Consider the following 72089-nt stretch of genomic DNA (forward strand, 5'->3'; position numbering starts at 1 on the left):
AGTCAATAGCTAGGCTTGAAAAAAAACGTTAGTCACCAGATATAATCTCTAAGAGCAAAAATGAGATCTAATCAGGCCAAACTAAAAAATGCTATGAATGAGATGCCATCTAAACTGGATACTCTAACCACCAGAGTAAATGAGGCAGAAGAGAGAATTAGTGACATAGAAGAGAAGCCGATGGAAAGGAAGGAAGTGGAGAAAAACAGAGATAAGCTGGTAGTAGCCCATGAAAAAAGGATTGGAGAGATTCATGATAGCATAAAATGTTCCAATGTCAGAATTATTGAGATCCCCAAGGGGGTGGAGAGAGAGGGAGGGCTAGAAGGTATATTTGAGCAAATCATAGCTGAGAACATCCCTAATCTGGGGGAAGGAAACAAGTATTTTAGTCCAAGAGGCAGTGAGGACCCCTCCCAGAATCAATAAAAAGAGATCAACACCCCCAACCTCTAATAGGGAGGCTTGCACATTTTACAGCCAAGGAAAGAATCCCAAAAATAGCCAGGGAGAGGAGGTTCCTTCCGTATGGTGGGAGGACCATCAGAATCACATCAGACCTGTCCACAGAAACCTGGCAAGCCACGGATTTCGAGCTGTACTACAAAGCTGTGATCACAAAGACAGCATGGTACTGACACAAAAACAGACACATAGACCAATGGAACAGAATAGAGAACCCAGAAATGGACCCTCGGCTCTTTGGGCAACTAATCTTTGATAAAGCAGGAAAAAACATCCGGTGGAAAAAAGACAGTCTCTTCAATAATTGGTGCTTGGAAAATTGGACAGCTACATGCAAAAGAATGAAACTTGACCAGTCACTCACACCATACACAAAGATAAACTCCAAATGGATGAAAGACCTCGAAGTGAGACAGGAATCCATCAAAATCCTAGAGGAGAACATAGGCAACAACCTCTACGACTTCGGCCAAAGCAACCTTTTTCATGACACATCTCCAAAGGCAAGAGAAACAAAAGATAAAATGAACTTGTGGGACTTCATCAAGATAAAGGCTTCTGCACAGCCAAGGAAACAGTCAAAAAAACTAAGAGGCAGCCCACGGAATGGGAGAATATATTTGCAAATGATGCTACAGATAAAAGACTGGTATCCAAGATCCACAAAAAACTTCTCAAACTCAATACGTGAGAAACAAATAAACAAATCATAAAATGGGCAGAAGATATGAACAGACACTTTTCCAATGATGACCTACAAATGGCTAACAGACACATGAAAAAATGTTCAACATCATTAGCCATCAGGGAAATTCAAATCAAAACCACACTAAGATACCACCGTACACCAGTTAGAATGGCAAAAATTGACAAGGAAAGAAACAACAATTGTTGGAGAGGATGTGGAGAAAGGGGATCCCTCCTACATTGTTGGTGGGAATGCAAGTTGGTACAGCCACTCTGGAAAACAGTGTGGAGGTCCCTTAAAAAGTTAAAAATTGAGCTACCCTATGATCCAGCCATTGCACTACTGGGTGTTTACCCCAAAGATACAGACGTAGTGAAGAGAAGGGCCATATGCACCCCAATGTTCATAGCAGCATTGTCCACAATAGCTAAATTGTGGAAGGAGCCAAGATGCCCTTCAAGAGATGACTGGATTAAGAAGTTGTGGTCCATATATACAATGGAATATTACTCAGCTATCAGAAAGAACGAGTTCTCAACATTTGCTGCAACATGGACGGCACTGGAGGAGATAATACTATGTGAAATAAGTCAAGCAGAGAAAGACAATTATCATATGATTTCTCTCATCTATGGAACATAAGAACTAGGAAGATCGGTAGGGGACAAAGGGATAAAGAAAGGGGGGTAATCAGAAGGGGGAATGAAGCATGAGAGACTATGGACTCTGAGAAACAAACTGAGGGCCTCAGAGGGGAGGGGGGTGGGGGAATGGGATAGGCTGGTGATGGGTAGTAAGGAGGGCACGTATTGCATGGTGTACCGGGTGTTATATGTAACTAATGAATCATCGAACTTTACATCAGAAACCAGGGATGTACTGTATGGTGACTAACATAATATAATAAAAAAACATTAAAAAAAAAAAAAAAAAAGAAACCTGGCAAGCCAGAAAGGGCTGGCAAGCACTAAGTGAAAAGAGCATGTAGCCAAGAATACTTTACCTAGCAAGGCTGGGATTCAGAATGGATGGAGAGATAAAGTGCTTCCAAGATAAGCAGAAACTAAATGAATATGTGACCACCAAGCTAGCCCTGCAAGTAGTATTAAGGGGGATACTCTAAGTGAAGAGAGACCGCAAGAGTCAGAGACCAGAAATAAACAGAGAAAATCTATAGAAACAGAGACTTTACAAGCAATACAATGGCATTAAATTCTGATCTTTCAGTAGTTACTCTGAATGTAAATGGGATGAATGCTCCCTTGAAAAGACACAGGGTTGCAAATTGGAGAAAAAAGCAGGAACCATCCATATGCTGTCTACAAGAGACTCATTTGGAGCCTAAAGGCACCTCCAGATGATAAGTTAGGGGATAGAGAATCATCTACCACGCTAAAAGACCTCCAAAGAAAGCTGGAGCAGCAATCCTCATATCAGACAAATAAGATTTTAAACCAAAGACTGTCATAGGGATGAAGAAGGACATTATACTGTATTTAAAGGGTCTATCCAACAAGAAGATCTAAGACCATATCTATGACCCCAACACGGGAGCCGCCAATGATAGAAAACGATAACCAAGGTAAAGAAACATCTGGATATTAATACTTTAATAGTAGGAGACCTCAACACTCCCCTCACAGCAATGGACAGATCATCTAAGCACAAGATCAACAAAGAAATAAGAGCCCTGAATGACACATTGTACAGGCAGACTGTAAATAAAGACAGAACAATCCATCCTAACACAACAGAATACTCACTCTTTTCGAGTGACCATGGAACATTCTCCAGAATAGACCACATACTGGGTCACAAATCAGGTCTCAACTGACACCAAAAGACTGAGATGATTCCATGCCTATCTTCAGACCACAATGCTGTGAAACTGGAACTCAAGCACAAGAAGAAATTTGGAAGGAACTTAAACACTTGGAAGTTAAAGAGAGTCCTGCTCAAGAATGATTGGGTCAACCAGGAAATTAATGAAGAACTTAAAGAATTTATGGAAACCAATGAGAACAAAAACACATAGGTCCAACACCTATAGGATACTGCAAAGCCAGTCCTAAGGGGTAAATCCATAGCCATCCAAGGCACTCTCAAAAAATTAGAAAACTCCTGAATTCACAAGCTAACCTTACACCTAAAGGAGCTGGAGAAAGAACAGCAAACAAAATCTAAACCAATCAGGAGAAGAGAAATAATAAAGATTAGAGCAGAGATCAATGCAATAGAAACCAGAAAAACACTAGAAGAGATCAACAAAACTAGAAGCTGGTTCTTTGAAAGAATTAATAAGATTGATCAACCTCTGGCCAGACTTACCCAAAAGGATAGGAAAAGGACCCAAATTAATAAAATCATGAATGAAGGGGAGAGATCACGACTAACACCAAGGAAATAGAAACAATTATTAGAAATTATTATCAGGGGGGGCCTGGGTGGCACAGGGGTGCCTGGGTGGCACAGCGGTTAAGCGTCTGCCTTTGGCTCAGGGTGTGATCCCGGCGTTATGGGATCGAGCCCCACATCAGGCTCCTCCGCTATGAGCCTGCTTCTTCCTCTCCCACCCCCCCTGCTTGTGTTCCCTCTCTCGCTGGCTGTCTCTATCTCTGTCAAATAAATAAATAAATAAATAAAATCTTTAAAAAAAAAGAAATTATTATCAGTAACTATATGCCAACTGATTAAGCAAAATGGATGCATTCCTGGAAACTTATAAACTACCAAGACAAACAGGAAGAAGGAGACAATCTGAATAGACCAACAACCAGTAACAAAATTGAAGCAGTAATGAAAAACCTGCTAAAAAGCAAGAGTCCAGGGCCAGATGGGGAATTCTACCAAACATTTATTTATTTATTTTAGAGAAAGAGAGTATGGCGTGAGAGTGACGGGAGAGCGGTGCGAGAGGCAGGAGGGGTAAGACAGAATTGTGAGCCCATGCTGCACTGAACACAGACCCTAAATGGGGCTTGATCCCACAACCTCGAGAACACATCCAAAGCCGAAATCAAGAGTCAGTAGCTTCACCAACTGAGCCACCTTCCATCTCCGTGGGCATTTGTGTTCCATTCCCTGCTATCTCCACCACCATTGTGCTGAACACTCCTGAAAACTCCCCTTTGACAAACCAGGCCAGAGCTTCCAGGGGTCAGTCCGAGGATGAGCATGCTAGGTGATGGGTGCACCTGCGGCCTGGGATGGGTGCTGCTCACTGTTCTCCTAGACGGGGGTGCCTGTCATCCTTCTCTCCAGAGGACCTGCGGGGGCCTCCATGTCCTCAGGCACCTGAGGGCCACTCGGCCCAGCAATTTGCCTTCTCAAACAGAGGACAGATGGGGCATCTTTCTCCGGCCAGGATTATGAACCGTGACCCTGAAAAAGGAGAGCTCTCCTGGGATTCCTTGCCCAGGCAAGGAACCGAGGCCACAGTGTATATGACGGAGCCAGAGCGGCTGGGCCTTGGAGGTAATGAGTGCCTTAAGCCAGCGTTGCACGGGACATGTAGGAGCAGCAGCCCCTGCTTCTTGGGGAGCAGTGATGTGTGTAGAAGGAGGGAGGCCAGGGTGGAGCCTTCCCAGCCACACCACAGTCTCTCCCTTGGTCCTGAAACAAGCAGGAATGGAGCTGCGAGGACAGAGGCTCCAGGAGGATTCCCATCCAGGGAAAGGGGACCCACAGCCCCTGGAGGGCACTGAAGCTGCCAGCCCCGCAGACCCGCAGGCCATTTGCACAGGATCACCTCCAGCGCTTCCTTAGCATGTTGATGGTGTTCATGTCTAGACAGTGATTAGCCCACTCAGTGCTGGTGCATTTCCAGAGGCAGACTAGAAACCTTCCAGTGTCTGCTAGTGGGTCAGAGGACCCCCGCCCAGAGAAGCAAAGGATGTTCCTCTTCCTCTGGAGCTGGGGAAGGCAGCCACAATCCTGGGACAGCACCTGGTCCAGGCATGTGTTCTTTCTGAAGCCCCCGCATTGAGTGGGCATTGCTGTGCCTGAGAAAGCCCCCTCAGCCCTAGATTAGGAGCAGTAAGGGGCTGTCTCTGGCCCTGGCCCAGGATCACAACTCAAAACCATCCTGTGAGAAGGAGGACGGGTCTCCTTCAAGAGCCAGGCAGGGGCCTGGCCCCTCTCTCCACCTCCAGGGTCCAGGAGGCCTGGGATCCTGCAAGAGTTCTTCACTCGAGGAGGAGTCATGGACAGCCTGTGTGTCTCTTCACCCCAGCAAGTGAAAGAACCAAGCCCCAACGCTCAGTTTCCAAGAGAAGCAGAATTTCCATGTACTCTTCAAGTCCAGATTCACTGTGTGCTGCAAGGATGACTGCATCTCGCCACCAGGTAAGTGGGAGCAGGGGAAGGGCTGTCTAGGCCTGGGGACAGCCTCCTCCCCTCTTACGTGGCCTTGGGCGACCCCAGGGAAAGCCTTCCTTGTTCTCCTTCCCTCAGAGGGAGGAGCTGGCTTCATTCTGCTGGGGCCCGCACCTCATCCTCACTGCTGTGGAAGAGCCACACACTGGAATCTGGTGTCAGGAGTGTGGTCTGCCACTGCTCCTAGGCTCCCAGCCAGGGGCCTGGTGGCTGCATGGAAGGGCTAGATTGCTTTTGGGGGCGGGGGGATACTCACTGGCGACGCCACTCACCATCCTCCACTGCACTCTGCAATCCAGGCTCTGAGCCCAGTGTTCGGTCAATCACCAGCACCCCACATGTTCCTGCCATGGGAGGGATCATTCAGCATCACCCCATTGCACAGAGGAGGAGAGCAAGGCCCAGACAGGGGAGGCAAATGGCTCCAGTCACAGGGCTGGTCAGCAGAGGAGCTGGAAGGCCAGCCCTCCCAAGCCCCTGCTTGTCCAGCCACAGACTCCCTGAGCCGAAAGTGAGCCCTCCCCTGCCTGCCCAGTCCCACTGGCCCCTGAGTTTGATGATGGCCTGTTCTTCTTGGCCCTGAAGGTGTTGCTGGCCAACTAGGAGGGGGAGTCCAGCTGGCAGGACAGGCTATAGCTACAGGACAGAGTGACACGTCTGAGGTAGCAAGAGCCACACTCTAGTCTCGCTCCCAGAGCCTGCCGGGAGCGGGAATCTGGGTGTCCTAGGGCCAGCACGCAACAGGTGTGCTGACCAGAGAACCATGGCCCCCAGGGAGAGTCCACTCTGCCCTCTCCCCACTCCTGCCTGGCCACACCTCTCCTCACCGTGGGGCTCCAGGACCCGGAACCAGGCCCCATAGGGCTGCTCAGGCTCCAGCTTGTAATGATTTTGCAGCCCCTGGAGCAGCTGGATGTCCTGAGGCTGGAAGGAAGACTGGCTACAGACAAGGACTGGGTTGGGGAGGATGTGGGGCCTCGTTGGGGGCAGGATGGGGCAGGGGCTCAGTCCTAGGGCCCTTGCTCTTGTCTAAAAAGGGCTGAAATCCCTGAATGCCCACGGGGTCGCTCGTTACATAACAACCCCCTCACACTTGGGCATCCTGGTGGTGGGCCCCTCCTCTCCCGCCCCTCGGGCCTCCTTCCTGCCCCTCTGACTCCAGCCAGGGCTCTGGCCAGGGACAGGTTAGACCTCTGTCTGGGGTCCTGCCAGGAAGATGTGGCAGAAGGAGGAGAGGAGAAGGGGAAGGGGCTGAATGATCTCCCTGCCCTGAGTCAGCCTCCACTGCTGCCGCTAGGTCCTCTGGCCCAGCCATGCACTTCGCTGGACCCTGGGAGGGAGTCTGCATTCCAGGCCAGCTGGGTGGGGGGTATCCAGTGACCTTCACATCCCCAGATGTCCAACCCACCTGGCCTGGCGCCTTGAGGCTTGCCGCCCCAGAGTGGACATGGTTCTGGGGCTCAGCAGACTTTGGGGCCACAGAGCAGTTGGCGGTGTTGAGGGAACATGCGGAACTGGTCAGGTGTGGAGCCATCGGTCTCGTGCACATCAGCCGCAGGGCTGGGTCAGGGCACAGGGGCTGTGGGCAGGTCCCCAGTGCACACCTGGCCTGCCACACCCGGCTGGCCCTCTCGGTGGAGAGGCCTGTGTGACTGGTTCACCTGTCCTCCACCTACCCTGGAGGACTGGTCACTGTCATGCATTTCCATGTCCAACCCTCAGGGACAGTTGGGAACCTGAGGTCAAGAGAGGCAGGGACTGGCCTAAGACAAATGAGGGGTGCAGAGTCCAAGAAGCAGGGCTGCTCTCCAGTCCTAGGCCAGCCTGAACCCTCCCATGAAGTTCACGTTAGGGGTGAGAGCCCCTAAGATCCTTGGAATAGTTTCCCACCTCGTCCCTTGTGAGGACACAACCTTGGGCTTCCCTGGCACGTAGAGGCATGTGCACCTGCGTGCACACACACACACACACACACACACACCACACTCTGACTGCACAGCTGGGGGACAGAAGGGAAGGACACCCTGGGAGGGGGGGTGGGTGACGAGGAAAGAAGAAAGAGGTCAGAGACAGCTGGGCCACGGAGCAGGGACATCAGGACTCCGGGCAATAACCCAGATCCATAGCATGGGGAGGGGAGACACACCGGGCTGATAGTGAGGGGGTCCCCAAGGGGTCCAGGCGGATTGTCAGGGCACTGGGAGAGGAAGGGTCAGGGTCCAGTGTCCATCACCACCCTCGGCACCTGGAAGTAAGAAGAGACCCCCCAAGTCTGGACAGGTCTACAGCACAAAGGCCTCAGCTTACTCTTCTGTCAATTGGGCTGTAGAGGGGGGAGTACCTAGGGTCCCACAGGCTTGTAGAAGAGCCTGCTGGCCTTGGATCTTCATCCCTAACCCACTGTGTTCCCAGTCCTGGGAAAATGCTTTGTACTCCCATGAGGTCCTTCTGAGCAGAGGGCAGCCTGGGGGCTTGGGGGGCTGAGGACCTGGGTATGCAGAACGTGGCACAGCACTGGACTACTGGTCTGGGGACCATGGTCAAGACCCTCCTTGTTGCAGCCTCAGGGTCCCCATTTGGAAGAGGTTCCAGAGTCAGTGCTCTGGCCAGGGTGAGGAGACTTTAGAAAGGAACCGAGCACCAGGACAGGAGAGGGAAACGGGGACAAGGGAGGCTTCTGAGGTTTCTCACATCACCCCCAAAGCCCAAGGTCCTGCTCCTTGGAGAGACACGGAAACAGAGAGACAGAGACAGAGACAGAGAATGAACACAGAAGAGAGGGAACCAGGAGAAGTCACAGACTTTCCTCAATCAGCTTGGAAATGACATCCCATCATTTTGCCCCATTCTATTCCTGATAGCAGAGTTACACAGGCCATCCACCCGGGAAGGGAGGGGATTCCACAGGGATGTGTGACCAGGATTCAGGAATGCCGGGAACCACTGTGGGGACTGCCCAGCACATGGGCGCAGACGAGGCCCTGGGCCTGAGCCTAAACCTAGTGGAGCCCCTGGAAGTCTATGTCGCAAGGGGACAAGGTTGGAATCAGTTCATTGCAAGGTTCCCATGGGGGCTGGGAGACAGGCAGGAGAGGGTTGGCTTTGCTGGACCCCAGAGCAGACCCGGGACCCTCTGAGCTGTGTTCCATGCCCCGCCCAGCCTCTGGTTCATCCTTGCATTGCCCAGTGTGTGCCCCAGCCTCCTGTGACAGCGGGCATAGAACAGATCCAGAGGTTCTACCCCTGATGGATCCCTAGAAATAGAAGCCAGACACCCCACTGTGCAGACGAGGAGCCTGGGGAGGCGCTGAGAGGCACAGGGTCTGTGCAGGGTCACTGCTCTGGGCATGAGCAGGAGCCCGATCTGAACCCAGCTCTATGTCCTCACAGCGGGAACACCAGCTGCACCCAGGCCTCCTGGGGGCTGTGCGTGGCTGTGTGGGTGTCACTCCATGGATGGGGCATGAGGTGGAGGGTGAGCATTGAGCAGCTTGGAGAAGGGAGCCCTTGGAGGCTCTTGTGTGAGGAGGAAGTTGCATAAGGGGACCCCAGACAGTGGTGACCTCACTTCCCTGACAACAGAATTTGGAACCTCGGTAACCAGGCACCCACATTCCAGGGACAGCCCCCTACCCGGCTCATTTCGTTGGAGATCCTTGAACAAGAACGCGTTTGTGTTTGCAGCCCAAAGTCCAGAGGCTGCAGGCTGAGGAAATGCACCCTGCAAACATTTTCCCTCACTGGGGATGTCGTGTCAGGGTTCCCCGACGCCTCTGGCCATTCGGCAGGAAGGACCAAAAGGTGACACCTGGAGGCCCAGAGCTGGCCAGCCCGGCCCCACACCGCTCTGATCGGACCTGTGCAGCCCCAGGTCCATTCCTCATGTACGTGTGTGTGTGTGTGTGTGTGTGTGTGTGTGTGTGTGTGTGTGTAAAAAGGGCTCATGTAGGGTGGGGCCACCCTGAGCGGGTGCAGGCTGATGAGGGGTCAGATGCCTGATAGTTGGGTCATGTTCACACCCCAGGTCAAGGCTGGCTGGGTGGGACGGGGTGTGCTGGGGCTGTGCCCTTCTGCCCAGAGTTTATCCTGAGAGTCCTGCAGGTATGGGGACTGTCCTGGGGGCAGGGCTGTGCACACACAGTTCTGGGCCTGATCTGGGAGCAGCAGGGGGAGTGGGCAAGAGGACAGTGAGGATGGCCGGGCAGGGCTGTGATGGCTCTGGTCCAGCTACCGGTCCCTGTCTTTGCAGAGTGCCACAGAGGACAAAGGTAAGAGGCTGACGGACACCCACTCCATCTCCCTGACAGACGGAGTGACTGCAGAGAGCTCTCCAGGAGCAGGTGCTGGGGATTGCCTGGGGAAGTCCTCTGACACCACCCAGACCACTGCCCATGGTGGGCCTTCGCTGGACTCTGGTCTGGGAGCTGGAGCCCACAGAGGCCGAGCCTGAGGGGGAGAAGGCTGGGGCTGGGTGTATGTGGGTGTGTGCACATGGGTCGGTGCTGGATCATGCATGGAGGAGCCCCCAGAGGCTGGTGTGGGGCCAGAAGCAAAGGCTGAACTCAGAGCACCCAGCTGGTGGACTGCAGTCAGGGAAGGCATCCCAGTGAGGCTTCCTTCCTGGCTGCCTCTTCTCTGGGAGGCCCTGGGCTGGGTTCTGTCTCTGCAAAGGCACAAGGACAGGCAGGCACGCACGTGGGTGAGCTTTTCTCCTCTCACAAGTGTGAACCCATCTGATGCCTCAGAGCTGCCTCCAACTGCCCCTTTCACGGATTTGGAGGAGCCCCGTGCAGGAGCGGGAGCCAGCGCACCCCCAGAGCCGGAGGACAGTCCAACTGTTGCTAGGAGGGCCACCTGCAGCAGCTGCTCAGCATCAGCAGCTCTGGAGGGAGAGGTGGTGTCCAGAGTGACTCCTGCAGGAGACCGGGAGCCAGCAACTGACCTCACACCTATGCAGAGAGAAATGAGGTGGGAGAGCCTGAAACCCTGCAGGAAGTGCCAGAGCCTCTGCCGGGAGAGATGCCACCAGAGGAGGGACAGCCTGAGCCTCTGCAGGGAGATAGGCCACCAGAGGAGGGAGAGCCTGAACTCCTGCAGGGAGAGCCTGAGCCTCTGCAGGGAGAGGCTGAACCTCTGCAGGGAGAGATGTCACCAGAGGAGGGAGAGCCTGAATCTCTGCAGGGAAAGCCCGATCCCGACGCACCCCCCTCCCCAGACAGTTTCATCCCCCCCCCCATGTTCTTTTCTCTGGTATAGTAACTTATTTTATCTTTTTTTTTTTAAGATTTTTATTTATTTATTTGACAGAGATAGAGACAGCCAGCGAGAGAGGGAACACAAGCAGGGGGGAGTGGGAGAGGAAGAAGCAGGCTCATAGCGGAGGAGCCTGATGTGGGGCTCGATCCCATAAGGCCGGGATCACACCCTGAGCCGAAGGCAGACGCTTAACCGCTGTGCCACCCAGGCGCCCCTATTTTATCTTTTCATGTTCTATATACTGTATATTATTTGTTTTAAATAAAATTATTTGTTTTCGATTGACCAAATCATGAGCATTAAGTACATTCCCAACGCTCTGCCACCACACCACAGAACACTGCTGCAGAATATCTCATTCCCCAAAAGAATCCCTGAATCAGGAGCCCTCCCTGACCATTTTTCCTCCAGCGCACACCCTGGAACCCCCTAAGCTGCTTTCTCTCTCTGTTCCTTTACCTATTTTGGATGTTTCTGTAAGTGGAATCACGCAATAGGGACCTTTGTGTCTGCCCACCTATTTTCAAAGGGGACTCGTTTTTTTTGTGTTTATTTGACTAGAATTTCCCTTACTCGATGTTGAAATCCCCGATGGATTACAGATGAGAGGTAATCACAAAAGCCTCTTTAGGAATTATGGGCACAGTCTCGGGGCCAAGGCCCCTGTTCCGGCTGGGACACCACAGCCTGGCCCCAGACAGGACATGGCTGGTTCCTCCTGCGGCCCACCCAGAAACCAGGGAAATGCAGAAAGCTGGAAGACATACCACAAAGGGCAAAATTATTGCTCACAACCCAAGGCCAGAGAAAGGTTTCCCATGCTTCTGGTCCAAACCATGATCCAAGTCACTGGGTTCCACAGGGACAGAGGCCAAACACATGCAAGTCCAAGGGGGAGGATAGGCATTCGGGGAGTACATGTCAGAGACGCGGGGACCTCCAGGGGAAGGACTCCAGCAAAGGAAACCCCATGGAGGCAGCGCTGGTCACCCTCAGGCCAGCAGCAGTTGTCTAGTCTGGGGACCAGCAGCCCTGGGGAGAACGTGAGGAAGCGGAGGTCCCCAGCAGAGCTTCAGGTCTGTGTTCTTTCTGTCAGTGGCTGGCAGAAGAGGGGGCACCATTGATGCAGGAGAGAGCCCTCCACAGAGAGGAGGGGGCAGGCGCTCCCCCAGTGGCTGGTGCACTTGGGCGGGCTGAGGGGTATCAGCGGACAGCAGTCCCTCAGCTGGGCCCCCTCCTCAGGCCCACCACAAGCCTGTCTGGATGGCCTTTGTCCCCCAAACACAAAGTCTGGCCCAGGAACTCTTCCTCAAACCCCGACTCCCAATCGTTTATACTCAGCTCAAGTGACAAGAAACAGCCAATAGTTTAGGTGGTGTTGGGCACACAGAAACATTTGTTTTTCTAGCCCATGCTGTAACATTGCTGACATTTTTAAAGGTCTCAGGCTTTGATTCAAAAACGGTAGGATGCCGGGGACCCCAGACAGCTTTCTGGAAACCTGCCTCTGTGCCTTGCAGCCCTCCCATCCCACCAGCTCTGCTCAGAATCCCTCCAGGCCACAGACCCACAGTTTTGGGTCCTCAGATGGCCCAGACGACGTGCCTTCAAAAAGCGATCCATGCGGGGCAGCAGGACACAGTGAGGATTCCAGCAATCCCCCTCCCAGAAAATGAGGGTACTGCTGGATGAGCTGTCTGACTAGGGATAGTCAGAGCTTCCAGGCCCTTCTTCCCTAAAGCTCCTCATCATTCAGCCTTTCTTCCAGTGATTCTGCTTGGTTTCTATTTGCCCCAACTGTTATCCATTGCCCTAGGCAGCAGAGACTCACATATGCCTTTAAATGTTTTGGACAGTGAATGCCCTCCAGTAGCCACCTCACTGCGGGAGAGCTGGTGGCAAGGAGGAAGTCACAGAGGACTCCAAGGGTCTGGACCTGGTGTTTCCCTCTCCTGAGATGGGGACACCCGTGGGAGGAGCAGGTGGCCAGCTGGTGTGGGGGGCAGGCACCTGAGGTGGGCAGAAAGGGTAGGTGAGGCCCGAGGCCCCGGGGTGTGTGTCTGGCATCTGGACTGAACAGGTTTTCAAAGCTGCAGATTGGCTGGGATCATATTCAGGCTGAGGAGGAAGATGAGGGGAGCAGAGGGGACTGAGGAGGCTCGGCTTAGACAGGAGAGGGCTGAGCCACTCCTTTGAGGGAAAAGTGGGTCAGGTCCAGACTCATAGGGACAGAGCTTGAGGCCACTGTGTTATGTGAAATAACCCAGGCCCTAAAGGACCAATACTGGAGGACCCCACTTGTGAGGGACGGAGAGCACTCCAGTTCATAGAGGTGGAAGGAGCTGCTGGGTGCTGGGGCTGGGGAGGGGGAATGGGGGGTTAGGGTCTCCTGCGTAGAGGTTCAGTTTGGGATAATGACGAAGTTATGATGGTTGGAGGTGGCATGTGCAGGATAGTGAATGTACTTATTGCCACTGAATTTTACACTTCAACGTGCTTAACGCTATCAGTTCTATGTCCATTACACCACAACGGGAAAGTAGTGAGTGAGAGGATGGGGCCATCGCCAGTCCCAGGAGGGCCCAGGAGCCAGGATCCTATATCTTAGTTCTCGCTCTCACGCTCTGCCCCTTGCTGGTGACTGAGCTCACAGCAGGCACTCAGTAAATGCTTGCTAAGACGCAGTGCAGGCAGATGTTCCAGGGAGAGTTCACAAGCGCAAGTCCTCCCATGGGAAGTGAGGAATCCCAATAGGACGTGCATCCAGACGGAGCCAGTGCCCACGTTCCACAAACACCAGCACAGAAACAGCCATTTAAAAGCAAGGCAGGAACCGGGAATAACCCAGAAGCCTCCGTGCCCCTGCAAGCTGAGTTCGTGGCCATGGCCGAGGCCTCTGGTGGTCAGGGGACTGGGGTTCTGAGAGGTGGCTCTGCGCACCCCTGACCCTGAAGCCCCGTGGCCGCAGCGCGGCACGAGTACTGGGAGGGAAGACCCCACCAGGGCCTGTTCTAGCTCCACGGCTGCTGCAGGGCCGCTCCCAGCCCCACCAGGCGGTGTCTGTTTAGAACCAAGGAGAAAACCTTTTCCCTCAATTGTTCTTTTTAAAGATGGCTGCCCGGCATTGACACAGAAAAACATCTGACATAAAACTAGAGCCGTTCACAGCTGCAAATGACCCAGAAGTGATAAAAATGCACCGACCACAAAGAGAGGAACTTGTGCCCCCAGGCAGGCCTCCCGTGAGCCCGTGTGGTGGGAGCCCTGGACGCGCCGCGTGGGCAGTGCTGGGCTCCACAGTCTCCCTCAACGGGACAGAAGTAGGAACCTGCTCTGACAGCTCCGCTCAGAGCAGCACCCCCTGACCGAGACGGGGGCAGCCCCTCACGAGTTCCAGATGTCCTGGTCATTCTTGGGGTCAGCCCAAATCTCAGCTTCTTCATGACCCGGGGCCAGCCCAGCAGCCACGGGTCTCACAGGTCCTCCGGGGACAGCACCGTGAAGGGCTTGTGGTCCAGCAGGTACCTGTTCAGGTGGCTCTCGTTGGGCCACACGGCCTCAATCCCACTGGCCTTGTCGACCATCATCACCTGCTGACAGGCCGAGGTCAGTCGGTGAACCTTCACCTCTGACCCCCCAAAAAAGGCCCCCATGTAGTAAAAGTTGCTCTGGTCCCTGGGGATGTACGCCTGGGACTGTGTCCAGTGCTTGTAGCTGAAGTTCTCGCGGGCCAACCCATAGAAACAGGGGTGCTGGGTGCCAAAGAGTGGGGACAGGATCTCCACGCCCATGTGGTCACAGAACTTCATGTCCATGTCTGCACACACCAGGTCAGCCACCTCCCAGAGGAATCGCTGCTCCCAGGAGCGGCTGACCATCGCCATGCGATGCACGGACAGATCCTCCCAGGGTGGGGCGCCAGGGACCTTGAGGACCACCACACTCTGGCTCTCCCGGAGCGGCACACGGGGCCGGCAGCTGGCTGGTCGGTGAAGACATAGTAGGTGACCCTGTGTCCACCATGAAGTGCTTCTCCGCCATTGGCAGGAACAGCTCCAAGAAGACCATGTAGCTACAGGGACAGGGGACAGGGCTGGAGGAGGGTCACTGCCAGAGGCTGGTGGCAGAACCCCAGAGCTGGGGGCCATGGACACGTGCACCTTCTTTACAGGGGCAGGCCCTGAGGTGCTTTAAGCAATAGCCACCTTCTGGTCTGTCCTGAGCAAATCTGCCAGTGGGGCCTCCCTACCTTCTGATCCCAGAGATGGGGGCCATCAGTACCCCATCGAACAACAGAGAGCTTGAGGCTTCCGAGGCTGGAAACAGTCAGTATGCTGAAGCCAGGAACACTCCCCAAGTGCTGAGCTCTGGGGCATCCGAAGATGCCCTCCCCTGACTGAACCCCTGCAGGTCCTGTCCCCACCTGCCAGGAGTGGAGCACCTTTGGGCACAGCCCTTGTTTCTATGCCCTACAGACTGGGTAGAACCAGAAGGGCCAGCCACCTGCCCCACTTTACTTTGAGTGGGCTGTGGCTGGCCCCCACAGAGCTGTCTCTACCTCCTGTGGGGTCTTCCCTTGAAGGCTACTGGGCATCCTGCTGACAAGGTCCTCGGTCAACCTCTGGTATTCCTAGGAGGGGTCACCTTGAACTCCCCTAGCTCAGGAATCAGGTGCAGCCCGGGGGCAGGGAAGGGGAAACAGGACCCCTGGAAGAAGACAGGGCTTGCTTAGGCCCCAGCCTTGAATCCAAGGGTGTAAGCTTCTGGGTCCAAGTCTGTATCTCCCTGGTCCCAAGAAGTCAGAAGTCTTGTCCAACTCGACTCATGTGGCTGGTCTCCCATGGAGAGGACTACCTGCTACCTACCATGGGAACAGCAACTCCCTACCATGGGGACAGCAGCTCCCCCATCATCAGCAAGTATGGTGAGCACCCCAAGACTGATTATTTTGCTCAGGCACCAGGTAGGGCTACTTCCCTGTACCTTCCCCATACCTGGTAGGTTAGTAAATTGCTCACACAGGAAAGGCAGGGACTACACTTAAAGAGGGGACAACTACACACACCCCTCAGGGGGCAAGTCCGGGCCCAGCCAATGCGGGAGAAGACAGACATGAAGCAGGGAGAGAGAAGAGTGGTCCTGGCAGAGGGCACAATGAATGCAAAGGCTTAGAGTCAGGCCTGAGGCACATGTGGGACAACCACACACCTGGGGGCCTATGAGGGGCCGGGGGCTGTGATGGGAGAGGTGAGGCTGGAGAAGACAGGCAGGTGGGGAGCAGACCACAGAGAGGTTCACAGGTTATGTTCCAAAAAGATCACTCTGGTTACTGGAGGAGAATGGGCTCTGTGCAGTGCTGGACAGGGAGACCCAAACCCTCAAACCTAACCCTAACCCAACCATAACCCTAACCCCTAACTCTCTAACCTCTAACCCCTAACCCTTTGTCTTTAACTCTAACTAACCTTAACTCTTTACCCTTAATTTTATTCCTTACCCTGAAAATATATCTATCCCTACCCCTCCAGCCCCAATCTCTGAATAATCCTTTCTGTAGTCCCAGCCAATGCTCTTTAAACCACTAACACCAACCCAAATCAAATCATCTCAAAATCAGCAAAATACATTCCTATAACTTTTATAAAACAGATACACGAAACCCCATCAGAATAACTTCTATATGAAACCAAGAAGACATAAGTGTATTGTGTACCATCAGCAAGTGTCTTTTTTTTTTTTTAATGATTTTTTATTATATTATGTTAGTCACCATACAGTACATCCCCGGTTTCCGATGTAAGGCTCGATGATTCATTAGCTGTGTATAACACCCAGTGCACCATGCAATACGTGCCGTCCTTACTACCCATCACCGGTCTATCCCATTCCCCCACCCCCCTCCCCTCTGAAGTCCTCAGTTTGTTTCTCATAGTCCATAGTCTCTCATGTTTCATTCCCCCTTCTGATTACTCCCCCTTTCTTTATCCCTTTCTTCCCCTACTGATCATCCTAGTTCTTATGTTCCATAGATGAGAGAAATCATATGATAGTTGTCTTTCTCTGCTTGACTTATTTCACTTAGCATTATCTCCTCCAGTGCTGTCCATGTTGTAGCAAATGTTGAGAACTCGTTCTTTCTGATAGCTGAGTAATATTCCATTGTATATATGGACCACAACTTCTTAATCCAGTCATCTGTTGAAGGGCATATCGCCTCCTTCCACGATTTAGCTATTGTGGACATTGCTGCTATGAACATTGGGGTGCATATGGCCCTTCTCTTCACTATGTCTGTATCTTTGGGGTAAACACCCAGTAGTGCAATGGCTGGATCATAGGGTAGCTCAATTTTTAACTTTTTAAGGGACCTCCACACTGTTTTCCAGAGTGGCTGTACCAACTTGCATTCCCACCAACAATGTAGGAGGGATCCCCTTTCTCCACATCCTCTCCAACAATTGTTGTTTCTTGCCTTGTCTATTTTTGCCATTCTAACTGGCGTAAGGTGGTATCTCAGTGTGGTTTTGATTTGCATTTCCTTGATGGCTAATGATTTTGAACATTTTTTCATGTGTCTGTTAGCCATTTGTATGTCTTCATTGGAAAAGTGTCTGTTCATATCTTCTGCCCATTTTTTTATTTGTTTATTTGTTTCTCGTGTATTGAGTTTGAGAAGTTCTTTGTAGATCTTGGATACCAGTCCTTTATCTGTAGTGTCATTTGCAAATATATTCTCCCATTCCGTGGGCTGCCTCTTAGTTTTTCTGACTGTTTCCTTGGCTGTGCAGAAACTTTTAATCTTGATGAAGTCCCATAAATTCATTTTATCTTTTGTTTCTCTTGCCTTTGGGGATGTGTCATGAAAAAGGTTGCTTTGGCCGATGTCGTAGAGGTTGTTGCCTATGTTCTCCTCTAGAATTTTGATAGATTCCTGTCTCACATTGAGGTCTTTCATCCATTTGGAGTTTATTTTTGTGTATGGTGTGAGATAGTGGTCAAGTTTCATTCTTTTGCATGTAGCTGTCCAATTTTCCCAGCACCATTTATTGAAGAGACTGTCTTTTTCCCACCGGATGTTTTTTCCTGCTTTATCAAATATTAGTTGCCCAAAGAGCCGAGGGTCCATTTCTGGGCTCTCTATTCTGTTCCATTGGTCTATGTGTCTGTTTTTGTGCCAGTACCATGCTGTCTTTGTGATCACAGCTTTGTAGTACAGCTCGAAATCCGGCATTGTGATGCCCCCAGCTTTGTTTTTCCTTTTCAACAGTTCCTTGGAGATTCGGGGCCTTTTCTGTTTCCATACAAATTTAAGGACTGTTTGTTCCAGTTCTTTGAAAAATGTCCTTGGTATTTTGATCGGGATAGCATTGAAAGTGTAGATTGCTCTGGGTAGCATGGACATTTTAACTATGTTAATTCTTCCGATCCATGAGCATGGAATATCTTTCCATCTTTTTATGTCTTCCTCAATGTCTTTCAAGAGTGATTTATAGTTTCTAGAATATAGGTCCTTTACGTCTCTGGTTAAGTTAATTCCAAGGTAACGTATGGTTTTTGGTGCTATTGTAAATGGGATGGATTCCCTAATTTCTCTTTCTTCGGTCTCGTTATTCGTGTATAGAAATGCAACTGATTTCTGAGCATTTATTTTGTATCCTGCCACGTTACTGAATTGCTCTATAACTTCTAATAATTTGGGAGTGGCTTCTTTTGGGTTTTCCATATAGAGTATCATGTCATCTGCAAAAAGAGACATTTTGACTTCTTCTTTGCCGATTTGAATACCTTTGATCCCTTTTTGTCGTCTGATTGCTGTTGCAAGGACTTCTAGTACTATGTTGAATAATAGTGGCGAGAGTGGGCATCCTTGTCAAGTTCCTGATCTTAAGGGAAAGGCTTCCAGCTTTTCTCCATTGAGAATAATATTTGCAGTAGGCTTTTCATAGATGGCTTTTATGAGATTGAGAAATGTACCTTCTATTCCTACACTCTGAAGGGTTTTAATCAGGAAAGGATGCTGTATTTTGTCAAATGCTTTTTCGGCATCGATTGAGAGGATCATATGGTTCCTGAGTCTTTTCTTGTTGATATGATGTATCACGCTGATTGATTTGTGAATATTGAACCACGCTTGCATCCCAGGTATGAATCCCACTTGATCGTGATGGATAATCCTTTTAATGTACTGTTGGATTCTATTAGCAAGTATCTTGTTGAGGATTTTGGCGTCCATATTCATTAGGGAAATCGGTCTGTAATTCTCCTTTTTGAGGGGGTCTTTGCCTGGTTTGGGGATCAAGGTAATATTGGCCTCATAGAATGAGTTTGGTAGCTTTCCTTCTGTTTCTATTTTTTGAAATAGCTTTAGGAGAATAGGTATTATTTCTTCTTTGAATGTTTGGTAGAATTCCCCAGGAAAACCGTCCGGGCCTGGAGTTTTGTTATTTGGAAGGTTGTTTATCACTGACTCAATCTCTTCATAATTAATTGGCCTGTTTAAGGAATCAATTTCTTCCGGTTTCAATCTTGGTAGTTTATAGGTTTCCAGGAAGGATTCCATCTCTTCCAGATTGCTTAGTTTATTGGCATATAGCTGTTGATAAAAATTTCTAATAATCCTTCCAATTTCAATGGTGCTCGTCGTGACCTCTCCTTTTTCATTCATAATTTTAATAATCTGGGTCCTTTCTCTTTTCTTTTGGATAAGTCTTGCCAGTGGTCTGTCAATTTTATTGATTCTCTCAAAGAACCAGCTTCTAGTCCTGTTGATCTGCTCTACTGTACTTCTGGTTTCTGCTTGATTGATTTCAGCTCTAATTTTGGTCAACTGCTTCCTCGTGCGTGGATTAGGCCTGTCCCTCTGTTGCTGTTCCAGCTTCTTGAGGTGAGAATATAAAAACTGCATTTTAGATTTTTCTATTCTTTTGAGTGAGGCTTGGATGGCTATGTATTTCCCCCTTAGGACTGCCTTTGCAGTATCCCATAGGTTTTGGACTGTTGTATTTTCATTCTCATTGGTCTCCATAAATTGTTTAATTTGATTTTTGATTTCCTGGTTTATCGAGTCATTCCTGAGCAGTATGGCTCTTAGTCTCCAAGTGTTTGAGTTTCTTCCAAATTTTTCCTTGTGGTTGAGTTCCAATTTCAGAGCGTTGTGGTCTGAGAATATGCAGGGGATAATTTCAATCTTTTGGTATCGGTTGAGACCTGTTTTGTGTCCCAGAACATGGTCTATTCTTGAGAATGTTCCATGGGCATTAGAATAGAATGAGTATTCTTTGGTTCTGGGGTGTAGTGTTATATATATATCTATGAGGTCCAACTCGTCGAGTATGGCATTCAAAGCCTTTGATTCTTTGCTTAGTTTTTGCCAGGGTGTTCTGTCTATTTCTGATAGTGGAGTGTTGAGGTCCCCTACTATTAATGTATTTTCATTTATATGTCTCTTTATTCTGGATAAGAGTTGGCTTGTGTATCTTGCTGCTCCCCTGTTGGGGGCATATATATTTATAATTGTCATATCCACTTGTTGAATACTTCCCTTAAGAATAATATAGTGCCCTTCTGTGTCTCTAACTATAGTCTGTAGTTTAAAATCCAATTTATCTGATATGAGAATTGCTACCCCAGCTTTCTTTTGAGGACCATTTGCGTGAAAGATGGTACTCCATCCCCTTACTCTCAGTCTGAATGCATCTTTGGGTTTGAAATGAGTCTCTTGTAGACAGCAAATGGATGGGTCATTTCTTTTTATCCAATCTGCAACCCTGTGGCGTTTTATGGGATGGTTCAAACCATTTACATTAAGACTGATTACTGAGAGATATGATTTTAATGTTGCCATGTTGCCAGTAAAGTCTTTTTTTTGTATTGGCTGTGACTTTCTGTTCTGTATCACTCTTGGGGCCTTTTTACTTTTATAGAACCCCCCGTAATATCTCCTGTAGGGCTGGTTTCGTAGTTACAAAATTGGTTAGTGACTGGCGATTCTGAAATGTCTTTATTTCTCCATCAATTCTGAATGACAGCCTTGCTGGATAAAGGATCCTTGGCTGCATGTTTTTCTCTGAAAGAGCTTTAAATATGCTCCCCCAACCCTTTCTCTCATTCCAGGTCTGTATAGACAGGTCTGACGTAATTCTGATGCTTTTGCCTTGGTACGTGAGAAATTTCTTTGCCTTGCCGCTTTCAATACTGTATCCTTGCATCTAATATTTGTGAATTGCACTATGACGTGACGTGGCATAGGTTTGTCGTGGTTGAGCTTGGGAGGGGTCCTCTCTGCCTCTTGGACATGAATGTTTGTTTCCCTTGCTAGATTAGGGAAGTTTTCAGCTACAATTTGTTCAAATATCTCTTCTAGACCTCTGTTTTTCTCCACCCCCTCGGGGATGCCGATGATTCTAACATTGGATCGTTTCATTGAGTCAGTAATCTCCCGTAACCTACATTCGTGGGCATGGATTTTTTTAAGACCATCTTCTATTTTCATTTTTTCCTCTATTAACCCATCCTCCAATTCACTAACCCTTTCCTCTGCTTCTGCGACCCTGGCTGTCAGAGCCTCTAGTTTTGCCTGCATTTGGCTCATAGAATTTTTAATTTCTGTCAGATTCGCTCTCATTTCTGTCCTTAGGGATTCTATATTCTCAGTAACCTTTTCGTTTATACTTTTTTCAATTCTACTCATCATTTTGACCATCGTTACTCTGAATTCCATTTCTGATAATTTGGTTACATCCATATCCATTATTTCTGTGGCAGAGGCCACAGTCTCACTGTCTTTTCTTTGCTGGGGGGGGCTTCTCCTTCTTGTCATTCTGATGAGGAGAAGTTGCGGGGTTTCCAGAGCCCAAATTATTGACTGGGTCCCAGGCCGTGCCCCTTGTTTTATAGGGATCTTAGGGATGTGGGCTTCTTCTTTAAAGATTTTATTTATTTATTTATGTGGCAGCCAACCAGCGAGAGAGGGAACAGAAGCAGGGGAGTGGGAGAGGAAGAAGTAGGCTCCCAGCGGAGGAGCCCGATGAGGGACTCCTTTCCGGAACGCCGGGATCACGCCCTAAGCCGAAGACAGGCGCTCAATGACGGCACCACCCAGGAGCCCGGGTTGTGGGCTTCTTGATTTTTCAGCCTGCCTTCTGGGGGAGGGGCCTGCCGCGCCGATACTCAGGCAACCCTGTTTGGGTAGAGTCTCCGCGTCCCCTGCGAGGGGGGATGGGGATGGGCACTCTCTGAGCCGGTATTTCCAGGCTTTTGTTCTCTGGCGGCTTTCCCTGGCGGTTTGCTGTGCCTCTTCTGAGGGTCAGAGCAGCAGCGGCCAAATTTCAGCCTCTGTCACAGAACAGAAGGATTGCGACCCGTTCTCTACTAATGTTCTGGCCACTTTAACTCTGTTTCTGTTGGTGCTGCTCAACCCTGCAGCGTCCCAGGATGTGCGCCCCACACCCGGCGTCCCAGCCCTCACTTCCAGGGCCGGCGCGTCTCTGTCCTTTGTGTTTCTAACGCTGCCAGCCGCCAGCTGCCCCGCGCGCTCCCGGATCTCCCGGTCTCAGTCTGGATCCAGTGAGCGCACCGGGATTCCGGGGTTCCGCGAGATGCCTGGTGGCGTGCGCACCCGGCTCACGGTCTCAGTCTGCTGTTCTGCGGGTGCCGACCGTGAGCCCGCCCGCTCCCCCGTGCAAGTGGCTACCACTTCCCGGCGCCCGAACGCGGCGGCTCCCTCCCCCTTCCGTTTATCTTCCGATATCTGTGCACGGTTTCATGGCTCCCCGCTTTGTACCTCAATACTCAGCGCTGGAGATGTTCATTTGTAGAGATCCAGATGCATCTTCCTGCGTCTCAGGCTGGTTCCGTGGTTGTTTAGGCTGGTCTGGTACCTATCCAGCTCGACTCGGAGGACCGGCTGAAAACGGTGTCTCCTACTGCTCCGCCATCTTAACTCCGCCCCAGTGACGTAAGGTTCTCTATTTCAGTCAGCTGGGATCAGTAAAGGTGAGGCACAGACGCCACCGGCAACAGGATCCAGCGGAGTACCAGGGCCACGGAGCACAGCACTGAAGGCGGAGACCGAGGAGCCATCAGCAAGTGTCTTTTAACCAAAACTTCAAAGGTTATTCAACATAGTGAATCCAAGCAATGTTATATGCCACGATATTTTTTTTACATAAAAACATGTGGTTATGTTAATTGATGCAGAAGAGTTTCTAACCAAAACCCAATGTCAGTTCATGATTAAACACTCAAGAAAGTAGGACAAAGGGTAATTTGTTCAATATACCTACAGCAAAGATATGCTCAATTTTGAAGATTGACAACTCTACTCTGAAATCACAAACAAAGCCAGGATTCTAGCTTTTACCTCTTGCTCAATAATGTGCTGAAAGTTCTACCCAGAAAAACGAGGCAAGAAAAAAGGCATCCACGTGTGAAAGGCAACAATAGAACTATGTTTATTCAGAGACCAGAGATGATAACATCTTATATAGAAAGCTTCCTAAAGAGTCACCAAAAGTGACTACAGCTAGTCACCTAATTCAGCGAAGTCACAGGGCAAAATATCAATACACAAAATCTCTCTTCGCTGGGGGCGCCTGGGTGGCTCAGTCGTTAAGCATCTGCCTTCGGCTCAGGGCGTGATCCTGGCGTTCCAGGATCGAGTACCACATCGGGCTCCTCTGCTGGGAGCCTGCTTCTTCCTCTCCCACTCCCCCTGCTTGTGTTCCCTCTCTCGCTGGCTGTCTCTCTCATCTGTCAAATAAATAAATAAAAATTAAAAAAAAAAATTAAAAAAAAAATCTCTCTTCTCTGTATACACTAGCAATGAATCATCCAAAAAGGAATTTAAGAGAACAATTCCACTTTCGGTAACATCAACATTGACAACATACTTAGGAATAAATGTAATTAAGGTGCAAGTCTTGTACATTGAAAATTACAGAACACTGCTGATTGAAATTAAAGAAAACCTAAATAACCTAATAATTGTGAAGACACCCCATGGTGAGGAAAAGACGTACTATTGATAAGGCGGCAATAGTACACAATGCAAAGTGCAGATTCAGTGTTTTTCCCAGGAAAATTCAGAGAGGCCTCTGGAAGGAAACACATAAACTAATCTAAGGTCGTATGGAAAATCAAGGACCACAAGATAGCCAAAACTATCTTGAAAAAGAAAATCAAAGATGGAAGCTCATACCTCCCGATTTCAAATTTTAATACAAATCAACAGTAAGTATTATGCTAAGTGAAATAAGTCAAGCAGAGAAAGACAATTATCATCTGGTTTCACTCCTATGAGGAACATAAGGAATAGCATGGAGGACCACAAGGGAAGGGAGGGAAAACCGAAGATGTCAGAGAGGGAAACAAACCATGAGAGACTCTGGACTCCGGGAAACAAATTGAGGGTTACAGAAGGAAGGGGGTGTAGGGGGAATGGGGTAACCGGGTGATGGGTATTAACGAGGGCACGTGGTGATGAGCACTGGGTGTTATACGCCAACTAATGAATCGTTGAACACTACATCAAAAACTAATGTACCATACGCTGGCTAATTGAACATAATAAAAAAAAAGGCAACAGCAAATAAAACATTGTGATACTGTCATAAAGGTATGAACACAAATCAGTTGGATTTAACTGATAGCCCAGAAATAAACCCCTTCATCTATGGTCAGCTGAATTTTGACATGGGTGGACAAAATTACATTGAGGAGAGAATGGTCTTTTCAATGAAAGGTGCTAAACAATTAGTTATCCATGTGCAGAGGATTGAAACTGGACACTTACTCACACCACGTATAAACATTAACTCAAAATAAGTGAAAGGCTTAAATATAAGAGATAAAATTATAAACTCTAGAAGAAATAAATGGGGATAAATCTTCATGACCTTGGATTTAGCAATGCTTTTAGATCTGACACCACATCACAGGCGAGGAAAGAAAACATAGAGAAATTTAATTTCTTCAAAATTAGAAACCTTTGTGCATTAAAGATAGCCCACAGGATGGAAGAAAATATTGCAAATTATTTAGCTGGCAAGAGTCTGTTATCCAGAATATACAAAGTGCTTTTACAACTCATTAACAAAGGACAACAAAATTTTAAAAATGGACAAGGGACTTGGATAAACGGTTCTCCAGAGAAGACATAAAAATGATCAATAACACACGAAAAGATGTTAAACGTCATTAGTCAGTATGACATGCAGATTTAGACCACAGTGACATACCCTTTTACACACACTAGAATCAGTATAATCAAGAAAACAAAATAACAGATGTTGGCAAGGGTGTTGAAAAACTGGAACCTTTAACCTTGTTTGGGAAATGCACAATGGTGGTGCAGCCTATATGTAAAATAGTTTGCATTTCCTCAAAAAGACAAAAATAGGATTGTCATACAGTTCAACCATTCTACTCCTGGAACTGAAAACAGTTGTTCAAAGAAAACCAACAACATGCACACAAATACCCATAGCAGCATTTTTCACAATAACCAAAAGGTGGATGCAACCCAAGTGTCCATCAACGAATGGATACACAAAATGGGGTAGATCCATAAATGGCAATATTGTTATGCCATATAAAGGAATAAAGTAAAATCGTGCATCTGTGGAAAACAATATGGTGGCTCTTCAAAAAATTTAACACAGAATTCCGCTTCAGCATATGTACCCAAAAGAATTGAAAGCAAAGACTTGAGCAGGTATTCATGTTCCCTTATACAGACAGCATTTTTCAAAACAGCCAAAAGGAGGAAGCAACCCAGTGTCCACTGACAGATGGATGGATAAACAAAATGTGGTATACACACAATGGAACATGATTCAGCCTTAAAAATGAAGGGAGTTCTGACACAGGCTACAGCACGGCTTGAACCTGGAAGTCATTTCGCTGAGTGAAATCAGCCAGTCACAGGACAGATACCGTATGATTCCACTTACGTGAAGTATCCAGAGATGCAAAGTAGAATGTGGCAGCAGGGCCAAGGGCAAAGGGGAGTTAGTGTTTAACGCATACAGAGTCTCCCTCAGGGAGAGTGAAAAAGTTCTAGAGAATGATGTACAACCGTGGGAACTCAGCTAAGGCCATAGAACTGTGTACCTGACATGTTTTCAGTGGTAGATGTTATTTATGTGAATGAAGGACTGATACATGTCACAGCATGGATGGACATTGAAAACAGCCCCAGTGACAGAAGCCAGACAGAAAAAGCCACTCAGATTAGAACCATCTTGCTTAAATCTGTCAAAGTTACCCAAATAAGGGAAAGTCTCGGAAGCAGTTCCAGAAAAAGAAAACTAGATCAGAATGGAGAAAGACATCTCAGACAGTCGGGCAGGTGGTGACAGTTGAGGTGGGCCGGTGGTCTGGGTTATAATGTGGGAACCGCAATGATTTCCTCACTTGGGGTTATGTGGTGGTTCCACGGGAGTGTCCCTGTTTTGGGTAAAACACACCGAAGTATCCCGTGTGAAGTGGCAAATGGGGTAAGGAAATGACATTTGTGCTGCAGCGACAAGTTTACCGCACGCTTCAGATCTCTACAGAGGAAATCGCTCTCCCAAACAACCAGGTCAGCACCACTCCAGAGAAGCAGAGACGACATCAGACTTGGCGATGGAGGCCAAGCCCTCCCAGATTCGGTTCACCCAGCGTGGAGAGGCCACTCGCCCTTGCGGGAGGCCACATGTTAGCGGGAGACTCATGGCAGGATTCTATCGGTGGCCCCTGTTTCTCGGGCGCAGAAGCGGCGGGATTTGGAATTCCAATTTTCCACAATGCTGCACCGAAGAATGGCTGGAACTGTGAACATGCATGCAGGGAAACCTCAGCAAAGTGGCCTGGGGATGCCGGAGGGGAGTCTGGAAGGGGAGGCCGGCCACTCGGTGTCAGCTACAGACCCAACAGGGAGCCCTCCGCAGGGCAGACCCATCAGTTACAGGCCCCAAAGCGCAAGATGAACGCTTCGTTTCCTCCACGAAATCACCACCCCTGCAGCCCAGCCAGTGAGAAACCTCCATCACCCCCGAACCCTGCTTTCCTCCGGTGGACTTGCCTGCAAAACAACCCTCCCAACTTCCTCCCCCTCCTCCTAGAAATAACGTCCCTTTCCTTTGTTTCTCGCACTTGCCTGTGATGTGGCGGTAGCTTACAGGTCCCAGATGGCAATTCTCTGCTAGTCCCAAAAACCCATTCTTGCTGGTAAAATAACCAGCAGTTTTCGTTCAAGGTTAACAGAATTGAGAAATTCAGTCAGCTTGCAGGATACGAAATCAACATCAAAAATCACCTGCGTTTCTACGCCCCAGCGGGGGGAAGACAAATTCAGAGACCGACCTCATCCGCACGTCCATCCAAAAGAACAAGATGCCTAGGAGTACATGTAGCCAAGGAGGTGACGGACCTGTTCTCCGAAACCTGTAGGACACTGACGACAGACATCGAGGGAGACACGCGGAGATGGGAAGAGACTCTGCGCTCATGGAAGAACCGATCCTGTGAAAATACCTCCTCTCCCCAAAGCCGTCTACAGAGTCCCCGCTGTCGCTACCGAACTTCCAGCGGCGTCCTCACAGACGCGGAGCCGACAACCCTGAGGCGGGTGTGGACGCAGGGAAGACCCCGCAGGGCGGAGGCTGAGGGAACACGAGCACCCTGGCAGGCGGCTGCTCCCTGACCGCAGACTGCCTGAGAAACCCCAGGATCCGAATTCGTGTCCGCATAAACACAGAGGCGGAGCGGATCCGAGACCAGAAAGGGAAGACCCCACGTCACCGCAAAGTCAAGGAAACCCAGCGGTCTACACAGTGCGCCCTTCCTCCGCGGGGTCCTGTGAGCACGGACCCCCTCAGCAGTCCCCGCTCAGGCGGCTTCTCCTCACCTTCTCCCCCTGGGGCGGGTCCTGAGGCCGGGCTCTCCTCGGTGTACACACGGACCCACAGCCGCCACTGCAGGTCCTGTCAGTGTGGACGCGACCCCACGTCCCCCCAAACCTCCACAGTGCACCCTTCCTCCGCGGGGTCCTGTGAACACGGACCCCCTCAGCAGTCCCGGCTCAGGAGGCTTCTCCTCACTTTCTTCTCCAGCGTGATGGTGGTGGTGGTGGTGGGGGGGGTGACCCGAGGAGGCCTGGCTCCTGTCGGTGTGGACGCGGCCCCACGTCCTCCCCAGCGGGTCCTGTCACTACGGTCCCAGCCCCATATCCTACCCCAGGCCTCCACAGAGGGTCCTGAGGAGGCCGGGCTCCTGTCAGTGTGGATGCGGACCCGCGTCCTCCGAAAGCCCCCACAGACGGTCCTGAGTAGGTCCGACTCCCGCGCCCCCTGCGGGCGGTGGAGGCAGTGCAGGATGCGGCGCGCTCAGTTCAGAGGAGACACCCGTCACCGCCCCGGGTCTATCCCAGTTTTGGAAATTCAGACTGGAATCGAGCCCAATATCCCCTGACATCTCCAGAAATAGGAAAAATCAATTGGGAGCTATATGGAATTAAATCAAATGCAGGTAGAAACTTTACAACTTCTACCAAAATTCATTCAAAGTTGTAGATAAATTTAAAATGCAAAACTATCAAAATATCAAAAAGAAAACATAAAGGAAAATCTACATGACCTTGGGTTTGGTGAGGAGTTTTAACACACAACACCAAAGGCCAATCCACAAGTGAAGAAAATTGATAACATGAACTTCCTAAAATTAAAACTTCTCTGTGAAAGACCTTGCTCAGAAAACTAGAAGACAATCCACACATGGGGAGCAAATATTCACAAAACACATATCTGGTAAAGGATCTGTATTCAAAATATACAAACACTCTCAGAACTCAACAAAAAGGAAATAACCTAATCGATAATGGATAAATATCTGAACAAATGCTTGGAGAAAGAAGACATACCAATACAAAATAAGCATGCAAAAATATGCTCGACATTCTCTATCATTAGGAAATTACAAATTTAAACAGCAGTGAGATAATGCTGCACGCCTTTTAGAAATGCTAAACTCCAAAAAATGAGAATACCAATTGTTGGAAGGTGGCAAATGACACGAATGCTCCTTCCCACTGGGGGAAATGCTCCCTGCGGCCACTGTGGAAACAAGTTTGGCAGTTTTTTTGGTTTTTTTTTTTGAAGCTAAATAAGTCTCACCTTAACAGCTCACAATCACACTTCTGGTATTTATTTATTTTTTAAAAGATTTTGTTAATTTGACAGAAAGAGAGAGAGCCAGAGAGCACAAGTGGAGGGAATGGCAGAGACAGAGGAAGAAGCAGGCTCCCCACTGAGCACAGAACCTGATGTGGGGCTCGACCCCAGGCCGCTGGGGGGGGATCATGACGTGAGCCAAAGGCAGACGCTTAGCCATCTGAGCCACCCACACGCCCCACACTTCTAATATTTAGACAACTGCTTTGAAAAACTGTTTCCAAACAAAAACTAGCATGCAGTTATGCACAGCAGCTCTATTCATAATGGCTAAACACTTAAAGAAATCAGGATGTCCTTCAATAGATGAATCCATAAGCAAACTGGGGTGCAGAATATGCCACCCTAAATATGCTTCTTTGGCACAAGAATTATTTGAGGCTGATCAATTTTAAGAAACAGCAGACACAAGAGAATCTCTGAAAGCTGAGCAGAGGTTGTCACTTGGTGAGTGAAATGTACACTTACAAAGGAAAGCTCCATTTGTCAGGGTTTCTCCCTCTCGGTACCAGGAACAGAACAATGACTAAATCTCAACGCACTCTTACCAAAGGAGAAGGCACAGATTTAAATCTGCATAACCACCATACCCTCCTTTACTGTGCTTGGCCTGGTAATGTCCTTTAGCTGGCCTTCCCACCACCCAAAATCTTTTTGTCTTTAGCTGAAGATGGCATTTAGGGTGAGGGCTGGGCCACTTTGAGGAGTTACTCCGTCTTCCCGGGTGTCTCCCATGTAAACAGGACGTATGCATGTTACTAAAATTCTGTTTTTCTCCTGTTAATCTATTCAGCAATAAAAAGGAACGAATCCCATACAAAGACATGGATGAATCTTACATGTATTTTGCTAAGTGAAAGTGATGAGGGAGCAGAAGCCTGGCTGAAGACAAAGCAGAAGCTGACACCCCACAACCCTCTCCCCATGGGATATACGTGACTTTCCTCAGGCACTCCTGGCTGCCCTAAAGGAAAAACAATAGTTAACTCATAGAGATCACAATCCTGCAAGACAGGAGTCTCCCTCAGTTTACAAATGTCTCAGCAATCTCCAAGAACAAAGCATTTTTATCAATAACCTAGCTTCCAGAAGGATATGTAGATGCAATGAAATGTTCTTATAACTTGCAGCCCATTGACAGATTCTTTTTTTTTTTTTTTAAGATTTTATTTATTTATTTGACAGAGACAGCCAGTGAGAGAGGGAACATAGACAGTGGGAGTGGGAGAGGAAGAAGCAGGCTCCCAGTGGAGGAGCCTGTGGTGGGGCTCGATCCCAGGACTCTGGGATCACGCCCTGAGCCGAAGGCAGACGCTTAGCGACTGAGCCACCCAGGCGCCCATCATTGACAGATTCTTGAAGCGGGCAGTGTGTAATGTTCCTCCACGAATCTCCCATCTATCTTAATGCTTATACCTTGCTAGGGGGGAAAAACAACCTTAACTTGACCATGGCAAGGCCTCCAGTATCTTGTAGGTCCTCTTTAACGTATGAAAATCATTTTGAAACCTCCATTTTCCTTAACCTCCCCCAACCCCATAGTATATAATCAGCCACCCCACACAACCCCTGTAGCAGCTCTTTCCGCCCATGGGGCATTTTTGCACCAAAGACGTCTCAAGAATTCTTTCTTGGTCTTTGGCTCCAGACTCCAACCCACTGAACCTCACCTATATTCCAAAACTACATCATTGAGACAAGAACCCGGCTCTCCCTCATCAAGGTAATGAAAGAATCAAGTGGCGCAGGTTCGAAGTATTCCTGATGAGGCTCTGGGATATCGGTTATATATCTGATTATATACTATGGGGTTGGGGGAGGTAAGGAAAAAGGGAAGTTTCAAGAAGATTTTCATACGTTAAAGAAGGTTCACAGGATACCGGAGGCTTTGCCATTGTTGAGTTAAGTTGGTTTTTTTCCTCTTAGGTAGGCATTAACACGAAGATAGTTGGGAATTTCCTGGATTCCTGGAAGTATCTGTCTATGGTCTGCAGGTTATAAAGACATTTAATTGTATTTACATTGCCTTTTGGAAGCTAGGTTACTGATAGCTTTGTTCTTGTAAACTGCTAAGACATTTGTAAACTGAGGGAGACAAGTCTTGCAGGATTGTGGTCTCTATAGGTTAACTATTTCTTTTTCCTTTGGGGCAGACAGGAGTGCCTGAGGAATTTCACATACATCCCATGGGGGGTTGGAGGGGTTGCGGGGTGTCAGTTTCTGCTTTGTCCTCAGCTTCCTTTTGTTGCCTCATCATTCCCCACTATCCTTCATGCTGGATACCTGCCACCGTGCATTTGTCAAAAAGTGTTCACATCCCAAAGAACAAATTATAATCTACTAAAATTATTTAGGACGTGGGAGTATCACAGGATGGTGTCGGGACCAAGGCCAGGGAGCCAAGGACCAAATGTGCCGCTTTGTCATATTATTTTAAATAAAAGTTACTTAAGAGACAGTCTCTGCAATGAGGACACTCAGACCCTCCACTGTCCCCCTGGAAGCAGGAAATCTATCTCCATGTGAAGATGTCCCTGTACCAGGTAAAGAGACTTCGACATCTCCAGAGATGGGAAACCTGGAGCCCAGAAGATTGTATAAACAGCCCTTGTTATTTTTTACTAATTTACTGCCCCAGCCCAAATTCTGTTTAGAACTCCTTACTAGTTGAAGCTTCCAAGATTGTTTCCTTTCTGCTCTGAATTCCTCACAGTTTTACTTTCTCTTTACCCCAAAAGTAAAACAAACAAACAAAAAACCTGCCTGTCTTTGACATTTCTTTGGGTCTCAATTTCTTTATTGGGCCTTGGGGACATGTAATTGTACTTTGCTTTTTTTTCCTTCTCCTGTTAATCTGTCTCATACCGAAGAGGGAAATTGACCAGAGCAGGCCCAGGCCAGGAGGCCCCGAAGATGGAAAGTTACTAACAATAAGCTAGAGATAACCAGAAGCCCTACTCCAAGCAAGAGATAAACAGCCGTTTCTGCTTCTGTAAACAGGCTTCCCGCCACAGGCTCCCTGCCCTACTGTTCCTGCCTAAAGCAGCCCCCACTCCCCCAGTTCAAACCCACCTACCAGCAGTCAGCATAGCCCTCGGAGTCTGACTGCCTGCGGTCCCCTATAAAAGCCCTGTAACTTCATTGCCGGGGGCCCAGAATTTGGAGCACAAGCTCATCTGGGTCCGCCCACGCAAAATAAATCCGAGTTCTCCTACTTCTCCCAGTGTCACTTGGTCTCTCCCGGGTTGGAATACACGCATGCATTGCCTTGCATTGTCTGCTGAGCACATTCAATCCCCACAGGTGAGACCTTAATACCATTCCCTAATAAAAGGAGCCAGGGATCTTTGAAGAAATTGCTGACACCAGGACTGAGACAGGATAATCTTGAAGTAAGAGAAAGTAAGGAGGCACCAAAAAAAAAAAACCCACAAAGATGGAATTACGTCAATGGAAAACAGGAGCCAATGGAGAGCGCTCTCAAACACCAAAGCAGGAATGAGCCAGCAACCAAACACTGAGCTACTGGAATATAACCAGCAGCCTAAAATGACTACCCAGGTGGGGGCGCCTGGGTGGCGCAGTTGTTAAGCGTCTGCCTTTGGCTCAGGGCGTGATTCTGGTGTTCTGGCATCAAGCCCCACATCAGGCTTCTCCAGTAGGAGCCTGCTTCTTCCTCTCCCACTCTGCCTGCTTGTGTTCCCTCTCTTGCTAGCTGTCTCTCTCTGTCAAATAAATAAAATTTTTAAGAAACAAAGTAAAATAAAATAAAATTAACCCAGGTGGGTAAAAATGAATGAGTGGTTAAAAAGGAAGCCACAGGCACAAAATGGAGTCACTTATGTTAAGAAACCCAGACCAGCAAACCAAGGTTTAATGCCTAATCTAACTGCAATTTCACACACACGTGCCCCATGTAACCTTTAACCAGTCAACCCGGAAAGTGTACTGATTGGCCCCTTCTGGCCCGATTAGGAGGGCAACTTTTCCTAAAACAGCACATCTTTTGCTAGTAAGTTCCTTTTTTCAATTGTCTCTCAGCCTTTAAAAACGTCCCCATCCCTGCAGTTCAAAAGATCTCCTTTCTATTTGCTAGGTGGGATACTATCTGATCAATGAATCCTTCGATAAAGCCAATGCGATGTTTTAAATTACTCAGTTTCTTTTTTTTAAAAAAGATTTTATTTAACAGAGAGGGAGAGAGAACAGGCAGAGGGAGAAGCAGGCTGCCCACTGAGCAAGGAGCCCGATGTGGGACTCGATCCTGGCCAGGACTCTGGGAGCCGAAGATAGCTGCTTAACCCACTGAGCCACTGAGGCATCCCTCAGTTGCATTTTTATTAACAGATTACATAGGTTTTCTACAAACAGGGCTGAATAGCCCTCTCCTTTCAGAATTCCAAATAACAGATGTAGCCAGCCATCCATCAAGGAGGTGGGGCTCACTCCCCTGTCCCAAAGTGTGGGCTCAGCCAGTGTCTTCCTGCTCAAGAGGAACACTGTACGCACATGGGAAAGAGTAACTTCGCGGCGGGGAAGTCAGACCAACACTGCCGCAGCCAGCCGACCGGCGTTAACATGGACAGTGACAAGTGGCCTCCAGAGCATGTCCTTGGATATAAAGTGACGACAGTTGTAATTAGTAGTTAGAAATTTTTTAAATTTTACTTTTTATTGCCCACTATATAGACTTTTGTTCTTGTTGTTTTTGTTGTTCGAATAGTGAGTGAGGCACTAAATCTTAAGCTCAGATAATTAACTTCTTGAGTTGTAAGAGGCTTTCTGTGTATGGGATGGTATCAGCCTATGTACAATGAATTTAATAAATTTAAGTATTATAAGATTTTTGCACATTTTGAGCTCAGTAAATTGTGAATCGACTGTTCCAGATTTCCTTTCTCCATATTTGGAAGTATAGTTTTGTGAAATTAGTGTCTTACCTTTTTGATGCACTAGATCATGTTTTGTTTTATTAAAACAAAAGATGGAAACATCTTTCCATGTTTTGGAAACATGTTTCCATCTTTTGTTTTATAGGAAAGTGATTAACATATAACTCTGTTTGTTTACATTTTTTATCACTGTTATCCAATGCCCATTTTATGTTATTTTATAAGTAAGTTTACATGTCACAGAATAAGTATCTGTTTATGTAATCTACATGTGAATATTTTACTATCCCACACAGTCATTTAACCTTATGCTAAAATTTACCACTGTGGGTTGAATGATCACTATTCACCAAGCATTTTTAAACATATTAATAAGTTAGCATAATGAGGATATATTTGGGTTAATAGGATTATCATAGATTATTCCCCAAAGAAATATAAATAATGATATTAGTGTATTTCTTATGGAACGCACTCATAAAAAGAACTTTAAGAAATTGTGGATAGTGAATAATATATTTCTCTAATAGAAATTTAAATTGTATCGTATTTTTAAATAAAGTCTTTACACTAATTGATATTTAATATGGATGAAAGTTGCACAGATTCACATAAATTAAAAAGTTATGATAAATGCTAAATATTTTATCTAAATAGCTTTTCAAGAAACAGTTGTAAATATGTGTATATTAAATGGCTGTAACATGGAGTTTGTGGCATTTTCTACTCAGTATGCATTATTCTTTGTTTTTTGTGTCTGTGAAGCTTGTACTTACTATACCTTTTTATACCATAATTTGCTATTATGGGGCTTTACATTGTGTTTAACTGAATAAGAACTTTTTTCTGATTTTGATTGAGTATAATTTACTATTTTATGATTTCCAATATGATGCTTTCATATTATCACTGTAATGTCTATGTATTAAATTTATAATATAACTTAAGAAAAAGGAATTTTTAGAGAGATTTCAGTTGCAATTTTCATATTTCATGCAACTGAAAACATTTATTTCTAGGATTTGGAATATTATAGGACATGTAGGATGAAAAAAGATGGTATGACATAATTGTATTTGTGAAATTACAGAAATTTTGTCCATTAATTTTATTTTATTTTATTTATTTATTTTTAAAGATTTTATTTATTTATTCGACAGAGAGAGAGACAGCCAACGAGAGAGGGAACACAAGCAGGGGGAGTGGGAGAGGAAGAAGCAGGCTTCCAGTGGAGGAGCCTGATGTGGGGCTTGATCCCATAATGCCGGGATCACGCCCTGAGCCGAAGGCAGACGCTTAACCGCTGTGCCACCCAGGCGCCCCTGTCCATTAATTTTAAAGCATTGTTGTCATTTTAGTACTCTTTTAGCAGTTAGGTATTTGATACTTTAAAACTTGATTTACTCTGAAAATTATGTACAATGTTTTATAATAATCTTCTTTATCCAGTGCCTTTAACCTTGATTCAATACGTTTGTAGCCTCAGTTATCCTTCCTTCCGTTATACCCCATAATGCTTTCATAGCCTAGACATCAGTTTCTTTTTTAAAAATGTCAATTTGATCAAGAGGTAGCAAGATCAGTAGAGTTGCCTATGGAAGACGGGCTTCTTAATTAATTAAAGAATGTTTCCTGGATGTCTACCATGGGCCAAGTGTTTTTAGCCCCTGAATATACAGTTGTGACCCCGTCAGACGAAGCCCTAACCAGTCCCAGCATTCTGTCTAGATGGGGTGGAGTTAAGAACCTAATTAAAATAGAGATACAGAGAAATATGCATTTAAGGATGGTTGTAGTTAACTAGTTGTAGTTAACTAGTACTTGAGTTTGTGTAAAGATAAGGTGGTTATTATTGATTTGAGCTGAAGCAACTGACAATATGTTAGAAAGGTTAAAAAAAAATACTTTGCAGCATTGTGACCTCTATTTGACTTTTAAGTTCAGGTAGTAATTATAGATAGAATAAAAGGCCTTAATTTTTCGCTTTTCTTGCTAGTAAAGGTACATTTATTTTTAAATGCTCGTTTAGAGTAATGTTTTATCATAACATTACTGTGAGAAAATCCCACTATGTATTTGCAAGCAAATTACTGCCCATTTTTAAAGTTGTATTTTACAATTTAGTATAAATATTTTCGGCCTCAATCTTATCTTCATAATCACTGATATTTTAAATTTGGCAATGAATATGAAATTACTTTCTGATTTGCAGAGTGATTGTATTGTTACTTAAAATGCTTATTAATATATGGGAAGGTTGGAGTCTCCATTTTTCTGATGTTTAAATTCTTGTTACTTATTTTGATAGCATCTAGTAAGAGGAGATAGCATTCATGTGATTAAACAAATTAAAATATACTTTGAAGAGTTTTTTTAATTGTTAAACTTTGTCGTCATGAGATTAAGTTTTGGCCTGGTGTTCAGTTACAATATGTACTAACAAACGTAATTATGAGGTGAGATAGTCTTAAGTGTGATATGTAATGCACCTGCATATAAATGAAAATGGCACACACAGAGACACTGTGCTGTAAGGAGCTGTACCAGAAGGTTTACGAGGCCATGTGAAATTGCACCTAAAATTGTGTTATTAGTGGGGCGCCTGGGTGGCACAGCGGTTAAGCGTCTGCCTTCGGCTCAGGGCGTGATCCCGGCGTTCTGGGATCGAGCCCCACATCAGGCTCCTCCGCTATGAGCCTGCTTCTTCCTCTCCCACTCCCCCTGCTTGTGTTCCCTCTCTCGCTGGCTGTCTCTATCTCTGTCAAATAAATAAAAATAAAATCTTTAAAAAAAATTGTGTTATTAGTGACTGTGCTAAATTTACTTTACTTGATGAATAAATGTATTTACTCTAATCAAAATTGCTTTGGTTTAGATGTCTAAACAATTTCCCTCTTTTGAAATGTATTTGTGATGTCTACTATTGATGGGGGGTATTCTTGGACTGCAGGGGTTGATGTGTTTATTTTATAGTCTGATATGATATACTGATTTTGTAAGTGATATTTAGGTAATTCTAGTTACTGTGTATTTGACAACCTTCTAAAATGTTTTGCATTAGTGCTTTTCTTCATTAATTGAAATATGCTAACGAACCCATGGTAGTTTAAAAATAACTTACTTATTCAACAAATATTTGAGTGCATGCTGTGTACCAGAAACTACAGGAATAACTAGGGATTCAAAAATGATTGAGACAGAATGTTAACAGAAAAAAGCATATGCACTGCAAGTGAAAAGGTATGGAACAATTTTGCATGAATATTTATTTTTCTAGCATGTGGATTAAAATCTTTGGAATCAATCTTTTAAGAGAAGTGGACTACAGGAGAAACAAATTGACTTGGGTGTGAAAATATATACTATAATTGTAGTTTTGCAGGTATGTGAAATTTCATGAATGAGTTACTTCACCAGTGACCAAATTATTCTATTCATTCATTAATCAGAAAGAGACGGTATTATTGAACATCTACCCTATTTGGCTTTGGAGATTTTGAAAAGCAGCATGAGACAGTAACTGTCCTCTAGATATATATTGTTTGGTAGAAAGAAAAAACTATTGTAAATGTGGGATAAAATGTTCCTGGAGCTGTGCTTGATACTTACCAGTACCCAGCAGGGCTGTGAAAGAAGGGAGTCAGTTCTGATAACATAGGAGAGGAGGGGGAAGAGGTCCTGTGATTCACAGCCTCATAGCGATATGAGTCAAGGCTCTGGGGGCTGGTGGTGCTCCTTTCCTAGGCCTGCAACTATGTACCGTGCATGAAAAGCAGTACTATGTGTGGTAGTTTCTTCTCTTGTGAGGGCTGCCTGCCTAACTGCTGAGAATAACCAGGAATCCCACTGCCATGGTCCCCTAGTTATAGCCATGGGGAAGGACTAAATAAAAGCTGAAATGAAATAATATGCAAAAAATAATAGTAATAAAGTTGAAATCACGGCAAAAGTAATCACTTGAGGATTTTGTTAAAAATACCGATTCTGATTCAGCAAGCCTCTGGATAGGCTCTGTGATACTCCTGCCCATAGACCACACGTTGAGTAGCAAGACTTTCAAAAAGTCCTTTTGGGGTGCAGTGTGCAATAGAACTTGGGGCGCTTTGATTGAAGCAACCAGAGCTGTTTGAAAGCCAGGAGACAGTATGGTGAAAGAAAAGAATGTGAAAAAATACAGCCAGCAGGTAATACTGGGCATTTTCGATTGGAAGGAAAGTTCATCAGCTATGTCAGGCCATCAAACCTTCCTCCTACAGGTCTTCAGAGTCCTGTAATAATAGACTTGTCTTTCTTCTATTATATGTGCTGTTGGTGTGTGTGTGTGTGTGTGTGTGTGTGTGTGTGTGTGTGATGCCCACTGTGCCAACTGAAGAAAACAGTCTTCATGTACCTTTAATTACATTGTACTTGCTGCCTAACAACATTCTAGAGATGCTTTAGGCAGAAATGACATGGTGCAATTGGTTTGAATGCTCTGAACTGTTTGAAGTCAAATCTGTATGTTTCTAAGAGAAGTTAGGAAGGTATTCATAGTTGTTATTTATTAAGCTAATTTAATTTGGGATGGGTACAAAGAAGATGATGAATGTGGAAGCATCATATGGGTATTTGGTAGTCTATGGAAGAATAAAGAGTATCACCTCATACATTTTGAAAATTGTAAGCTTAAGGTCAATAGGCTTAATTTACAGCTTATAGGGCTTGGGCGCAGTTCCAATAATAGCCTTATTTTTGTGAATTTGTAAATAACCCGTAACACTGTAAATTTTAGTTTTCATCAGTCTTAAATTCCGTTCACCACTCCCTATTACAGATGACTGTAACCCATCCAGGTTATGCCAGAGGCAGAGAGAACAATCTCAGCTATGGGCTAGCCTGACCACTCTATCAGCAATTATTGCTGCATAACACCCTAAAATGTAAGTGGATTAATCACTGCCCCTTATTATTTATATGGATTTGCAAGTCAGTTGATCTTGGCAGGACTTACTCATATTTCTACAATCAGCTGGCGGGTCAGCTAAGTTAGGGACTACAGTGGGATGTGAATTGTGAGCTCGTTTAGGATGGCTGGGAAGACATGTCTCTCACATCCTCTCAGCAGGCTAACCCCAGCATTTTCTTTTGCGGGTAGTAGGGATCCAAGAGAAGGCCTGGAAACATGCAAACAGATTTCAAGCTTGTTTGAGTCAGGTTTGCTATTATTGCCAAATCCAGAGTCACCGTGGGAGGGTATGAGAAGAGGCCGTGATTCAGGGAGGCCACAGCCCAATCAACCACATGCTCTGATCTCAGACCAGCTCTTGTAGGGCAGCAAAATATTGAGTCTTAGCTTGCCATGGTCCATGGTTTCATCAGGCAGCAAGGTCAGATCAAGTGAGACGATGTGGATACTAATTCTACTGATTAGAACGGAGGCATCAGGACAAGCAGCATATGCAAATTTTAAATCTCTTTGATCATCTCTCTTTCTATCTTATCCAGGTTTCCACCCTTTCCCTCTCCTGAGTAGAAGCCACTGGGCAGTCTCCCAGTGCTGCAGTCTTCGATCTGCTGTACTATGTTATACCGCGGGGACTGGTTTGGTATCCAAAGGTGCCTTGTCTTATCCATGAGCTTCCTTGGTGAAGACTGAAAGTCAGTTGATTTTCTTCCAAGTGTGTACAAAGTACAATGTTTCCATGACCAAAAAATGATGCAAAAAAGTACTTTCTATTACATATTATAGTTACCAGTTCACCAGTGGATGTTAAAACTGTTGTTTTAATTGAACCAGTAGTTTTGGTTCAGTTTTTAGGAGCAGGAGCTATTTAATCTAAAATACTATTTGAACCTCAATGCGCTGTTTCATTGTTAGTTTAACTGGATTTTAGTTTTTGTTAATTAGAATTTCACATTAATTTATTAGCTGTCATTTTCTCCCTACTGTATTTTTCTATTAGTAGTATATACAACACCAGTGAGGGTGAAAATTCTTAAGAATAATGTCTGTTTACTTCATAAGTCCCCTTTCCTCAGCTTGATCCCATGACCCCAAGATCACAACCTGAGCAGAAACCAAGAGTCGGACACTGAACTGATTGAGCCACCCAGACGTCCCTCTTGGAATTTTTTTTTTTTTAAAGATTTTATTTATTTATTCGACAGAGATAGAGACAGCCAGTGAGAGAGGGAACACAAGCAGGGGGAGTGGGAGAGGAAGAAGCAGGCTCATAGCGGAAGAGCCCGATGTGGGGCTCGATCCCGGATCGCCAGGATCACGCCCTGAGCTGAAGGCAGACGCTTAACCGCTGTGCCACCCAGGCGCCCCTCTCTTGGAATTTTTAATAGGTACTGTACCTGAGTCTTTATTAAAAACATGTGCTACCTACCTACTTCAGATCTTAAACTTAACAGCCCTGGCTAGAGTTTTCAGTCTTTGTTTTTCCCTCTTTCCTAGCGGTATCTGTAAATAGAAGAACCAAGATTTAGTTTTACTACAATGAATTACGATAACCACTCTTTGACAAGCACAATTGGCCGTGGGAGCGTTAGTACCATTTTCCCCCTTTATGTTACTGATATCAAACCCATTTATTCCTCACAAAATCTTTTTGTGAAAGTTTTATTTCAAAACTGCAGATTAGGGAAAGGAATGTGGAGATTAAGTAACTTGTCCAAGTTCAAAGTTTATTATGAGGAGTTCCACCTACATCTAAGAGGCCGAGGTGCTCAGTTACCACACAGAATTGGCCTGCTTCCCAAAGCTCTGACTTCCTTGATGAGAGATATCTGGATTAGTAACAGTATGTTGCACCATGTGCTATCTTTGTAGAAAAAAACATCTATAATCGAATTAAACACTGAAAATATTACCCAAATTTAAAATGTGGGATTATGAGCTCTTACTCTTCACGGAGATGGCTGCATGTTAACGTTATTAAAAGGCCAAAACTAAAAATCGGTTTGTTCTTCTTCGTCCAAGTGTACAACATAACCCAGGAACAGAGATTTTAAATATGTACTTAAATATATAGGTTAGTTAGTTATTTGCAGCATGATGATGGTTTTCTGATGTTGTAAGACAATTTTGAAAGGACACAGATTAAAGGAGTAGAAGTATCATGGTGGAATCATGTTCAGATTATATACATGAAATTAAAATTTTAACTTGCAGCTAAACAGAAAGATTTCTCATGAATATATAGACAAAGTATATGAATGCTCTCAAGATATTACCACGTATGGAAAATTTTATCTTTATCTTTTTTGTTTTCACAGCTTTATTAAAGTGTAATTCAAGACTTGTTAATAAATTTGTGATTTAACTTTGTGAGCTATCACCACAGTCCAGTTTTATAATCTTTCCATCACCCCCAAATGGTCCCTCAAATCCATTTGCACATTTCACAATTCTTAAAAGGCCTGCAAGAGGAACACACACACACACATACACACACACACACACACACACACACACACTCTCTCTCTCTCTCTCTTACTGCTTCAAGAGAGAAGAAAAATCACCTAGTACCACCTAGTGGTGTTTAAGTAGATAGCAAGTTGGTATTGGAGTTAGGAATTCCTCAGATTTGAGATCCTTTAACAGGTTCACTAAATCAGCTACAAATATTTATGGTTTATAATTGAAACTCAACTTGAAAATATTCACAAGCTTATCTTGAAAATATTCACAAACTCAAAATATTAAGAAGATCCTTACTAGATACATTTTTAAAACTTTAATTTTAAAAGCGAATGATATCCTTTCTTCAAATGAGAGTTTACTTGGGGCTTCAATACATTTTGGCGATAGATGCTTAAAAGCCTTGTTGGAGGTAGGGACAGGAGGGCAGGAATCTAGCCTACTTGCTCCCTGACCCGATGCAATTAACAATGTAAAGAAAACACTGGAGAAATATACAAATATAGAAAAAGTGGTTATCTCCAGGATTGGCAAATGAGTGAATTTTTCCTTTTGATTTTATTTTTCTCTTGAGTATGTATTTATAATTGAAAAACCTCTAATAAGCTCAATTTTCAAAAGTGAACATCAAATTTCAAAATATTGCAAAAATGTCCAGCAACATCCCTGAAAAACAGTGATTTTCCATAATTATTCCCTTATTTTTCTTATTGGTGGCAGTAAGTACATCGCTTACAGGGGAAGATTGAGGGCAGTGGTCAGTTAGGGGTTCCTGTCTCAGCCTCCCAGTATGACTCCTTGCTGGGGACTCCACCTGGCTTCATTGGAGCTCAGCGTCCCGAGATTAATTAAATCACGGTCAACAGTGTTATTATAGTGAAATGCAGAGATTTCTGATAATGTGACTAGAAAGCAGTGCTTTATTGCAAGAAAATTACTTAGAGAAACAATGATCTTGACAAAGAGTTATGTGTTTAGAGATATCAAGTTGAATAATAATAAATGCCTAATTTAGATTCCAGTTCTGGCTCTGATTGTTACTATCTGTGTGACCTTGGGCAAGACACTTTGACTTCCTTGCCCTGAATTTGTTTCTCAGCTGTATACTGTGGATAATAAAAATACCTAGTTCACAGGGTTGTTATAGAAATTAAATAATACATGTATGCCATATATTAAGCACTCAACAAATGTTAATATTGCTACTCTTATTTTACTATTAGTATTATTTTCCTAGAGTGGTGCGGCTTATCCAGTGACTTGGGAGAACTGATCACACCACTCCAGTGGGTGTAGACAGGAAACAAGGTATGGTGCTGTCCTTGGTGCTGAAACTACCCTGTGCATCACAGCAAGATTGTTTTGAAACCTCAGGATACGTGATTCCTGGTCCAACTTCTCCCAACAATTTTGAAGCAAGTGAGAGTAGAAGTGGAGGGAAATATGTGTGTCCACGTGAACACACCAACACACACACAGAGGGAGAGGGAGGGAGAGGGAAGGAGAGAGCATAAGCTCCTGAGAATTTGCCTGGGTGAGGGGTGAGAAGAAACAGTGTTTGACATTGTTTCCAAATGACATTGCTTGCTGTCATCAAGGAAGGAAGGAAGAAACAAACTATGATCAGAAAGACTTAGGGGTCCCCAGAAAAAGAAAGACCAGACACAAGACAAGTCATTTTAAGCCCCCGGCTATTTTCTGTGATCTATGTCCAAGCACATTTTTGCAGACCTTCCTAGGAGGTGTCAGAATTACAAAGAAATACAAAAACCTCAGTAGTTAAGGGTTTGAAGGGAACAAAGGAAGTACAAAAACTAAGTGTCTACCAGGTCGGGAAATAGCCTAACCATATTAGAGACAATAAATCAATGGTAAAACTCCCAGTGCTGTTTTAAAAGTAAGCAAACATTTAAGACCTGCATTCCTTACCCAAGATAAGGAGCCCAAGATCCCATCTAGTTTCTACTGGCTCTCAGAAAGCTGCCCACAGGCCCTTGTCAGACAGTTATTTCTGACAAGGAGCACAAGCTTCATTACCATAACATGGAACACACGTGGAGACATGCTTTCTAAGTACACCTGTGCAACCTCAGAACACTTTTTCATGCAAGGACAAAGCTCCCCTTTCTGACTATTTATCCTAAACCCTGAATAAAAATTAATCCCCTCACCCCTGCTCAGCAAGTTATTCCCCATGATCTCCTGCGTTGCTGCAAATAGTTTCCTTTGTGTGACAATCCCCCTGGAGTAGTCTCTATCTGTAACTCACCAAGGAGTGAACTCATATTAGTTCTGGTGTCACAAGACACCTTGCATTTGGCAGAGAGTGGTGTGTGTGTCTAGGGGGCAGTTTATATATTTCTTCCCTCAAGCTATCCTTGCTGTACTTCCCTATCACAGTATCGAATCACACTGAGATTAGCACCTAATTACTAAACTGCAAGGTCCCTGTGGGCAGAGCCTGTGGCTTGTACTCTGTGAGGACCGTGTATAATGCCTACATCTTAGCTCAGGCTCCCATATCACAGTACCATAGACTGGATAGCTTACACAATAGGAAATTACTTTTCACAGTTGTGGAGTTGTAAGTGTGAGATCTGTGTACCAGCATGTTGGTCTTTTTGCTGTGTCCTCACATGTAAGAGAGAACAGTATATGGGTGGAGGGGGAAAAAGAGCAGGAGAGAGAGGGAGAGAATGAAAGAGATTTCTGGTGTCTCTTCTTACACGGACACTAATTCTAACCCTAATTACCTCCCAAAGGCCCCATCTCCAAACACCATCTTATTGGGGTTAGGGCTTCAACATATGGATTTGGGGGGGGTGGAATTCAGTGCATAACAGCTTATAAAATGTGAAGCACACAGTGTCACACCAAAGGACCTCAATAAACAGTAGTTACATATAAAGGGGAGCTGTAATCTCAGCCTTATTATTTGGGTGTCAGCACATAATTCTACTTATTCTCCATGTTGCAGACCACATGAGATGAATTTGGTAGCTGTACATACAGCTTGCTGTCTTTGTTTCCTCAGGCACATGCACCTGTTCAGCATAGAAGATAAGCAGATTGTGCTGGGGTGGGAGTGATCTAAAGATGGGAAACACATTGGGTTAGAGTCTGAGTGCCAGAAAAGGTCTGAGTGTAGCTGCACTGAGGGATGATTTTTTGGCTGCAGCCCCTGTAGAGTGTATCCTACAAGTAGTTTAATATGGCATGCAATAATAACACTAATTATATGCTTGGTGTTCTAAGCGCATTATATATGTTGACTCATTTTAATTATTACAGAAACCCTAAAGGGTAAAACTAGCAGTATAACAATTTTACAGATTAAGAAACTGAGGAGAAAATAAGTAAAGGCCTTTGACTAAGGTCCTACAGTGAGTGTCTCGGGAAGTTTGAACCCAGGCAGTCTGGCGCTGTGCTCCTAACCACCACGATATAGTCTCTTTCCTGAACTTTCCGCCATATATACAATTAAACCCTTTCTTCTTGGGATCAGCGCCCTAGCCTAGACGTCAACTTCCTCTAGTTAATATCTGAAGACTGTGAAGAGTGATGGCAAAGGAAGAATTAGGGATGGGCAATGAGAAGGGACTTTCTTTGGCAAAGGGACTCCCTCCAGTAAGGGAAGTACAGTGTCTTTAAGGAGGTAGGTGCAGGGATGCCTGGGTGGCTCAGTCGGTGAAGTGTCTGCCTTCAGCTCAGATCATGATCCCAGGGTCCTGGGATTGAGTCCTGCATTGGGCTCCCTGCTCAGCAGGGAGTCTGCTTCTCCCCCTCCCTCTGCCCCTTCCCTGCTTATGTGCTTCTCTCTCTCTCTCTTTCTCAAATAAATGAATAAAATCTTTTTTAAAAAAAGGTGGGTGCAGCCCATCAGGCAAGGGCAGAAGAGGTTCATGGGGGAGGGGAGCATGTTGAAGATGCGGGGTAGTCCAAATCTTCTAAATCCTGCCATATATTCTTAAATTCTTCATATCCCACTCCTTGGTGACCAATGCCATAACTGCCCCATAAGGAGAAATCTTGCTGTCAACAAGGTGAAGGAATTTGGGCCCCAGTTATCTCAGCCATGGTGACAATCAAGAAGAGTCTTTAGTTCATCATAGTCCAGAGAACTTCAGGATGTGAACTTCTTTCTTTCTCTCTCTCTTTCTTTCTTTCCTTTTTCCTTCCTTCCTTCTTTTCTAGAGAGAGACAGAGATTGGGGGGAGGGCAGAGGGAGAGAATCTGAAGCAGACTCCACACTGAGCACGGAGCCAGATCCAGGGCTCGATCTCACGACCCTGAGATCATGACCTGAGCCAAAACCAAGAGTCAGTCCCTTAATCAGGCACCTTGAACTTCTTTCTAGTTAAACATTTTGGTTTTGTTAGGAGTACCCACCCCACCATTTTGAATTTTTCAAGGTCTTCACACTCTTCTATGGCCAGAGAGGAGCTCAGTTTCCCTAAATGTCCTTCAAAGATCAATTCATCCCATGTGATCCCAGGAGTTAATTTAGTTAGGTGATTCACCACAGCATGCTATGGGCTGCCGTGGTCTCATTTCCAAGCATTAACATGGTTTCCACTGCCTTCAGCCCAAAGACCAATGCCAGATTTTTCCATTTCCCTGAGAGTCTACTGCCGGCAATGACCTCCTGATGATGCAATATAAATATTGGACCCAGACATACAATCATCTGCATTAGTTTCCCAAGACTGCTGTAACAAATTGTCATGAACAGAGATCCTGACCCTGTCACAGTTCTGCAGGCTGGAATTCTGAATTCAAGGTTTGGGGCAGGGCCATGCTCCCTCTAATAATAAATTAATAAATTTGTTAGTTATTTGTTAATTAATAGTTTGTTAATAAATTAACAAATCAATCCTCAGGCAACAGGGCTCCTGTGGGCAGACTCTCTTCTTGCTATGGGCTACCTTGTGTCAGGACTCAGCTTAATGTGGGCCTCAGATATACCCAAATTCCTCCTGAGTTCATGAGAATAGAATATTTTTAAAAAATATTTACTTATTTATTTCAATGAGAGAGAGCGCGAGTGAAGGGGGGCGGGGCAGAGGAAGAGGGAGAGAAAAACTCAAGCGGACTCCTTGCTGAGCGGGGAGCCAGATGTGGGGCTCAATCCCAGGACCCTGAGATCATGACCTGAGCCGAAATCAAGAGTTGGTCACTTCACTGACTGCACCACCCAGGCGCCCTGGCAATGCTTTAAAATGAACAAATAAGCCTCTTCCACAGCAGGTCTGGGCACCCTTCAATGTGCTGTGTCTGCGAAAGCCCATGTAAGAGTTGTCTCTCAGGTCTTCACAGCCTGCTGGCACCGTGGTTGTGAGCCTTGTTGGTTTTCATAGCTCGATGGGTTTTTTTTTGGGGGGGAGGCATCATCTCTTAGGTGCAGGTCTTAAAAGTTGGGGTACCCAATGTGGGGCATGAACCCTTTGCTCCTCAGGGAGAAGCTCAGGGTTTTCAGTTCCCTCCTCGTGATGGGTCTCGGTACTGGGGGTGTGGTTTATGGGGAGATTATGTCTCAGTCCTTCCTACCCCTTCCATGTGCTTTTTCCCCTTATCTGGCCACTTGTTTTTAGGGTATTTTTCCCACAGGAAATTGTTCCATATAGTAGTTTCCTCTGTCACCATCTTTAATCAAAATCCCTACAATACATTGTAATTTGAACAGCACAACTCCTTCAGTGTTGCTGTGATACGATGTCATATCAGTTGTCTGATCGAACGTCATCTTGCAGTGGATGAGGATGCTGATTTATGTCTGTCCACATTTCACAGTTCCAAGGATTTGGCCCCCAGCACATCACACTGTTGGTGTAGCTGTGACCTTGTTTCTTGACTGTGGGACAGAACTTTGACACTTTCCTTCTTATCCTTCTTCACATGAGCCATGCAGAAAAAGCGTAAGAATACAATATGTTTTTCTTGTCAGCATCACTTAGCTATTGACTTTTTCTCTAGGAAAAGAGATTTAACAAACAGCAAAAGCTATTTAGAAGGATTCCTTTCCTGACACTTTCATAAGAAAATAACAAGTTTGTTAAATTTTCCTTTCTCTAGATGTGACTGAAAGTTCCTTATGCATTCCTGTCCATTTTTTGATTAAAAGCATATCAAAGAGGTAATCGTATTCTTGCTGTCTTATAAAGGCATCTGGCAATATATTTTTTTGTGCTACAGTGGGAAAATCACACAGAGGAATAAATTTTTTATTGCAAAAGGAATAAATTTGGAACTTGGCGGAAGAATTTAACTTTCAAATGTATGAAATTATAGTGCAAAATAGACCCTATGGGTCCAAAAAAGATATTTCTGCTGGTAAAGTAAATCAATGATCTTCATTCGTATGAGCAAATCAATATTCCTATAGGTGAAAATACATTTTATTTGCCAGTTAATGTGTTTTCTTTCCCTCGCTCTACTATGAAGTTGGATGAGTTCCAAATATCTAATTAAATCATACTTTGCTTGGGATGTCATCTTGCCAGATCACTTAAGAATATCAATGCCTTTGATGTGAAGCAAATTAAAAACTGGCAGAATCAAATCTTAGTGAACCCTGATAAATATTATATGCGTATATGTAATGTATTGAGGTCGCTTATTTCTAAATATTAGCTGCAAGGTGGACAATATATAATCACTCTGAGTTAAAGGAAAGTGCAAAGAGCACTGTTTAAATTTATCTCATTATGGAGAAACATTCTGCAGAGCATTCTTCCGAACTCAACACTATAGCTCCTTGGTCACATTGAGAGGAACTGGGTTGATATGTCTATGTACATTGAATACATTTGAAAGGAAAACATTTGCAAATGAATTTAATTGAATTTTTTCAAGGGCTGGCCTGCACTCAAAGCATTCTAGAAGGCTTACTTCGATGAATAGATCAGTTCCCGAAACCACCGATTTCAGTTCGCTGTAGTTGCCCTGTGAACACAGGCACGTGCACACGAAAGAGTGAGGTCTCTTAGAACTGGGCTCCATTCAGTCTCGACTGGGATGATACACCAACCCCATCAGGGCACAGTTCTCAGCTGGCCAGGACCATCTGTATATTGGTCAGTTGGTTTTATTCTGTTTGGTCTCATTTTTCCTCAGATGCCCTATTGGTCAGGAGGAGGCTCATGGAGGAAAATGAGAATGACTCCAATCACGTTCACTGCGCTGGGAGGAACTCTTCACGGCACATCAGTGCTGTCCTCGTTCTACTGAAGAATAGCATTTGGATGTTTGTATGCTAGGAGGCAATCGTGTTTGCTTCTTAAGTGAATACTGTTTTTGCAAAAGAATTATATGAAGTGACCACTTTTTGTTTTTCAAGAGTTAACTTCAAACAAAGCAAAGAGCAATTTTATTTAAGTAAAAATGAGTTTATTTGGGAATAGCAGAGGAATTGCAATTTGGAACAAGCCAGGTGTGGTGAACCATAGGCAAGTCCAAAGAGAAAAAGGAAGGTCTGCTTTTCCTAAGTTTTAGGAGGAAATTGGAGAGGGTTGTTTTGAACAAAACTGGAGAAGAAGAAGAGTTCAGGGTTGTGCTGGTTTCCTACTACCTGAAAGCAGTGATAACTGTGTTGGTGCTGGGCAGGCAGGGATCTTCCTTCCTTTTCCTTGAAGCAGGAGATAAGCTCCTATGTGAAAAATGTCCTTCCTTATCAGAACAATTCTTCTCTTCCTTCTCGCGGCTGATGATGCAGGCTGCCGTGAGTGGTTTGTACGAGAGAGCTCCCTTCTTCACACAACTTAGGAATCACTCTCCCATATATGCTCTCAACACCATTGATTTTCTTCATAAACCCTTTCTCCCCATAGACAAGAAAATTTAAAAATTAGCCACTCTGTGAATTATAATCAATTTCAAGTTGGTAAAGTCAAGCTGGATACATGCAGATTGTATAGACGTTATTTAAATTCTGATGGAAGATAATTTGAAACATTAGTTCTATCTTTGGGCATCTGAGTTGCTCCCTGCTGTAATGATTCATTCCAACTTTTCTTTTTCTCTTTGCCACTCTGCCAGTATGCTCTGGAGCTCTTCATAAAAACATCCCCAACACAGTTTGGGCTGAAGAGTTTTGAAAGATGTATTTACTTCTCTACAAGAACTCTATCTGGTTCCACAAAGAGTATTTATCTTTAAACTTAAAAAACCTGCACATCTTTTTTGTAAGTGACAAAAACAAACAAACAAATAAACAAACAAAAACTCTCCACTTCTACCTGCAGTGTAATGGAGTTTGTATCCAGAAAGCAGATATGAAATCAGTTTGGAGTATTTTTTTATAGCAGTCCTTTTGAAAAACCGGCTATTGGTCTTTTGTGCAATAATTACATATGAAATTCACACTGAAACACATTCACAAAATGGCATGTCCAAGTCACATGTTTTTACTGGGTCAGGTGACCCAGCCATAGGAATGCCCTTAAAAATGAGGGGTGTGCACGTGTGTGCATGTGTGTATGTGTGCATACGTGTATACCTTGTATACCTGTATATACATATGTATATGTGTTGCATGTGTGAATGTGTGTATGTGTGGGGTGTGTGTGTGTGCATGTGTATATGTGTGTGCGTATGTGTATAGCGGGAAAGAGAAAAGAATTGCTGGAAGGATCAGCCCTCTACCCCCAGATGTTGCTGAATCTGGCTCCACTGGGGAAAGATAACTGGGAGAGAGTCTTTGTTTGTGTTGTCCCCTGCAATCCCTTTGTTTTTACATTTCTAACCTGTGCATCCTCCCTTTCACCATTCCCTAGTCCAGACTTCATAATCCCATAGGCGAGGTTTGGAAGAAGCAATGCAGAGGGCACCCTTCACAAAATTCTTGCCTGCTTCATCTCCAATTTTTTGTCTACCTTGGAGCTTGTCATGCCCAGCTCGTGATTGATGGTGACGTGCAGCGTGGGGCCACTGGGATGTGTTTGATGTCAGGTGGTCTGCCCCAGGAGCTCCGGGGGAGCCAGTGGGCACATAGATTTAGGAACCCGGGGGGAATTAACACACGGGAGCTATTTTGTTGTCTGTATAGGAACCTCCTGTTACCTGCACCCGTCTAGACCTTGGGACTTTCATGCAGGGGGGGATCAGAATCACTGGGAGCTTTAAAAAATCACATATTCTTGGGCCTCACCAAAATCATATTCTGATGCTCCACCGTATAGCCTGGAGCCTATGTTTTTGGAAATCTAAGCAGGAAGTTCTGGTGATTAGTCAGGTCTTGAATCACGAACTTGAAGCCTGGGAGCTCCGTCATCCTTAAGCTTTCTCACATTCCAGGGATACATTTTGTCTGCCGGGAGGACATGAGTAAAAAACCCAGTACGAGGAATTAAAACCATAGGAAATAGTTAGTTATCAAATTAGGTTGTCTTTAACATTTTGTTTTAAATTGCTTGACAAAGAAACTGTAAAAGTTTGGAAGTGTTTACATGAGTGTCTGGTGGCTTCACCACCAATATCTGACGTGGGTAGAAAGGATGCTTGGTTATTGCACGAGGGTCATGTTGTATAACCAGGGAAGGACCAGGACTGAGAGACAAGATGACACCGTAGCTGGAGCAGGACAGCCCGCCAGGCTTGCTGATGTCAGCAGTGGTGGCCCTGGCATGGTTCTGTGGTTTCATGTCTCATCACAGCCCGGGGTCACGCTTTCAAGAACCAGCCATCAGGCACATTTATACCTTGGGGAGAGAATTAGATGTTCTGTTTTTCTTTCATTCTTTCTTTTCTTTTCTTTTCTTTTCTTTTCTTTCTTTCTTTTTTTTTTTTTTGAGGAAAGTGAAGTTGTTCACTTTCTGATTTAACTTTCAGTGATATCATATTGAGATGTTTCTTTTTGTTTCTATTGGCCAGAGAAAAAGCTGTCAAGGAAGGATGTACAACATCGTGCTACAAAGGTCAGTGAAGTTGAGTGTTTAAGAGCCAGATTCCCAAGCTGGCTGCAGTCTGCCTAGACTCAGTCCTGGCTCAGCCACTGATCACTGTGCCATTACTCTATTGTCCCAATTGGGTCATTTGTCCCATAAAATGCTCCACATTTCTGCATTTGGCAGATCAGTTATTCATGGCATTGTTCAGCTTGTCCCTAGACCCCTATATTTTCCATAACCAGGTAGTTACATCTAGAAGTTTAGTTTTTAGGAACAAATTTTTTATGCTATTTCATTCTTAAAATTCAAACACAGTATTCGTGCTTGTATTCTAACTATTGTAATAAGCTTGCACCATCGAATTTATAGCTTAGGCTCAGATATATCGAGTAATTTAGGGAACAGCCTGGCGACAAAAAGATTCTCCCCACAAGATAACATTTGTTTGACAGGCTAAGCTGTCCCCAAGAAAGATGTTCTTACGTGGGGTCTCAACTTATTCAAATATTAGTTTGGTGTGGAAGTAAGTCAGAGGATATGTTTAACTGTGATAAAGACAAGATAACTCCATAATGCAGTAAAAAAAACCCATATTTTAAAGACAAGAACAACTAGCTTTGATCCAAACTTGACCACACTTTAGGTGACTTTTTGCAAATATTTAAGGTCTTAGAGTATTGGTTTTTCATATGCAAAAATGGCAAAAGAGCTTCTTTCTAGGGTGGTCTTTAGGATAAATAAACTGAAATTTTAGGATAAATAATAGAGCACACACAAAGCATCTACTATAGAGATTTGCCTTCATAAGTGTTAATTTTCTTTTTTTTTAATTTAAATTCAATTAGCCAAGGTATCGTTAGTTTTTGATATAATGTTCAATGATTCATTAGTTCAGTATAACACCCAATGCTCATCATATCACGTGCCCTCTTTAATGCCCATCATAACTGTTAATTTTCTTTCCTTCTTCTACAAATATTTCTTGAACAACCACTTGACATCCAGCTGCCTGTCAAGTGTTACTACGGGGCTCAAAAAGAGTATAAATAAGGTAGCATGGAGCATGGTGCCTAGCACAAAGTATTTCTCAATAAATGTATTTTAAATTTGAATTGGAAGCATGCTGTCTGTCCCAATGCTGCTTCAGTGCACACACACACACGTATACACATACATACACACACACTTTACCAAGTGAGGCTGACAGGGCTGGAGTTCTGTGGTCAGAGTCCCCACTGAGAACTGACACGATGGGGAAGTTCTCATAGAGAAGGGACTAAAGCTGAGACTGGAAAAATATAGGAGCGTCTGAACGAGCAGAGAAGATTAGCAAGTTTACTCAGATTTGAGGAATATGGTAGGTGAAGGAGTAGAGAAATGTAAGCAAGGGCATTTTTCTCATAAATAGGTACCCACACTTGATTAAAAGGAAAATGCACGAAAAGAAGCAGCAGAAAAAGCTGGACTTCTGGATTGTGGTAACGTTAAGGAAAACCTCAAATGCCACCACATTAAGCAGTTTAGATTTTATCCTAGACCACAGGAAAAATACAAAGGCTCAAATGTCTTTTGATGAAGGAGGTATGTAGAAAAGTTAATTTAAAGACTAATGGATTGGGAAGAAAGAATAATGGACTGAAGGATATCAGTTAGGAGACGGTAGTTAAAATCCTGTCATGAGGTGAAAGGGTCTTGAGTGACTTCTTGTTCATATGGGTTTAGATCGTGGAAGTATCAGTACCAGACTACGTAAACACGATTAAGTAATACTCGAGGCATATTGATTTGGAGTTCTCAAAAACTTTTTCCCCTAATGCCTTGGTGGCTTGGTGGGAAGGATAAGTGGAACCAAGGATTCCTTGGATGTTGGGAGGACTTCTAGATCCTTCCAGACTGACTGGTTCAGGGTCTTAATGGTCTTTGGTGTCAGATAGTTAATACGATCTCCCTGGTAAATGGGAGTCATAATGTAGGTAAAACACAGTGACCGGTACACTGCATGTGTCTGATGAATGCTGGTTAGTTCCCCTCGGGTGAAATTTGGTAGCTAAGGGAGGACTCAGTTTTTATACTACGGTCATAGCAGGGGCTGGATAGTTTCCCATGATGGCCATTAGTCCTTTATCTGTTGCTAGTAGGCCATAGCTATTTTATCTTTAACCTAGTCTAGTGGGAAGAGGATAGACTTCATGGTAGAGGTAGAACCAGGAGGGAGATGGGCTGGTCATGCCCATAGGCTCCTCCCACTGAATGCCTGCTGGTAACCCTCCCTGGCTCTAGTTGGGGGAAAAAGCATTATATCAGGTAAGGTACATCTGCATTTTAATTCTAATGGATGTTTTACCCTTGCATATAATGCTATTCCTTAACACCTCCTTGTAAGTAAAGTCAGTCTTATTTTGCAGCTGAGGTGAAGATACTCAGTGTCTTTATCGTTATCACCCTGGGAGATAGGACTGTTTATGTTTAGTCCACTGAGCTGTGAGTCCAGGCATTCTCCAGGGACAGAACACCTTGATGTGAATTATATTTTGTGAAATGTAAATTTTAGCACCGAAACACAGCAATCTTTACTGTTATTGTTGAAATATCAGTTACTGTAACTGGGCCAACTACCTTCAGCAAACGAGCAACCCAGATTCCTCAAGATGGTAGATATGCATGGAGAAACTACCTATCTGACTACAGCAAGGTTCTGTCTATGCAGATGTGCAGTTCTGCTCACCGATTTTGTGGAACCAATTTGATGAGAATGAGGGTCAAGCAGATGGATCATTACTCTTTTGGATTGATTTTTGTTGTTTTCAGTGAGCGAGTAAGTGAATGAGTAACGAGTACACGTGTTCGTATTTTTATACGCTTCATCCAGAAATAACTACCTCTCCTTATTGCCCCAAGAATCCCAGAACAGACCTTAGCTAAAGAAAGTAAAATGGAAATGGGCTGGAGGGAAAGGAGCCACTTCCTCTGGAATGCTGATGGAATTTCCTGCTGGCTTTCAACACCGGGTGGCAGACGTGCTCTTGTAAAGGGTTGATGATGGCGTTTGGACAGCAAGTTGTCCTGGCGGAGACTCTGTGCTCTCTTAATTAAATAGTCGCCCCTCACACACCAAGGCCACACAGGATATTCTTGTCAAGACAGGCATCGATTTTGCAATCCATGAAGATCATGTTTTTCCATTATTGATGGCTTGGCTAGGGATGCTTTTTTTGAGGCCTTTCTATTCATTTCAGTAATGGAGTGGGGTCAGGAGGACCACCACCTCTCACTGACCTTTCATTTAATAATGGTGAGCATTGGGAAAAAATGAGATCTGATTTTAAACACAGACGCTATGCTTGATACTAAAAACCTTTGCCTAAGAATCTTGGTGTCCTGGAAGAGGCGAAGTGAACAAACAGTGGGATGTACTTTTCCGTCACGACTGTGGAGAGAGAAATGTTTCATTGCACTTGATGGAACTCCAGAGGCAGGTTGGCCCTCAGTGATCATCTAATGATTAGAATCTCTGAGAAGGAGTAACATTTGTAATCTTAAGCATGAACTAAACACACTCTTGGATCAGCCTTACCACCGTAACAGCCCCCGGTGGTGGTTTCAGCAACGCAGAAAGAGCCCAGGGGCTCCCATAGCCATTCTCCCCTCCAGGCTGGTAGGACGTTTGGGTGTCTTCTGAATGGTTCCTCCTTTGTGTCCTAGGCTGAAGGACAGCAGCGGTGTAGGGTGTCATTCATTAGTAGCCTTCAGCTTTGCAGGTCTGAGTTATTATACACTCAATAAGGCACCGAGCATAAAGCACTAGGTTGATCAGAGTTGAGAAAGGTTTAGGATTTTGGCATCCTCTCAGGAAGCTCTGACTTTGGGAGGCGTGGAGATTCACTAGTCGCCAGAGTGTAACAAGACAGGGGAAGGAGTCCCATGAGCAGATGTCAACGTTCCCCATAGCAATCTTTCTATGTTTTCCAATTCTGTGGTGCGCTGCCCAGATTCACTGCTAAGCACTGAAGAGTTGAGTGTAATGGCCTAATTCTTCCCGGGGAGGGACTGGAGAAGCCGACCCCAGGGGTGTCAAAAGCAGGTTCTAATTTCTGAGCAGTGATAGAGAGGAAGTCACATCTCTGTCTGAGCACAGGGCTACTCTTTGTGGAGGTCTCAAGATATCATAGTGTCACTGCTGAGGCTGTGTCTCTAATGGTAGATTAAAAAGTGAGAATGTTATCTCTCAGTCAAATGCATGAGAACACAATCTACCTGGTAATTATTTTTCCTGTGGTTGATCTGTTATTCTAGTGTTAGGTAAGCACATTTTGAATAAATAGTCAATTTAAGTCAATTGTGTCTAAAACTAGTCAGTGCAGTGACAGAAAAACAAATCAGTCCAAACTTTCATTTGGCATACACATAGCAAAAATGTGAAGCACAAAAGAATTCCAACTGATCATAGCTTTCACTTTTAACATTAGAAAGGCAGCCAGTCTGGGCTTTAAAATACCTAGAAAGAGACCCTCTGTCGTTCGCTTTAAAATGGTTACACTTACGCTCCCTGAGTTTCACATCAATAAACACACACAACTACAAAGGGCAAAGTGTCCCAATTAGGGGAAAGCGTCCTATCTATGAATGCTAAGTGAGCCGTCTACTCTGTCTTTATCGTAGTCACAAGGTGCTTTCTCTGTGATGGTCTTTCTTACGCTCCAAGAACGCAAACATAGACCAGGATATAGGATGAACTGTGTGCTCCCAACATTTGGTTCTCTCTGGTTACCCGTGTGGTCCATCCACCTCGGAAGTCTGTGCTTTGGAAAACCGATTTGTTCAGCTTTAAATATTTATAACGATCTTGTTCCAGTTCCTAATTAACGGGCAGTTTTTAGCCACAATAAAAAAAATCAGGATCTACCAAAGAGGTCTTCAACCAAGGCAGCTACACAAGCTCTCGGCGGATCCCAAACTTGAAGGCTTGCATCCAGCGTCCAGCAGCAGGCACGACGGGGGAAATGAGCTCTGGGGCTTTTATATCACAGATTCCAAAGTTCTGTGACACCAGAAACACCTATTTCCTAAACTTAAATTTTTTTCTTTACAACAGATTTTTTTTTTTTTTAGATTTTATTTATTTATTCAACAGAGATAGAGACAGCCAGCGAGAGAGGGAACACAAGCAGGGGGAGTGGGAGAGGAAGAAGCAGGCTCCTAGCGGAGGAGCCTGATGTGGGTCTCGATCCCATAACGCCGGGATCACGCCCTGAGCCGAAGGCAGACACTTAACCGCTGTGCCACCCAGGCGCCCCTACAACAGATATTTTTGGGGATTGCAATTCTTTCTCGGGGGAAAAAAATCTCATAAATGTTCCTTTAGAATTTAGTCAAGTATATGTAACTGTAGCTCAGAGAGGGAGTTGTTGGCAACTGTAGATATTTATGATGTGATGCCTCCCGTGCCTCCTCTTCACAGTCACAAGAAGCTTGTCCTGTGCTCACCACCCTCCTTGGAGAAGGCGGTACACGAAGCTCATCGTCAGAGCAGGAGGGCAGAGGGATGGGTTTGAGAAACTGGCTTCTGACGCTGTGAGGCTGAACTCTAAAGCTAAAAGTTGAGTATCATCAGAAGGTCAATCGTCATAGAGAAGATGAACCAGACGCCTGAAAGACCGTCCTCCCCCCAAAAAAGGAAATGATTTACTGTATTCATGGAGAAAACAAATTTCTCTCCTGTTTTTGATTTTCAGTGACTAATCAGTCATAAATAAGTTAGGTAATGTGGGCACTTTCTGTTTTCTCATGACTGATTGGATAAAAGGAGATTTGCTTGGCTGCAGGCCTTTGCAGGCAGGCTCCTTTGCTTAATAAAAGGGGCTTTCAGTGATTAACGGACTGAAATACCACATTTGACAGAAAAGGTTGAGATATTTGCATAGCACCTCTGTGGTTTTCCCTGATAAATGTGCACTGCTTTATCTGGTTTCCAATAAATAATTTGCCTATATTGTAATGAAAATGAGAATGGAGTGTCCTGAATGCTATTCAAATGCCCTGCTCATTATGAATTGCCTGGGCAATTGTAACAGTTCTCTGCATTGTGTGAGCGTCAGCGATCAGGCCACCAGGTGTGGAAACTTGTTAATAAAATTGGACTGGGAAGTAAGAAAGTTGATGATAAATCGTGAAGAGATCTCTCTCCCTTAAATATCCCATAAATCATAGCACATTATGGCCTGGGAATTAATTTGAATTCAGTTGTGAAGTGAGCCAGAAATAAAATTTCATAGATTTTACATTATTCTGTTAATGCCGTCTAATTACAAGTTGATGTTATATATGCCCAAATCGTCCTGCATATGTCCTGTGTAGCTTTCATGATATGGCCCCACAAAGTTTCCATTTATTATCTCTTGCTTTTCTCATAGCAGAATTAAAAAGGAAACACAATTATAGCTTGTAAATATTTTCCCATCAAAAGTGGAAAAGCAACATCCAGACCTAGAAGGTCACAGCTTTTCTAGAAAAATTAAATAACATCGTGGTGTGTGTGTGTGTGTGTGTGCGTGTGCGTGTGCGTGTGTGTGTGCGCGCGTGTGTGTGTGTGCGTGTGAGAAACTGAAGAGTAGTCCATATGCAAAGTAGGTCTTTGTCAAAAGAATAAATTATAACACCATTGTGTAAAAACCTTGTCTGTTTCTTTTCCTGACATTTTCTACCTGTACCCTATAGTCATTTGGGTTTGGAAACATGAACTGAAACAGGAATGGGGCTTTCTCCTTGATATTTTGTGTTTTATCCCCCTTCCTGCGTTCTTCTACTTGTTTTTCTCTTCAGTAAAAAGTAGTCATTCAAAAGCGGCGTCTCCATTTATTGTCGTTTTTTCTTTGTAATGCCTAGGCTGTGCGTAGTTGTCTAGAAACACTGCTTAGAGTGTTGGTTCCCCATCTTGGCTGAATATTGGACTCCTCTGGGGAACTTCAAAAGGAAACAAAACAGAACACATGCCTGGGTACCATCTGTACGGATTGTGCTTTAATTACTCTTTAAAAAGTTCATCAGGAGATTGTAAGGTATGAACTAAGTTTAGAGCTACTGTCGACGGTGATAGACATTTTACTCTGATATTGCTGTTTAATATCGCCCTCTGGGCATAATTTATGACTATACCTTCCTTGTGGAACATAAAGTGTGTCTTTTTCATAGTTATAGGACAAACAGAACCATTAGTTTTGTTTTATGATGCACATAAATAGAAGTTTTGGCTGACCTATTATGTTTCTGTCAAATACAAACATTTCTTCCTCACTTTAAATAATTATTTCTGGTATTTCATGGAATCATATCATAATGAGATAGAAGTCAATTTTCAGTCCAATGTTGAAGACTTGAGGGAAGGGGAGGACACTATTGTAATTAGTGAGAAATGTGGGGTAAGAGGGTGAGACTTGATGTGACTCCAAACCTTGGACTAATATTCCAGTTTAATCATTCAAAGTCCCCAAAGGGAACCATTAACAGAATAATATGGTAGCCCCAAGGAGCATTTTTTAAAATGTTCTGGACTCAAAACCTATTGTAGAACTCTCATGTCTATATTTAGCCATATAGACAACTTATTTTTTTTTTTTCCATCCTAAGGCATTTCTGGGGCCTACAACCAAACTAAGTATGTGGTTTATTTCACTAGCTGTCCATTGGATTGATCTGAGATTTAAAAAAAGTATATTATTGCTTCAGATCTCCCTCCCCTGCCACCAGAGATACTGGCTAGATCTGTATAATATGTGATTGGCCAACAGAATTTTAAAAACCTAACAAGGTGGATTCTAACCTACCTGTAGTTGAGGATAACAACCACTAGTTCATCCTGTTTCTTTTCCATCAGTACACTACTGAATCTCAGATCTTTCTGCTTCAATGGCAGGATCAGAGCACACAGTAGTGAATAAGAGGACACCCTCAGGAAGGGGTCATCTCCATGCTCACCCTTCCTCCACCGTCAAGGGAAAGGGGGCACAAAATGAAACAGAGATGGACAGGTGGGTTTTTTCCCCCAGGAAAGAGTAGGTCCTGTTCCTGTCTCCCTTTGTCCAGCTGCAAGAAATCAAGGGACTGCAAAGAAGAACATACACTTATGCTCATGATCATTAACTCCCTTGAAAATGGACAGTCAAGGACAGAGGTCAACCCAGAGACAGACTTTTTGTCCTTAAGAGTAGAGTGAGATGTGAAGATCAGGAGAAGATCACAGTCCTGACCCCCCTTTCATGAGACCGTTTGCTCAGTCTCTGTGTACACTCATGACCATGAGAGGCGCAGTGCGATCTCTCACGTTTTTGTGAATGCCTCTGATGTGGCCCTCAAAGCCTTTTTGATGGTAGCCCCTGTACTACACTGTACATTGCCTGAGAATAATCTTTTTTGACTTGAATTTTTTGTATTTAAATTCAATTAGCCAACATATAGTACATCATTAGTTTCAGATGTAGATAATTCATCTGTTCATTAGTTGTGTGTAGCACCCAGTGTTCATCACATCACACGTCCTCCTTAATGCCCATCGCACAATTACCCCATCCCACACCCACCTCCCCTCCAACAACCCTCAGTTTGTTTCCTAGAGTTCAGAGTCTCTCATGGTTTTTCTCCCACTCTGATGATTTCCCTTTCAGTTTTCCCTCCCTTCCCCTGTGATCCTCTGCAGTGTTTCTTATATTCCACATATGAGTAAAACAATTCCTTAAGTTTGCAAATTAAATGCGATTTGCAAGTTTTTAACTTACATGTGACTTTACCTATTACCTATTACCAAATTCACAGGTCAGAAAAGATTGTCAGTCTATCCTTACTTTTGTTTTGGAAAATAATATTATTGAACCTTAGACGAGGACATAAATGTTTTCAAGAGTGCAAAGCTGATGGTTTGTAAACACTTGCAAACCTTTTATTTGGGTCAGTCCAGGGATAATAGACAAGATGCTTATGGAGTTGGCCAGGCTTTTAACTTGCTGTGCTCTAATGGGATATTTTAGTTCAATCTATTTTTTCTTTTTCCTTTGTTATGCACCACCACCCCAGGCATTAGCTGGAAGTGAGTTAAATGGCCCCAGAAACCAGCAAGAAGATTCTGAAGCTAGCAAGATTTTAGAATAGAATTGCTTATCCGGAGGTGTTTGCATAGGGAACAGCCCTCCTGTCTATTCATTTCTGGTTTAACCCGAGGTATGTGGGAAGCTGTTAATACCCTCAGAGGGCTTGCCCCCTCTGCCCAGGTGGCTTCTGATTCAGGGATGAGTACTTAAAATCCAGAAAAAAGAAATCATAAATAAAAGCAAATATGACTGAGGAGAAATATACTTCTAAAATATATCAGAAACTCTATCTTTAGGCAGTGTCAAATAGAAAACAAATCCAGAAGGTGAGTAGGGACCTGATTTGAAAAGACTATTGCAGTTGGGGAAGGGGGACTATTACGACGGGGAAAGAGTGTTTGCAACAGGCGAACACTGATGGAGCCTACAGGAGTTTCAGAGGTCAGGGTGGACGGGCTCATCTTTCATAGGGAAGGGTCAACAGGCTAGAAAGAGCTCCTCTGGGGACAGCGGGTACTCAGGAGAGGCCGCTGAGGTGGTGTTCTGTGGTCCAGTGCAGTCTAGTGCTTCCTAAGTCCTCTGTGCTTACTGCAGTTCAAGGGTGGGTAAGAGTTCAGGGGCCCAGAGAGGGAGAGAAGCCAGACTAAAGTTTGGTCAAGTCAGGTTCGTGGTCATTTTGTCCAGATTGGTCAGTGGGGACAAAGAGTTCACTGTATAATCTTTTAGGAGATGAAGGATTAGGATTTGGAGGGTCCGTACTTTTCACAGATACAGAGGGGTCATCGTGGGTCCTAGATAAGTCGTACATGGAAGGATGGTTCTTTGCAAAAAGTTGTTTTGTGGAATACAAAGGGGTGGTGGGAGTGGTGGGATTTCCTGACCATTCCCGTTTTCCCGGCGTGCAGAGCTCAGAGAGAGCCCAACATGGTCAGCAGCTATGCAGCTCACCCCATATTTGACATTACACTTTGATTCTGATCCTGTCTCTATGGGAAAAGATCTATTAGGTATTTTTGCTTTATTTTATATTATCCTTTCATTTAAAAAAATGCCTCTGGAATTGCCTGGTGACTGGAAGTACAAATTTTGCATGGAGCAGGGCTTGTAACTTCTGTCTGCACCAAGTGTCTCTGTTGTCTCCACTACAGTCCCTAATGCTTTCCCGCCAGATGGGAGATGTGGCCAAGGTGGTGTTGTAATCAGACACTGCTGCGCTGACCCCACGCTGCTCAGAAGCCCCCACGGGGTCCACCTGCTTGCCTTTCCTGCTCTCAGTTTATCCCTTCCTCCTCTTGTCTCTCCCTCCTACTGATACCGTCATCTGTTATGTTGGGAACACTGCAGACAAATTACGTTCTCCACACAGTCACTGTAGCTGGACTGCCCGTGTTCAGCGAGCCTGGCTTCACGCGAGAGACTCTGTGACAGAACTATCGTCATGAACCCGTCTGACCTCTTTCAGTGTGTGCCGGATAGTACGTTTCCTCTTTCTTTCTTTCTTTCTTTCTTTCTTTCTTTCTTTCTTTCTTTCTTTCTTTTTTTTTTTTTTAAGATTTTATTTATTTACTTTTGAGAGAAAGAGAGCGAGTGCACAAGTAGGGGGAGCAGCAGACAGAGAGGGAGAATGTGAATGTCCCTGTGAATGTCCCTGCTCAGCAGGGAGCCTGACCTGGGACTCGATCCCAAGACCCTGAGGTCGTGACCTGAGCCAAAGGCAGATGCTTAACGACTGAGCCACCCAGGCGACCCTACTGAAGATTTACTTTTGGTTACCCCTGACTTGTAAAAACACCTACACACATACATATTTCACACACATTTGAAACAAAATTAAGTGAATCAATATTTGAGAGACTGGTTGGTGCTGCTGGGAGAACATGGTCCAAGGGGCAAACACAGAGACCTGTACCGGAGCTCTGGGCCTCCCATTCACGCCTGTAAGTCCTGAGCATTTCACAAAAACGGAGCGCCTTTGCACATCTGAGAGATGTAGGTAATGAGCTACACTCATGGCAGGGCTCTGAGGATTAAACTGGAAGAATTTGCAAACGTAGACAAACACAGACCAGGTACTGGGTAGATATTAGGGTCCATCTCTATTGAAGGTTAGTACATGCAGCAAACTAGACACCCCATGAGCCTACTCTCAGGGATCTTTAACTGGGGAATCATAGAGACCTAGACAAGATATGTCAGTGCGTATCAATTTACATTCTCAGAAAACCTATCCAGGACTCTGCAAACCTTTATCACCGTTTGAAATTAATCTAGTACCTTGATCCTGAGGTTTATCATAATTTAATCTTTGGTGGGTCCTTTTATCACCTTCCCTCTTGCCTCTGCCTTGGGCACTTGGCCCCCTTGGTGTCAAAATTTTACTAATGGAAACACTGTGCCCCTCCCTGCTTAGCCGTATTAGCCGTCGTTCCTGCATTCGCAGGATAGATCTGTACAGTCTTTGTCTCCCGGCTCGTCCTCTGTCTGTACCTGCTGTTTGAACGTCTCAGTTGCCCAGCAAAGACCAGGTTCACTCCTAGGTGGCTGCCAAACCCCATGTCAGCCAAAGGAAATCCCCTGCCTGCCTCCTCAGTGGAGTAGGAAATTGGGGTACAGGAAGAGACGCTCCCAGGGAACCCGGGAGGGGACCCGCCTCCGCGAGGTCACAGCAGACGAGCAGCCACAAGCAGGCACTGGGCAGAGCCAGGGAATGCCAGGCGACCCTGAGCCTGCATAAGGACGACAAGGCTGTGAGTGCGGCCGGAGTCCTGCTCCACACTCCTGGTCGGGCCACCACGGAGCTGTCCGACTCAGTGAGGCACTAGTCCCGCGGTGGAGGCGCCGCACGTGATTTTGTTCTGCTCTGTCGGCGACAAGCGCTGCCTGTGAATGTCCACGCTCCGTCTAGCTCTGAAGGAGTTTCACTTTGGAGGCATGGAAACCGGGGTCAGCGCCTTCCAGAGGCATCAGGAGGATTTTGGAGACATATTTTGAACCATGAGAAAGGGCTTCAGTTACTATCTCAGGACACACAATGACCCTCCTCAGGGCCATTAGCTCTGCAAGGCGGGGCGGGGGGGGGGGGGGGGGGGCGGGTCAGGGCCTTTTAAACAGTGCTCTTCTGGATGTTGTAACAATTACTGAAGGGTTAACGCTATGTGAGTTTAGGCAATGGGAGACACCTGCAGAACAGAGATTTATGGTAAGAAGCTTCTTTCTGGTGTCTGCACGTAGGGCTGCCCATCATTAGTTGTGGAGAAATATCCAGAGGCCAATGGATTCCTACAAAGGAGCACAAAATTGCCCATAGCAATTCTATATAATACAGTCAGTGTATGGTGATCAAGTCACAGACATTAGTGATTAATTTATTTGAATGGGAAGACTAAACCATTTCAAGCCATGTGCTTTTAAAAACTTTTACATTTGAAAGGGTGGTAGATTCACAGGAATCGGCAAAAACAATATGAGAAGGAGGGTCTCACGGGTTTCCCCCACGGTGACATCTCGGGTAATTCCAGCACAACATCACAACCAGGAACGTGGCATTGGTGCGGTCTACTGAGAGTATTCAGACTTGACCAATTTTGTATGCACGTGTGTGTGTGCGTGTGTAGCTCGCTGCAGTTTTATCACATCTGTAGATTTGGGTAGGCACCACCATAGTCATAACATATAGATGCGTTCCATCCCTGGAAGACCCCTTCCTACTAACCCTTTACAGCTGTACCCAGCTCCTGTCCCTGTTCCTAACTCCTGGTAGCCACCAATCTGTTCCACATCGGCACAATTTCGTTATGTTAAGAAAGTTATGTAAATGGAAGCATACAGTGCATTTTGAAATTGGCTTTTTTTAAATGCAGCATAATAGCTTTGAGATCCATTCATGTTGTTGGGTAGGTCAATCGTTTGTTCCTTTTTACTGCCGAGTAGTTTTCCACGGCATGGTTGTACTGGTTCCTTTGTCATTAATCTGTTGAAGGACATTTGAGCCATTTCCAGTTTGGGCTATCAAAACAAGCTGCTGGCATGGTTAATTGTATGTATCAGTTTGTTGTCTGTTTGAGCAAACACCAGCCTAGATCCAGACCCAGGCTAGCTCCAGCATCTGCTGCTTTTTTCCTGCACCAGTCCCTCACTCTTCTTCTCCATCCCCGTGGCCTCTGCACGAACACAGTGGTTACTCCCATGCCATGGGGATGGTCTTGCTTATCCAGGGCTTAGGGTGGTGGTGTTGGCAGCTAGTTCTGGTGACTCGGTCCATAGCTGTGGTTCCAGTAAGAACTAAAAAATATTCCACACCCCCTACTTGTGAATCCAAATACAAGTCAGGAAAGGAAGTTATAGAACATGCCCCCTAAGGCAGGACTGGTCATTCCTCCGGAACGTCTGAACCATCCTGTACACTCAGTCTCTACAGCTAGTGTCTTGATGCCCATGTTTCCCCTGAGGGTGATGCTCACTCGTCATCTCCATCAGAGGCTGACAAAGCGAACTGAGTGATTGAAGAAAAATGTGCCATCACTGCAAGCTGGAAGATAAAAGAATATGGGGCTAACTTTAAAACAAATGGCTTCCCTGAAAAAGCAAGGATATCTTCACTGAGGCTTATCTTTATCTAAATAATTCAGACTCTGACTGGCTTCGTACTTTGGTAACTGAAAACTGGTTCCCAGACGTGGTCTGGGACATCAAATCCAAGTCCATCCACTGGAAGAATCTTTAGAGCCAGCCCAGTGGTTCAGGTTCATTGTTCAAGTCTGCTGAACCAGGACAACTCGTATGGTCAGGTCCCGTTCTGCACGCATACGTGGTGGACCTTGGCCGTCTGTAGCTGGTTTGGCCTGTTGACGTATGGGCAGAAAGGTATGGCCAGGCTTGTCCTACAGTTGTGTTGTGTTGGAAAAGGACCCAATAAACCCCTAGAAGAGCTGGAGAGCATATTGCAAGATTCCCCTTCAGGAGTGCCCTGTAAGCAGCCCATCTTCAAGGTGGCAATGATCCTTGGCCCCCAGCTTGAACTGGGGAGAGGACGAAGAAGAACCACAGCCTCTTTCCAACTGCAGGTCAGGGATCAGTGTTTGCAATGAAACACCCTCAGGATGTGGGACAGTAATAGTGGGTTCTGCACATTTCTCCTGCTTCAGGCTGGAAATAGAACAGCCTTCAAGTGGCAGAAGTGGAAGACAGGCTTAATGGTGAGTGATGTGACTTCCAGGAAACCCAGACTTGGGAGAAGTAAGTTCAGTTGATGAAAAATGGTATCATTTGTGGTGTTTCCTCACCCACTCACTCACTGAATCAGCATTTGTATCTCATAGGAGAATGTAAATCTTCTAAAAATTCATTTACGTTTCAACAAAGCAAAACGCGAGTCTGGGTGCTGCTGTGAAGGTACTTGTTTAGATGTAACTAACACTGAAATCAGTACACTTTGAGCAAAGCAGGTTACCCTTCATAGTGTGGGTGGGCCTCATCCAATCAGTTGACGGTCTTAAGAGAAAACACTGAGACCTTCCACAGAGGAGGAATTCTGCCTCTAGACTGATTGCCTTCAAACTCACACTGCAAAATCAATTCTTCCTCGGTTCTTCAGCCTGCTCGGCCTGGCCTGCTGATTTTGTATTTGCCAGATGCCACAATGGAGTGAGCCAATTCCTTAAAATCAGTCAGCTGAGCAGTATCTATCTACCTATCCATTTATCATCTATGCATCCATCTATCTATTTATATGCAGCTGGTTCTGTTTCTCTGGAGAACCCTGATGAATACAGCTTCCATGAGCATTCAGGTACATATTTTTTTTGTGATTGTAAGATTTTATTTTTCTGGCATAAATGCCTAGGAATAAGATGCTGGGTCATATGCTGAATGCACATTCAGTTGTTCTTTTTTTCGTTTTTTAACTGCTTGACTAACTCTACTTCAAAGTGACTGTATCATTTCACATTTCGACCAACAATGTACAACAGTCCAGTGTCTCTCTATCTTTACCAAAATTTAGAATCCCACTATTTTTATTTTAGAGCCAGTCTGACAGGTACATAGTTATCTCATTATGGTTTTAATTTGCAGTTCCCTAGTGGCCAATGATATTCAGTATCTTCCATGTGCTTATTTGCAACTGTGTGTCTATTTGGTTAAATGTCTATGTATGTCTTTCACTCATTTTTAGATTGAATTGGCTTTTTTCCCCCTTTTTTACTGTTAAGTTTTGAGAGTCCTTGATATAGTCTAGTAAAGTCCTTTCTCGGGGGGAGGGGGGTCTGCAACTATTTCCTGCCAGCATATAACTTGTCTTTCTACCCTGTAACAGGGTCATTTTCAGAGCAAAGTTTTAGGTTTTGGGGAGCCCACAATATCATTTCTTCTTTCATGTGTTTGCTGTCAAGCCCAGAATCTCTTTATCAAACCCTAAATGCTGAAGTTTTTTTTTCCCCTAGGATGGTTAATTGTTCCAGAACTATTTGTTGAAAAACCTATCCTTCCTCCATTGAATTGTTTTTGTACCTTTGTTAAAAATCAGTCTGACATATTTTTGTGGGTCTATCTCTGGATTCTCTTTTCTGTTCAGAATCAATTCTCACCAATCCCACGTGCCCTTAACTGTGTAGTAAGCCTTGACATTTTAGCCTAAATAGAGTATCCTTCCAACGTCATTCTTATTTTCCAAAATTCTCTGACCAATCTTAAGTCTTTGTCTTTCTAATAAATTTGGAATACGCTTGTCATGTCTACAAAAAAGTCATTCATTATATAAAAAAGCTTTATTTAATTCTATTATGGAAGCCACATGTGTCCGTCAATGAAAACTTAGAAAATACAGATAAACATTAGGAAGAAACTAGAATGGGCCTCCATAGGAAGGCCATTAACGTGACCAAAATATCTGGAGAACTGGGCTATTTTGTTCCGTTGTTCTAATTGTCTATTCTTTGCAAATACCATAGTGTCTTCATTACTATCCCTGCATCGTATCCTTATAATGATTTGATGAATCACCTACTTTGTCCTTTTTCCTCAAAATTGTCTTTTTCCCTGTAACTGGCTTGTTGCTGCCATGTATAAATTTTAGAAGCAGCTTGTCAACTTGCATGAAAAGCCTGTTCAATTTTGACTGGAATTTCATTTAATTTATAGATTAATTTGGTAATACGTGACATCTTTAAGATATTGAGCCTCATTGTCCATAAATATTTAAGTTTTAAGTCCTTCCGTTGAGTGCTGTATTTTTGTCAGTGAAACTCTGGCACATATTTTGCTAGATTTATTTCTAAGTATCTCATAGATTAAATCATTTAAACGGTGTCTTTTAAAAATTACATTTTCTAATTGTGATTTATGTATAAGAACGCAACTGACTTTTATTTTGGTATTGATTTTAGGTTCAGCAAATATTTGAACCTTCTGGTTTCTCGTTTTTGGTCTTCGTGAGACACAGCAGGGATGGGACCCAGGTCCCCTCAACCCTGATGGCAAAATCCTACAAAAAGTCTTTGGCTTCTTCCAGAAGAAAAAAGAGAAAAGCTTAAACTCTATGCCCTTGAGTGGCACATCTTGCAGGAATGCAGAGGGAGGGAGGATGTTTACTGAAAGGAGGACACTGACAACAAAGACCTGCGAAGACCGGACCAAACCAGCCTACATCCCGGTGGACCAGTGGACTAGCACTGACTTTTCAGACTTTTCCCCTCATTATCATGCTGAAAATCATGTCCAGCAGTGGAGATGTAACATGTCCATTAGACATGCAGCGCGTGAAGAATTATGATGGATAAGTGTGCAGGTGCTAATACTTCCCTGTCCCTACATGCTTAGGGGTCACCCTCCCCTCCTCAGTTTCTTCACCGAATGCCCCCCGACCTCCAACCTCTGCCTGGGGCATCCACCTGAGGGTTCCTTCCTCCTGGGCCTCCCTCCGGCTCCAGCACAAGCCCTGGAAAGCCTTGCCTGAAACTCTCACTTGGGCTCTTGTCAGTTTCTAGTGATCAGAGAGCCCAAGGGCCACTTGAATAACATGAACATACAGAGCGTCCTGAATTTTCTGTGTAGAAAATTTGTAAATTTTCTTTCACTGTTTGCAAAAACGGATCCTGCTCTTTCCCCCTAGTCCTTACTCTTTCTTCCCTGTTTCCTTCCTTCTGTCTTCCCTCCTTCCCCTGCCCTCCCTTCCTCCCTATTTCTTCTTTCTCCTCAGTCCTCTCTCCCTCTTGCCCTCCTTCCTTCTGCACAATCTAGAGCCTTCCATCCCAACTTGTTCATGCATGTATCAGCCTCTTCTCTTCTACAAGGATGCCTTGACTATATCATCACGCGTGTTGTAGGCATTTAGTGGATTCTGTTCCCATGCACAGGAATCCTTGTCTTCGTACTCTGCTCGGGGGTTTCATTCTCAAAATATAGTGCTAAATTTATTCCACCAAGATTTCACTTGGAAAAAAAAAATCTGTAACTTTTACTTTTCTTCCAAAGTTTTTGCTACTTCTCATCTGCTTTTGTACCTGGTCTTTTGGTTGTCCTGGACTTGATTCCCACAGAATGTTTCCAGCGGCATATGGTTCTTTTAATAACAAGCAGATGTCTTTAGAGTTCGATGACCACGGACCATTTTTATCTATTACTCTGACTCTTCTTGTGGCCTATATTTAAAAATCTGTTTATGTGTGTGGATAAAATCCAAGTGCCCCCATCCAGTTTTTGGTTGTTGAGAATCCTGGGGACCAACTCAGAAGACAGAACACTAAGTTTAGGCTGATCCTATATATTTCAAACTCACAACAATTTAATAATGGATATTTTCATAACATTTTCAGAAAGTTTTAACTCATCTCCATGAAATAAAAGCCCCTTAATATTCAGAATATCGTTCTTGTTGAGGTGGTAAAAATTTATAGTGAGTCAGAGGATAAGGAAACAGCCCGTTATTCCTATTTGTTTTGCAATAGTTGTAAGTACTTCTCAATTTCTCCACCTCTGAGGCTCATCGGAATTAAGTGTCGATACTTGAAAGCAAGGGCACCCTCTCTAGGATTTTGTTTGTCAGCAAAGATTATAGCTTGTCAGTTTCTCCGCAGTTGTCCTCACGGTCCTTGTTCTGTGACTGTCGGTAAGATTTCCTAGTTACCCACGTAGCTGTTGAAATTCTGTGGAGGGAAAAAGATGAATTTTCTTTCAGATAAAGAATTAAGGTTAAATCAAACCAGAGCTCTGAATGTAAGGCACTGTCTCCTCAGAGCTCGGGTCCAGATATTTGGGTCTCAGACTCCTAGATCTTGGCTGGTTTACTGACCTGGTGGGATTATGTGGGTGATAAGCTGCCACCGTCATTTTACGACCGAAAGCAGATTCTATCTATCTGTATATAAATTGGTGATTACGGGGCTTTAATCCTCAGGATCGCCTGGGTAGCAGAAGTTCTCTGCAAACGGAGCTGAGTCTCCACTGTGAAACCTCATGAGGTTTCACGCCCAAGGACTACAGCACAGAGTACATTGTCTCCAAACATGTCGTAAAGATCCTAGTTCTTAATGATTTTCTTGAGAGAAAGGGAAAATGACCATACATTAACTATTTCCCCCTTTGCAGCAAGTTGAAGAGTTAGCTCCTAAGTGGGTCTGGCATGAAGCTAGCTGGGAGTTCAGGTGCCTCCCTGTCCTGCAGAACAAGGCACGTCACCTGTGTTTCCCCGTGATTTCACTCAGCAGAGACCTTCAGCTTGTCTTTCTGCTCTGTTCTGTAAGTGAGCTGTCATCCGAAGATACGGGACAGCAGGGTAAGCATCCCACACTGATAACCGCAGCAGAACCCTGCTCCTCAGCAGACCTGTGGGGGCAGTGGATCCCCGAGAGCATGTCGGGGAGCTGGCCACCTGTTCCTGATGGAATCTGGCCAAATCCAGACACCTCAGTTCTTGCCGCATCAAGAATGAAGCAAAATAAGCATTTGGTAGGCGCTGAGCAGGTTTTAAACCGTTTAGAACAAAACTTACTCTGGCAATCCATATGCTTCTCAAGGATTGTTTATTTCAGTCCTGATCCCTGAAAAGAACAGCAGGGAGAAAGCAGGGTTAATGTCCATGTGTCCACAAATAACACATTGTTTTCCATTCAGTTTTCTAGTCTTCTGAGAAGCCCATTTCTCCAAAAGTACTTGTTACATTGGAAAAATCATTTTCTTGGTTCTGCAACTCCTAACTGGCTCTGAACGTCCAGAGGGTGAGCACCTTCTCCGATCCATCTCCGTATCTCCAGCGCTTGGGCACATGGATCACAGTGGCTCCCTCGTGGCAAAATGCTACAAATCTTCACGAATGCCTTTCCCCTTCCCCCTCCCCCTGCCAGTTTGCACCTTTTTTTTTTCTTTTAAAGATTTTATTTATATATTTATTAGACAGAGAGAGACACAGTGAGAGAGGGAACACCAGCAGGGGGAGGGGGCAGGGAGCCCGATGTGGGGCTTGATCCCAGGACACTGGTATCATGACCTGAGCTGAAAGCAGACTCTTAACGGCTGAGCCTCCCAGGTGCCCCCAGAGAGTGAATCTTTTATTTCTTGTTGAAATAAGGGTGTACTTTGCCCTGATTTCTCAAGCTGTCAGGTGTGGCCAAGGTGAGTGTCTAGTAAAGGGGATGGTGGGACACACGGTGTGTAGAGAAGTGGCTGAGTTCGGTGGCTTGTTTTGTTTACCTGTGAGTGTGAGTGCTCATGATGGTATCGTGTGATGACCTTTACGTCTCGGATGAACTTGGGACTCTTACTGTCCTCGTGTAATTGATAGACCACCTTTCTTTTTAAAATTGTTGCAGGTTAGAGCATCAGTTTTGGGAGTGACTTTGGGGGTACCCTATTTATGTACCTGTTTGGGTGTTAAGACCAAGTTTCTTCAGGGCAAAGCCCATGTCCTGGTCAGCTGTCTTCTGTGAACAGTGAAGCGTACTGTGGGCATCCAGTGAAGGGTTACGGAGTTGACTTGGGCCAAAATACATCCTGAAGTGTCAGGATGAGCCCTGCATGGGACAAAGTCAAAATGAAGCACAAATTCAAAGCAGCTGTGTCAGAGTCCGTGCAGGAAACACACGTGTGTGCATGCTCAAAGTGGGTGACTTGAGGAGAGTTTAGTAAAGGACTGGTCACAAGGTGTGGAGAGATTTTACTGAACATGCAAGGGGGCCTGCATGGTCACCAGCACCCGGAGTGATATGAGGGGAGCATTGTTGCCAGCCCACGGTGATGCCTGGGGAGGGAGCTGGTGAGAAATATCCCAGCCTCACTTTCTCTCTTCTTCAAAATCCTGTGGCTGAGCCACCAGAGGCCAAGGACAAGGCAGCTTCATGATGTCTTCTCCACACACCCTGAGACGCTCAGCATTGCAGCGAAGGCTGGACAGTGGATCTGAGGGCCAACGAAGATGCATACGAGTTCTGGGAAAGGAAACCGTAGGACACAGAGAGAGGGTGGAGGACGTCCGCGAACGGAATAGACGCCCTCCTGGGCCTCCATCCCCTTCACACTCGCGCACTGACCTCCCCAGAGCTGTGTGTTCGGGGCCTCGGAGGTTAAGGACTGCCCTACCAGAGGGAACGCTTGTTCTAGCCTTCACTCCGCGACCTCCGCACAAGGCCCCTTGCTCCTGACAGCTGTGGACTAAGGTCCGGGCTTCAGGGAGAATAGCTGCGCAGCGCCCGGACTGTGTGTGCGCCTGAGCCCCGTCAGTAGGCTCGCCTGACAAGTCTGCGTAAATGGGACGGGGCGGCTTTGTTCTTTTTTTTTTTTTTTTTAAAGATTTTATTTATTTATTCGACAGAGATAGAGACAGCCAGCGAGAGAGGGAACACAAGCA

General features: G+C 45.0%; 1 protein-coding gene across 1 annotated transcript; it reads right to left on the bottom strand.

Annotated features, from left to right (window-relative positions):
* Positions 1-5620: 5620 nt before the first annotated feature.
* Positions 5621-15058, bottom strand: LOC123001312 (histo-blood group ABO system transferase 2-like). The gene is given in 9 exon segments (XM_048219029.1): positions 5621-5679; positions 5800-5871; positions 6355-6451; positions 10247-10440; positions 13082-13141; positions 14172-14756; positions 14759-14803; positions 14806-14855; positions 15033-15058. Coding segments are annotated over 9 exon segments (1188 nt in total).
* Between the last annotated feature and the right edge of the window lie 57031 nt (positions 15059-72089).

This window comes from Ursus arctos, unplaced genomic scaffold (genome assembly GCF_023065955.2).
Source record: "Ursus arctos isolate Adak ecotype North America unplaced genomic scaffold, UrsArc2.0 scaffold_7, whole genome shotgun sequence".
NCBI lineage: Eukaryota > Metazoa > Chordata > Mammalia > Carnivora > Ursidae > Ursus > Ursus arctos.